The following is a 72,089-nucleotide window of genomic DNA, read 5'->3' as shown; positions in this document are numbered from 1 at the left end:
TTTATGTATTTTGGGGAGCCCTTTGATTAGTGGAATCAAAGGAGAGTCTATTATTAGATATTCATATAGAGATTTATCAATACACCTAGTCATTAGCATGTCATAGATAGTATCATGTACGTTTCTTATTAAAGAGTCCACTATAGATTTATCAATCACTTTGTACGCTGTTTGATTACTTAACATTTTTAACATTAATTCAATGTATAAACTAGTGTCCATAGCAACAACTCCTCCTCCTTTGTCTGCTGGTTTAAAAACAACACTATCATCCTTACATAAATTGTCCAAACAACATCTTTGTTCATAGTTCAAATTCACAAAAACATTCTTATGCTTATGCTCTTTGTAATATAAATAAAAGTCGTGTTCACACAAGCGTATAAAACAATCAACCAGTTGTGGCATTGGTGGAATAAAGCCGCTTTTTCTTTTGTGCACTTGCGACTCATATGTCAAATCATTATTAATTGAACTAGTAAAAAGTACCTTAAGTGACACCTTCCTCGCAAAAAGGCGTACTGCTATTAGAGAATCAAAAAGTGTGCTCCCTCTCGAAGGGATAAAAGACAGTCCCTTGTTCAGGATAAACTGTTCATCATCCGTGAAGACTTTCGAGGTAAGGTTAAAAAATAGCCAGTTGTTTAGTTCCTGGCTTTCCTCCTTGGCTCCGGTGTCTCCCCCGATAACTTTCTTTTCCCTCTGCCTCTGCTGGTTGAGCGCGCCTGCGCTCTGTTTTTGTAAGGCAGTGGGAAGTTTAAAGGTACAGGAAACAAACGAGAATCATTGACTGTCATAGTTTTTGGTCTTGCCCCCAATCCTTCTTTCAATTGTAAACATTGCTGATTACATGGGATTGAGGCAGTAGTGGCTGGTATCCCACTGCTTGATGTATCAGTTATAGGATCATTCGACATAAGGGATTCGGCCAAGTGTTCGGAATGTATAGCCCGCTCAGTAGTTTGCTTCAATAAGGTGTTTGGAGTAAGTGACTGCTCCGGTTCACGCCCACTCTCTCTCGGCCAGATGAAAATACGGCCCATTTGGAAATCTTGACAGTCTCGTCGCAGTTTCTTAAGCTTGATCTGTTCAAGCCTACTACTATATTGCATGAGCTGCTTACATACACCATTTATTTTAGAAATACAAAACTCACTTGAATAGTTCGTATTAAGACAGTTGTATTGCTCCTCCACCTTAGCGACCAATTCGGTTTCTATGGGGGTGAAGTAGTCTATAAGTAGGTGTATGTATTTAGTGCCGAATTCAATATTTAGCTGCTGCCACCTCCGTAACAGCTCGGGGTGGCTATCCCCATAACTTGGCATGCATAAAACATGCATGCCACGCGGAATTACCTTGAAGTGAAGGCATGCTTCCATATGCCTTCTTTGCCAAATGAGCCTATGCAGTTTATATAAATCATTTTCTAAGGCTCTCAGCGACACATAGAATTCTTGTAAGTTCTCAGTATCATTAATGACCAAATTAGAAGTCTTACTTTGTACATCGAGGTTGAACAAAGGATTGTCCCGTTGATGAAATAGACTGTTCCAACTATCGGTACTGCCTGTACCTGCTGGGTTGTAGTCCAATTCAATATTGGGTAGATCCATCATGTAATGGTCGATTAAGCAACAAAACAAGAAGGTAAAAAGTAGTATCAGCAGCAAGCAAATACCGACCATTCAAAGGTTCCTTCCAACGCGGAGCCAAGGCTGAAGAAATGAAAAGACTGCAAGGAACCACCACGACTAAAATCCACACTTTTAATTATTATATTTGAAAGAGAAACAAGCGCTTTCACGCACCATCCCGGTGCGCTTCATCAGGTTATATTAAAGTACAAAGATATCACCATTTAAATACAAAAACCACTTCAATTAACCAATTATATCAATTATGCTTGTCAAATGATGAAGCAATTAAAATAGCTTAGTGCTGGTAGTTAAAGAGAAAGCAGTATTGTGAGAGGCTATCAAGACCTCTTAGATACCAAGCGTTCAACAGTATTTACTTTCTACTTTTTGTACTGAATGCTAAAACTCATATTCAAACAATATTTAATGAAGGCTTGGGTTGAAACCTGGAAACGTTCATCTTTAAGGTGGAAACACCTAGCATACTTTTACAGATGTGAAAGATCCTACCCAAGCATGGGGAAAAGGTAGAATTTCCATACACACAATGACTGAAAGCCTTGTGTCTTTGAGATGAGCAGACTTTAACGTTGTCAGATTTGGGTAACACAGGAAGGTGAGAGGAAACAAGGAAGCCCTTACAAGGTATGTCTTGACTGCCTGAGGGAAGTCCAGTGACAGGTGGGCATGACAGTTGAAGAATGTAGGAGACTGATGTCACCTGAGGGAGCACATCAAGCCCATGTAAAATGGAAGAAGCAGGAGTTAATGATGATGACAATGACAACGTCACACAAGTAAAGCCTGACAAAGGCACTTCTGTGGCACAATGACAACTTCACGCAAGTAAAGCCTGACAAAGCCACTTCTGTGGCACAACGACAACTTCACGCAAGTAAAGCCTGACAAAGGCACTTCTGTGTCACAACGACAACTTCACACAAGTAAAGCCTGACAAAGGCACTTCTGTGGCACAACAACTTCACGTAAGTAAAGCCTGACAAAGGCACTTCTGTGGCACAACGACAACTTCACACAAGTAAAGTCTGACAAAGGCACTTCTGTGGCACAACGACAACTTCACGTAAGTAAAGCCTGACAAAGGCAGTTCTGTGGCACAATGACAATGTCACACAAGTAAAGCCTGACAAAGGCACTTCTGTGGCACAATGACAACATCACACAAGTAAAGCCTGACAAAGGCACTTCTGTGGCACAACGACAACGTCACACAAGTAAAGCCTGACAAAGGCTCTTCTGTGGCATCTTACTTTGTTCTGGTATCTCTGTATTTTATTACTTACAATATCTGTGCAATGGTAGTTTAAACAATATTTCATTTTACAGACAGTTGTGTGCAATGCATTTCTGATACAGTTTTAGCTACTCCTGACCTCAACATTACAGATGAGTGCATTTCCATTAAACTCTAAACAGGGTTGTTTTCATATCAGCAAACAATTATGCAACTTAATATATAAAGGTCATCATGTCTTACATGCTAACAGGTCTTTTGCAGTTTCATTCCGATGTGACATGAGGAAAATGTACTGTTCCTAAAATGTTATTCACAGTTTCCTGGCTTCTTATAGGTTCATAGGTTCATAGGCAGGTACTAGGCTATCTGCCCAAGGGCATTTATAAGCCTAGACAGAGTGTGTCAGCTTTTGCCGCCCCATTGATTAATTAACTGAACTTACTAAACTTACTAAACTTATGGCCAAGGTGATCAATGAGAAGCTCAGTCACATCACCCAGTAGTGATGGGAGACTTAAGACTAACAAGCCACTATAAAGTTGGTTTTCCCCACACATTCCAGGAGAAAATGGATGCTCCCAGATCCAGTTATCCATACTGTCTTTAAAAGTTATTAGGAAAGTATTGACACTCTATTCCACAAGTGTAGAATACTTTATAATGGAGTTATGTACCTCTCATGCCTTTTGGCATTGTTAATAAAGTAGCAGGTCCTAGGTGTTTGCTTTACCATTGGTTCTGTTCAAAGAGTTCAAGGTCATTCACAGCTTGGAAGGCTAAGAAGACCCCACAGGAGTCTATATGAAACTGAGTAGTGGGATAAGGTTTTTAATCTATCTGGAAAGGTAATGGTTGTAATGCCTGAGAGTGTTTTAGTGAGGGATCACTGAGGCCTCAAAAGTTGGTTTAGGCATGTACAAAATTACATCACAAAGGGGTTTGAGACTATGACATCTTTGGACTTTAAGGAGATACCCAGAAGTTATGTAAGAAAGGAAGATTTTCTAACCACCACAGCAAAACAATTGCCAGCGGAGAGTCTGTCATCAACAAATGTTCTCAAGTCTTTGAAGAATGTATCAGAGCTAAGTAAAAAATACAACTGTGTAAGAACTTACCACAACAGTAGATGTCCTGCTGATCACTGGGGCAGTATTCCAAACTGCTGGATTATCATGCCAAATAACCAAGTCATCCAGCTGGGGTGCCAAAGCTAAAACCTGCCACAGAGCTATACATTCTAATGACCAAAGCCTGTGGGTAACAAGTACATACATGGATGTAAGAGTGTAAATCCTCAGACTATCTCTACACCTCTAAGCCAGTAGAAGATTGAGAAAGAAAAAATATGTCAGCTAAGAGAGGAGGGGCATAAAAGGATAATGTCCCCCCTCACTAAATGAGGGTGGGAAGGAATACTGCAACAGTGATCAGTAGGAGATCTAATGTTATGGTAAGTTCTTGCATAACTGTAGTATGTCCTTCCTTAGATCACTGTTGCAGTATTCTAAACTATTGGGAGATTCCCAGAACTTATAGCGAGTGAGGCATAGGAGAGCTGTCCAGTAGACCAGAAAGGACTGACTTGGAGAAGGCAGCTCTGGATTTAGAGAAGGTGTCCGTTCTGTAATGTCTGGTAAAGGTGTGTTCTGATGACTAAGTAGCTGCTCCTACAATAGTCCAAGAGTCAGTCCCTTTGTAGAAGTCTACAGATCAGGCTACTGCTCTGATAGAGTGCGCCTTTGCTGGAGAAGGTAAGCATTTCCGATCCAGTTAACAATAGTTTGCTTAGAAACTTGATTTCCTAGGTTTGAATCCTGTAAGGAAACAAAGAGTTGGTACATTTGAGCATATCTTTAGCATAATCCAGATAAAATCTGAGTTGTCTATGGACATCAAAGGAATGGAGAATTCTCTCTCTCCTAGTTTGTGGGCTAGGGAAGAAGGTGGGCCTCTTAATGGCCTGATTAAGGGACAGTTCATTCACAACCTATGCCAAGAATGAGGGACTGGCCCTTAATGACACCCTATCCTTCTGAAAAATAAGGAGTAGCCATAAGGGCTTGTAGTTCTGAGACTCATCTTTCAGAGGTGAGAGCTACCAGAAGAATGTTTTTGCAAGTACATAATTTGAGAGCTACAGAGGCTGGTGGCTTGAAGTTAGTGATTGTACATGTAAGATTTCCCAGTAGTAGGTTTGCTTGCCTCCTGGAGAAACTTGGGCACATCCTTACAGAACTGGTGTTTAAAAGAAATCAGAATCCTATCATCTCCTTAATAAGGCTGACAGATGACAGGACAAAATGAAGAAGTGAATGCTTCTGATTTGTGAGCAAATCCAGTATGGAGGGGGGTTTCTGCTGATTGCTCTTGGCTAAGTGGAAGAAAAAAGAAAACCGGTGCTGCCGTGGCCAAAAGAAAGTCACTAGTAGGATCATTGGGCATTCCTTTTGCATCTTTAGAAAGACCTTGGGATGAGGAGAAAGTGGAGGGAAAGTTCCCTATTATGCTGTCACAGACGCAGGTTGTCGAATGTGTCTTTGTCGAACTGAGAAGTGCGAAAAGGCAAAATAGCGAAGTGGCTTTTCAGCGAATTCTTTCCTTGGGAAAGGATTTGTTCAGCCACTTTCACTACTTTGTCTTTTCAGCACTGTGGTGCGATCTCGGAGTTGGTATATTTAAGTAGGGGGTTGTGAGGAGTGTAGCCCCCCCCCCCACATTAAATAATGTTTTACATGTTTTTTTTTTCCGGAACAGCGATTTTTTCCCTTGGAAAAAAAATCACTGTTCTGAAGTTTCGGCGTTGTAAGCTTTCGCTTACTTGGGGTTGATTATGTGTCGTTCGTGCTTCTGAGCATGCAATATCATAATATAGACTTGGAGGGAAGGCAAATATATACCTCCCTTTCCAAGGAAGGTGCATTGCATCCATTTTCAAGCTTGAGGACTGTAAATCCTTGTGCAAAATAGTAGGAGTTGTTTATTGTCGATGTAGGCAAACAGATCTATCTGAGGCACCCTCATTTGTGGACTATGTTTAGGAATATCCCTCTGTCCAGCATCCATTCATGGAAGTCTTTCCTTGATCTGCTTAGATGGCCTGCAAAAGCATTGTCATGTGAGGGAATGTAAACCTACTGGAGAGGTAGGTTTGCTTTTGTGGCCTGCTCCTAATCCAAAATATCCATTAGTTACAGTTGGTAAGATGTGGTACCCCCTGTATGTTTATCTACCACATGATGGTAATGCTGTCTGTGAACACTATTAAAGGACCTGGTTTCCAGTAGTGGCTGAAGGTCTGGAGGGCCTGCAGTAGTGCCTTCATTTCCTTTAGAGTCATGTGATCTGAGCTTAGATTTTTTTTACTACTGCTCCTGACCTCTCAAGTTTTATGTCCAGGCTCTCCATCTGTTGTTTCATGCATCTGTATGCATTTCCTGCCTTGGTGTTTACAATTTGAAGTGTAGACCCGTGTTCAGCTTTATTTGTGAACCACAGTAGGATTTCCTTCTTTAGACACGGTATGAAATGGAGTTGTGCATCCACAGGATATGAATGTTGGGACCAGGTGGGCTTCAGGTACCACTGGATCTTCCTCATGTGGAGTGTAGCAAAGGAGTTCATGGGAATGGTAGATGCCATGACTCCCAGCACTCTAAGGTCTTCCCTTGCTATACAGGACTGAAGAGGAAAAAAAGAAAGGAAGTAACTGGTTAGGTTTTTTACTTTTTCTAGTGGTAGGAAAGTCTGCATGAGCTTGGTATTTAGTCTACATCCCAAGAAATACATGTCTTGGCTTTGTATCATTGCAGACTTTTTGAGATTGACGGTGAATCCCAGGCACTGAATAAGGGACAAGGTGAAATTCAGATGCTCCAATGGTGTCTATATCAACTGGTCATTCAGTTAAGGAAATATTGGGATTCCCTGAGTCCTGCAGAAAACTATGATGGGATAGACCCTTTATGAAGGATCTGCAGGCTGTAAACAGCCCAGATTGCAAAGCAGAGAACTGAAAATGTGATGAACCAGCTGAAAACTAAAGTTTCCTGAAAGCAGGGTGGATTGGGATGTGAAGATGGGCATCTTTTAAGTCACGAGACACCATGAAGGCTTGAGACAGAATTAGAGGTAACAAGGTCTGTAGTGATAAGATTTTCAAGATAGAACATGGAGAAAAGTGTTGAGTTTGCAGAGGTCCAGAATTGGTCTCCAGTCTCCTTTTCATGGCACGAGGAACAGTCCAGAATAGAACCTTTTCTTACTTATTGTGGAGGTACTGGCTCTATTATACCTTGTTTGATTAAAGTTTGAATGACTGGACACAGCAAATGTATCTGTTTGTGAGGAGGAGGAGGAGGGATGCCAAGAAATGGAGGACTTTCTTTCCAAGTCATTCTTCAATCATCTTGAATAATGGAAAGAACCCATTTGGCTGTGGTGATGAGTAGCCCAATTTTTTAGACAGGGGTAAAGATGGACAGAGAGTAGGGAAGGGGGCATAGGGTAGACATGCAGACTTATCTTGGTAGATCTAAAACCCCTGTCTGGTTTGTCCTAGCATCTTTTCTTAGGCATTTTACCGGCCTTATGACAAGGTTTAAATTACCCACAAGCAAAAGAAGTGAACTTGGCAGGGTAATTCCTTTGGTATCATAATACTGAAGTAATAAACATCTGTCTGCAGTCCTTCATAATTTTACCTAGTTCCTGTAGAGGTTTGAAATGACTGGCAGCTTCTGGATCAAACAACAGATCCTTGTTTAAAAGGGAGTATTAACAGTTTTGTCTTAATACCCTCAGGAAGGGGCTGAGAATGTAACCATGTATACCTCCGGATCACACAGTCTGTAACAGCTGACCTGGATGAAGCTCCTATTGCATCAGAATTATATTTTATGCTGCGCCTAACCACTTGGGAATCCTGAGCTACCATGGATAAGGCATGTTGCTTACTGCCTATTTCCTTAAGGGAGGACAATGCTTAATTTAAATTCTCAAAATAGACAATAAATATTTAGTTATCTGGGTCTGGTAATTTAGAACTCTAAAAGTCAGAGTGGAAGTTGTATAGACTTTTTTATCCAATCTATCCATTGCCTGCTGTCTTTGTCAGAAACAGGAGCACTGGCAGTTAGAAGGAATTTGGAGGACATGTCCATGGACAAAGAAAATACAGATGGATCTTCCACAGGATTATTGTACTGGAATTTTAAGTCATCAGGGACCTTGTAGAATCTGTCAGACCTTTTAGGCGCTGGTGGCTGAGAGTAGGTACACTGGAAATGGATGCAAAGGCATCAAGGACATCCTCCAGAGTGGGTGGACAGGTGCAGGAGGAGGAGTGCCCACTTCCAAATGTCTGTAGTATCTCTGCTGGACATCAGAAATTTGTTTTTATTCCCATTCAAAATGTTTCATCATATTAACAACAGTTTCACCAAATGGAGCTTCCTCCACTGGGGAATCAAGGGAAGGGGAATCCTCATCATCATAGGTCACGTGGCCTGCTGAGTGGATCTGGTTGAACAGGACAAGAACTTCTCATCTGGGTCTGATTCATCTTCTTCATCTTAAGAAGAATTTTGTAATGTTCTCTTTTGAAAATGGAAGGAAAGGCTAAAGTTGCAGTAGGCTTTGTAAATAATGGAGGCATGAGTACCATAATGACTTTAAACAGGTCCTGAGAGAAATCAATCTACTACTTTTCTTTGGATATCGGGGTGGCATTTTTTAGTTTTCTGTTTATTTCTTCTGAGTATGATGGCTGATTTAATTAAATGCTGAGCCTCTGACCCTCTGTTATACCCTAATGACTGGTCCTGGGATTTCCTCTGTAGTAAGTATCTGCAGTATGCCTTTAGGTCCTTCTGAAATAATTGTGAAGAGTTACCCCTTCTCATCATCATCATCATTAGTAACTTCAGTTGTTTTGAATGTGCAAACTTAAGATGCCATCCCAGCCTCCAGTTGGTTTGAGGTAGCGGGTGTCTGAGCAGGACTCAAGCGTACTGTAGGTTCTAAGGTCTTAGTGGGTACATTCCAATCTGACTGGGCAGCAGTGTTTTCAGGCCTAGGTTTTCTAAATTTTTTCTTATGAATGGGCAAGATGTCGGAAGTAGAAGGGCCTGCCACCTTATCTTGGGTGAGACACTTTAAATTCTGAAATTTTCAAATATGAATTGAGTGACAAAAGTTAAGTTGTTAAGGTCTTGGGGAATAAGACTGACAGACCACGCAGTTTTTATAATCGTGCTCTGTCCTTAACCAGAAAAGGACTGGGAGTTGATATCCTTGTAGGGAACCCCCCCCCCTACTTCAATCCCTCTTTCCCCTTCTAGCTGACATCTGTCAAAGTAACAAAATGAAATTCAACTGAAAAAAAGGAAAGGAAGGTTTTCCAATGGGGGCACTTACCTGAACTAGTGAAGGCCAATGATACCAAGAACCAGATGCAGAACAGACTGAAGGTTGTAAGACCCGTGTGCAGACTGCAGCAAGACAGTCTGAGGATTTACATTCATACATCTGATTAAGTACCTTTACACCCATGGACTTAGGTCACACAACATATATGTGGCTATATGGAAGGTTTTAGCATTGGTTCCCCATTTGGATGTCTAGCTCATGTGGTGAGATAATCCAACAGTTTGAAATACTGCAGCAGTGATCTAAGAAATTACATCATTATGTGTATTGGAAGTGTAAGTAATTCTGGATTTAGCAAAGGACACTATATTGCATTTCTTAGCTTTGAGAGTCAGGTCATAATTAACACACCAAGCATTTGCTTGGTAAAGCACTTGGTGGAGAATTTAGTAGAAGAATTAAAAATTATTTCTGTTCTCTGTTTACAATCAACAACAACAAACTTGGCTAGCCATAGTGTGCTGATGTCAGCATTCATGCCAAAAAAGTAAATAGAGGAGGTGGCCCAGTACAGATTCCTAAGGGGTGTTGCTGGTGAGGCTTAAATGTCTAGAGCAAACACCCCCTGACCTTAATGGTGTGGGTTCTGCCAGACAGCTAATTCCCATTCCAGCAAACCATGTATAGATTAATGTTGGCTTGGGAGAGTTTGTCAACAATCCCAGTTTAGGATAAACTGACAAAGGTCTTGTCAACATCAGGGAAGGCAGCATGGGTTGTATGTGCCAAATGAATGGCCTCTGTAACCATTTTAAAAGCTTAGTGAGCCTGAGCAGGCATGACCTGCCTTTTTTGAAATCCACACTGGTATGTATCCAGGGGTATAATGTCACCTATGTTATTATTTATTATTTCAGTTATGGTATACTCCATACCTTAAATAATGCTAGTGAGAATAATAGCTCTATAAATCTCAGGGTCAGTAGAGTGGCCACCTTTATGGAAGGACACCACAACAGCTGTTCTCCATAAAGTAGGGATGTAACTAGTGCAGAGATTTGAGTTGACAAGCTAATAATGGTGGGGGCTTGCAAGATGTGACTTAGCAGTTCTCAGCAGAAAATAAGGGATATTATCAGGACTATGGAATTGTTATTTTTAACTTTGGAAAGGACAAAAAGCAGCTGGTCCAAAGTGATTTCAGGAAGGGATATATGAGGAGAAATGAGAGTGGGACAGATGGAAGGATGAGTAAGGTGGAGCTGGAAGAGAATTTGACCACAACAATGTCAGAACTGTCTTGAGGATCAGAGAAAGAGGCACCATTAGAGATAAATACAATAAACAATTGTTAAATCCTCAGAAAAGGGAACAAACAGGAACAACTTGCTTATTTCCTTGGATTTTAATACATCAAACAACAAACAAGCGAAAGTCCATACACTAAACCAACGTACACGCCAAGAACTGTATAAACGCTCTTACAACACTGCGTTTTCGTTTCACCATATGCACTTCATCAGATAGAAAGCATCTAATTACCCAGTTCTTTTATATCTTAGATAATTAGAATCAATCAATGCAATAAAATTCAAATTATGACTTTTAGAGCATTTTAAAGTGAAATTAGTGCCATAAATACAGTAGGTAATAAATTGATTATAAAAACATCCTTTAAAAACTTTGAATACAAATAAATAACATAGATTTTGTTTATATTAACCTTATATTGTCTAAAAGTAATGAATTAAAATATTTATAAAAACTCCACATAATAAATTAGTATGTAAAACATTAGAATCAAACAGTGAATATTGCCATCCAGTGGTCATTTCTAATTATTACAACTCTTTCTGTTTAATAATTTTGTAATCTATAACCAACCAAAACTTTGTACTATGGAGACATCCAAAAGACCTTGGCCCAGGAAATTAAACATATCCAAATAAAAAATAAAAAATATTTCAAAACATGGGATAAATATTAATACATAGATGTGTTTCATTATAGTTTAGCTGCCCGTAGTTTTAAAAGAGGCAAGATACTAGTATGTTCATTAAGTCCTGGTGCATTATATGGTTCTAGGGTCACTTGCCACCAAAGTTCCCTATACTCTAGTCTTTCTTCCCACGGCAAACTGGGAGGAAAAACACATTTTGAATAGTGTATATAATTCCTCTTGGATTATGTACCGTAGGTACCTTGATGATATAGTTATCTTTCGGACTGGAGATGAGAATACATTACATTCTTTTCTAGAGTACATACAAAACACCAGTAATTTTTTAAAATTTACATATCACATTTCTGCGGACGTCCTACAATATCTGGACGTAGAAATTTACAAAAAAGGAAGTGGATTAGAATCAAAAATCTATAGGAAACCTACCTATTGTAATTCTTATCTGCACTTTGATAGTTCACACCCCCTTCATGTCAAAAGAAATATTGTAAAAGGGCAGTTTGTAAGGGGATGTAGGATGACCAGTGAAGAAGAAGCATTCCTTCTAGAATGTGAACTATTAGAGAACATGTTTCGGAATAGGGGATACCCGGATGAATTTATACATGGTATTAGAACTGAGGTAACAAAGGGTAGGAACAACAGATTTTTGCCCATTATTAGAGAAGGTAACATTATAAACAAAATGGACAAGGAGACGGGTAACAGCAATAATAAGGAGAATTTTGAGTTAGCTCTTATGCTTGAATACAACAGCATGAACAACAGAATAAGAACTATATTTAATAAGGAATGGTGTAGATTTAATGAATTAATGGACCTGGATAAAGAGAACCTATATTCAATTAAAACTGTGTATAAAAATTCCAAAAACATCAGGAATATATTAGAAAATAAAAGAACTATAAACTTCTTGGACAAAAGATGAAAAGGAACATACAAATGTGGTCGATGCTCACAATGTATAGCCATCTCCAATAGTAATATTATACACATTAATAGTAGAAATAGGACAATAATCAATGATAAATACTATTACAATTGTGGTTCTATGGGCCTGGTGTATTTTGCTTCCTGCAAACAATGTCAATCTTTCTATGTGGGAAAAACAGAAAGGAAACTGAAAAGTAGAATCTTTGAACATCTGAATGATATAAAGAATTGTAAGGAAAGTAATGCCCTGTACAAACATAGCCTAGTATGTAAAGATGCTAGCTTCATATTTTCGGTAATTGAACACACTGAAAGAGATATTAGAGGAGGGCCGTGGGAAGAAAGACTAGAGTATAGGGAACTTTGGTGGCAAGTGACCCTAGAAGCATATAATGCACCAGGACTTAATGAACATACTAGTATCTTGCCTCTTTTAAAACTACGGGCAGCTAAACTATAATGAAACACATCTATGTATTAATATTTATCCCATGTTTTGAAATATTTTTTATTTTTTATTTGGATATGTTTAATTTCCTGGGCCAAGGTCTTTTGGATGTCTCCATAGTACAAAGTTTTGGTTGGTTAGAGATTACAAAATTATTAAACAGAAAGAGTTGTAATAATTAGAAATGACCACTGGATGGCAATATTCACTGTTTGATTCTAATGTTTTACATACTAATTTATTATGTGGAGTTTTTATAAATATTTTAATTCATTACTTTTAGACAATATAAGGTTATTATAAACGAAATCTATGTTATTTATTTGTATTCAAAGTTTTTAAAGTATGTTTTTATAATCAATTTATTACCTACTGTATTTATGGCACTAATTTCACTTTAAAATGCTCTAAAAGTCATAATTTGAATTTTATTGCATTGATTGATTCTAATTATCTAAGATATAAAAGAACTGGGTAATTAGATGCTTTCTATCTGATGAAGTGCATATGGTGAAACGAAAACGCAGTGTTGTAAGAGCGTTTATACAGTTCTTGGCGTGTACGTTGGTTTAGTGTATGGACTTTCGCTTGTTCGTTGTTTGATGTATTAAAATCCAAGGAAATAAGCAAGTTGTTCCTGTTTGTTCCCTTTTCTGAGGATTTAACAGTTTTGTATCGCTTTACTTGGTTTCGTTGTTTGGTTACAATAAACAATTGCTTACTTATAACTTTCATGATATAGCTGAAGAACACCTTATGGTTGTCGTTTGTAGTTTGCCTTATATTTTTTAATGGTAAGTTTGAAAGACATTTTAAATTCATTTTATAATGCTGAAGTGGGTATCTTTTAAAAACTACAATATATATATATATATATATATATATATATATATATATATATGGGTCCCCTTTACATTACCGAAACAACACTTCACCGACACGCAGAAGACCAAGACGAAACGACCGACAAGCAAGTTGACCGAAAAGGTGATTTGCCGAAAGACCGACAAGGGTAATGTGTGAGTGTGACTCGGTAAGTGTGCGATTGTGACGGAGTTAGGAGCGGTCAGGTAAGTGTGCGATATTGTAGGATTTTGGGTTAGAGTGTGGGAAAGGTGAGTGTGTGGTAGTGTCGGAGTTAGGGTTCGGGTAAGGTAAGTGTGTGATAGTGACGGACTGTAGTTTAGGGATGGGTTAAGTGAGTTAGGTTTAGAGTGCGGGTAGGGTGAGTGTGCGATAGTGACGGGCTTTATGTTTTAGGGTGGGTTAAGTGAGTTAGGGTTAGGGTGCAGGTAGGTTAAGTGTGCGATAGTGACAGTCTTTAGGTGTAGGGGTGGGTTAAGTGAGTTAGGGTTAGGGTAGGGTAACTGTGCGATAGTGTCGGACCTTAGGGTTAGGGTTTGGGTTAGGGTTAGTGGATATGTCATTGTGTGTCATGTGTAGTTTACGTTGTTTGTGTCGGTGTAATTGTGTTCGGTTTTGTGAGTTGTCGGTGTTGTGTGGTTTCGGTTATTTGGGGTCGGTGTTTTGTGTGTCGGTGAAGTGACTCATATATATATATATATATATATATATATATATATATATATATATATATATATATATATTTTTTTTTTTTCTTATACTGCCTGCAGATGTGATATTTGCACCATATGGGTTTAGTTGTACACTTGCTGTTATTCTTACATTGGACTATAACAGATGCCTTCATATATCGGTCCATCAGGGAGTAATACTGAGAGGAGGATGCAGCAGCCTCTAATGCAAGGTTTGTTGGGGAGATATACTATTTGTGATTATCCATAACATCAGTCAATAGTATGCAAGCAATTTTAGAATCATTCCTAATTATATGGCTGTTATTAGGGGATGTAAACAACATGTTAAGATAGAAACTCACAAGATGGTCAGATTTGACTAAGGAGTGGTAACAACTGAGGAAAACATTTTAGGAAAAGGGTGAGTTGATCAACATATCAGGTAGATGGGAACAATCTGATTGTGTATATTGCCATTTACAAAGTCCAGGAACAGCTGGGCATACTTGCTGTTGATAGCAAATGTTTACCAGTTTATATCTGTATCAGTGAAGTCACCCATAAAAAAGGAATTTGGTTCAGTTGTCTTTTCTAACTCTTTATGTTATTCCTTATGTTTTAAAGGGGTAATAGATGGGATTCTCTAATTGGATATAATATGCCAATTAATTTTACTGAGTACAGCTACAAGCTGAACCACTTCCAGGTTTGCATTATACAGAATGTGGTGAGATACAATTGATAAACACATATAATCATCTGCAGTTGCCAATTGATGTGAACCCTTGATAGCCATTGTACCATGGAAAGTCAGGAGTGCTATCACTACTCTGGAACCACGTTTCTGTTACTGCACAAATGCTGATGTCTTCAATGCTAAGGAAGGCCTCAAGTTCAGAGATTTTGCTGCAAAGGATCAAAGCATTCAACAGTGCTACTTTGACATTACCAGAGTGGATATCTAACTATTGTAAGTCTGACACCTTCATATTACCAGAGTAATTAACTAACAAGTATAAGTCCAGGACTACAGTTAATGCTACTGCCTCACAACACCTGGTTCTCCACTTTAGTTTGTCTGGAGAGCCTTCAATTTGGAGTTTGTGCATCATTTTGCCCCTATGTGTCTACTTTCTGGATGCTGCTGTTTTTTTTTCAACTTCCTAGATATGTGCAGCAGGTGAACTGGAGATCCTCTGAACTCCCTGAAGGTATGTGTGGCATGGGACGGCATGAGTGTGTATGCATGTGTGAGACCTGTAACTGACTCACATCCTAATCATGATTTTTGTTTTACTGCATTGTATTTTCTCTGTGCTAAGTAGGTCTCCTGCTCCCATGCAACCATGAACTGGATTTAACAGGTTATCAGAAAATGAATAAATGAACAAATAAATAATGCACAGATGATTACATTTGTAGTAGATGTAAGACATTACAGAACTGTAAAGCTTTGTCTGCCTTAACAACTACAATAATGCCCTTACCTACACATCCAGAAGTGGCTACATCAGTGAAATTATGCTTTCCAGACTTTGACTGGAATCCTTGCTGACATGTGCATGTGTAACTTCCTTCTGTATTGATACATGCTGAAAAATTGCCACAAATTCCTATTGTATTGCATTCATCAACATCTGCATTTCAAAGAAAAAAAAACACTTTATATAAACCAGGAAAATGTAAAGTCAAAATGTTTCTCTTCAAGGCATCATTTGTTATTATATCAATACTTTAGACAGAAAGAAAAAACAAAAACACAATAATTTACATACTTTTCTGTCAAGAAAAGGTGTTTCCATGTACATCAAAAAATAGAACATGTTTTTTAATCATGCCTGGTGACCATCAAGGACCCTCCTTTCTATTGTGCTGCAAATATGCACCTTGTTACTACATTGCACATCACCCCTTTGGAGGTCTCCAGTAAAAATTAGCCTAAGCAGCATCTATTCTGGAAGGTCACTTGTGCTGGCAAGTACCCACCTCCACACACTTCTACTGATTATATCAAACTAAATCTTAGTTAAGGAAAACATTACTTATCCATTTGCAACCCATATCCCAAAATAAGGTATTAATAAAACTATACCATACATATAAAAAGACTGACTTTTAACTAAATTCGCTTTCGGTTAACTAGTGCAATAAAGCCTTCATCAGGTCTGTTATAAGAACTAAAATCATATACATAGGTAGATAAGTAAAAAAAGCTGACTAAACAGATACAAGATAAAATGCACATAGCTATCTAACCATAAATATTATCTAATTAGAACTTGCTGTTCTTAAATGTACATTTACAGCCTTGAATAGGCTGGTTTAAAATTAAACAATACATATATCTTCCACATCTATGTCTAAGTGTATAAATGCTGATATGTTTAACATTGTAAAGTATTTCTGATTTTTTTTGTTACTGAGGATCGCTTGTCTGTGATGAATAAAGGCTTGTTGCTTTTGAAAACTACCTGGATTTCATGATTTTTGGAAATTATTGTGAATGAGCTCATCAACACAGTTTTAAGACTACTAATTTTTTTATGTTTTTTAAACGAATTAAGATTCTGTCATCCAAAAAGTCAAGCAAAGAACCTAAAAATTGAGATGAATCAGAGGGCCCTTTATTATGCAAACAAGTCCACTTTTTTGGGTAACTTGTAGTGATGGCCCTTGGCTAGGTGTAAAAAAAGGGGGAAACTAGTGATACGTGAGCCACAAGAAAGATTTTTGGTTCTCCCACTGGATCTTCAAGAGAACCTTTTGGGATTGGGGGTGCAGACGTACTCCCTCTCAACAGATATATACGGCATCCATTCTCCATGGATGGGTAAAAGGAATACTGGAGCAAAGGAGTTTGAGCAGCCTGTTCTGAGAGGAAACAAACAGATTTATTTGAGAAATACCCTTTCTGTGGTCTATGCCCAAGAAGACCTCTCTGTTTAACATCCATTCCTGAGGTCTTCTGTGGACCTTCTTAGTGAGTCTGCAAGAATGCTGTCCTTGGATGGAAAGTAAACAACCTGCAGGGACAGATTTGCCATTATACCTTGGTCCCATGCCAGAACAGCTAGCCTGCACAGCTGTTAGGACTAGTTCCCCCTCCCCCCACTTGTTAATATACCACATTATTGTTGAGTTGTCTTAAAAATCCTTATGGGTCCTAGGTTCCTCAGGTGGGAAAACACCTGCTGAGCTTGAAAGAGGTTCATCTCCTAGACATTGATGTGCTCCCTTATCTCTTTGGGGGACTACTGGCCTTGAACTCTCATAAGGCCTGTCCATGCTCCCCAAGCCAGATTTGACACATCTACATGTAGATCCTGGGTGGGAGTCAGTCGACCAAAGAGTAGGCAGAGACTGGATTGAATCTGGGAAATCCACCATTGCAACTGCTTTTTCAGAGATCTAAGATGTTTGAAGCACAAGTGAGGAAGAAAACTAGGTGATGAAACTTGCTTATTTTCATGAAATTAAAAAAAATTCAGTCTATTAATTATCTCAGTCTACTTGAGAAAAGTTGAATTCTACTAAAAGTCAGCAATAATAACCTGTCAAAAAAGATGCTTTAAAAAAACGGAATAACTTAATAAAACAAAAACACTGATTCATTATTGACTAGAATTCTTATGTCATGAAAACTGGTCACTGAAGTTTAGCATTATCAACAGGCAAGAAGGAAATCAGTTAGCATTTTTAAGAATATGCTCACATGAGCAAGAAAGTGGCAAATGAGAAGCAACCTACCGTTTGCCCCTGTTTCTATTGCATACTCAAAGGCTTTATGTGCTCTCCAGGAAAATGGATCACAGTAAATTCACTTAAGAATAATATATGGAAAAAACTCTGTAAAAGCACTAGGACTGACTATGACATTTGGGGTGTATTTTGTGGAAGCATATTCTGCAGTGGGGTGCTTCAATTGGGATAGGTTTAAAATTATATTAGAATCAAGGATTCATAAATTAAATCAGGTACAGATAGATTATCTGAAAAAAGAGGTGAGGTAGTCCTTAAAGGAAGAAAATCTACATCGGTAATAGTGGATTTGCCACAGGCTCTTATAAACAAAGTAAGGACCCCTTATAGCAACTTCACAGGCTGCATGGGTTGAGGGGGATATTGCTCTCTCCAGTAGATTTTAGGTAAACTTGTCATTTGTAAAATGTTCACAGTTTAACTTACTCCTTCCAAAGACAATTTAAGACACATTGTAGTTTTGCTGTTCACCAGCTAGCAGCTAGGAAATCCTGAACATTATAAATAAATTATTATTTCATTTAATTTCCTATCTTGTGTTTCACTCTGCTGTTGAGCCTAAGCAACTCATTTTATTCTGCTAGCATGAAAATCAAAACACTGTATGCCAGTCATCTTTCTATTAAAGTTGCTGCTGCTTTATTGTAATTCAATGTTTCTTTTTGATCAAATATAGGTTCATAGGTTCATAGGATGATACTAGGCTATTGGCCAGGAGGCCCTTATAAGTCTAGCCAAGAATTTTGCACATGTTCCCTCAAAGTCAGCACCTGTTTCCCCTGTCCAGCAGGGACACAGATGGGATCCCAGGGTATATTTTCTGTTTTCCATCCAGTCAGACAGGTTCCTCTTAAAGAGGGCTAGAGAGATACTCGGCTTGACATGGAGAGGGAGTCTATTCCACAGATGGGGGAGTCTTTGGGAGACAAATCTATTCTGCCAACAAGTTCTGTTAATGTCACAGACCAGGTTAAGGCATTGCATGTGGGTTGCACAAGTGGAGTTTATCATATGGATATGCAGCAACTCCATCAAGGCTGGGTCTGTAATGACCTTGTATGCCATGCACAGGTCACCTCTGATCAGTCTGTATAAGACTGAGTAGAGGGATAGGGCTTTTAGCCTAGCTGTAGCGGATAGGTGTTTGAGACCCTGTATTTTCCTGGTCAGGAACCTCTGTGGTCTCTCCAACTGCTGCATGTGCTTGGCAAGGTACATGCAGAAGGAGGCATTGTACTCAATAATGGGTCTGATAAGGGAGGAGTACAGGGATGTTATCACCTTCTTGTTCCTGGATGAAATACCCATATTTATGAGGTGGGCCATGTAGAAAGCATTCCATACAATGAAGGCAATGTGGTGGTCAAAAGTCAGGTTTCTATCAACCTGGGTGACCAAGTCCCTCATGACTGATTGCATGCCTAGTACATTGTTATTGATGTGATAATTAGTGGGATTGACATTTTCCCTCAAGGGGATAATGATGCATTTCTTGGAATTCATTTGAGGCCATGCTTCTGGCACCAGTCATTAGTTTGGGTAAGGCCCTCTTGGAAAACATTCACATCATTAGGGGAATTTAAGATAGCGCCCAGCTTGCAGTCATCTGCAAACTTGGTCAGCCACAGACCACTGGTGTTGGCTTGCACCTCAGAAAAGTATATCTCAAACAGTAGAGGCCCAAAGACCGAACCTTGGGGTACACTGCTTGTTACAGGTCTACTACTAGAGGTGGCTTCCCCTACTTTGACTGAGTGGGTTCTATCAGTGAGCCAGTTAGCTACCCATCTGGTAACATACCGGTTGATGCCTAGCTGGGAGAATTTATCTATTATGCCAGAGTGGGGACTAGTGTCAATGGCTTTGGCTAGGTCAAGGTAGGCAGTGTGCACCATCTTCCCTTTGTCCATGGCTTTGGTGACTGTTTCAAAGAAGTCGGCCAGGTTTAACAGGCATGATCTCCCGCTGACAAAACCAAACTGTGTGGGGTCAAGCATTTGGAGGTTGCCAATGTCCTTGTTTATAAGGTCCATAATAATGCATTCTATGGCCTTGCAGATCAGGCTACTTAGGCTGATGGGCCCATAATTGCCTGGGTCAGTGGATGCTCCACCTTTGTGTAGAGGGATGACAGTGGCTGTCCTCCATTCAGCTGGGAGGAAGCTGGTGCTCAGGCTTTGGTTGAATAGGTTGTCTAATGGAGCAGAGAGTTCATGCCTGAGTTCATGTAGGATACAGCCAGGGATGTTATTGGGTCCTATGGAGACTGTATTTTTTTACTTTGAGAGGGCATTAAGGACCTGCTCCCTGGTGATGATGGTAGTGGGCACGTGCTGGGCATGTCCTGGGTTACTGATGGGGGACGGGGAGGTGAAGTTTTCACTGAACCTGTCTGCCAGCAGGTTGGCTATATTTACCATGTTTATGTATGTGGTGTTATTGACCACCAGTTCAGAGCAAATGTGGGTGTTGCCTTTGAGATTGCTGACGTATGTGAAGAAGGCCTTGTGATTGTCCTTAGTGGGTGTGGACAATTTTGTCTCAAAGTTAGCCTTAGAGGATTACACCAGTGACCTTATTTGCTTGTTCAGACAAAGGAGAAATTGCTTCCAACTTGGCACCTGCTCCTTCTTGGCCCTGGACAGCAATTTTTTCCTTCTATTATTGAGTTTTTTTATTGCTGCTGTCCACCAGACAGGTTTACTCTTCCTTGAGGAAGATGATTTGGTCCTGTCAGGTATTCCTGAGTCCATACAGCTATGTAGGTGCTCATACAGTTTTTTGGTATAGGCTTGGACATTAGTGCTAGTGCCAACTGAAGGAGTGATGACCATAAAACTGCTTATACCTGCTCTGAGGAAATTGTAGTCTGCTTTGGAAATGTTTTTCCATTTGACCCTGACAAGAGGGGGCAGGGGAGATGATGACTTCAAAAGTGATCACTTTATGGTCGGATCTTGCCAAGGAGGATGACACTGTAAGAGTGCTACAGTGGATACTCATGTTGGTTAGGACCAGGTCCAGGATATTTTCACCTCTCGTAGGGGTGTCGACAAGCTGATCCAATGCATTGACATTGACAAAGTCGAGGAATCTCTGGGCATTCATGTTTGGGCTAGAATAGGTCTCCGCTCTATGACTGGATAGTTAAAGTCACCCAGGATCAGGATAGAGGGTTGAATCTTGATGGATTCAAGTAAGTCCAGATAGGTGGAGTGGGTGTCCTGTGTCATGGTTGAGGGTCTGTAGCTAGCTATGATTTGAATAGATGTTTTGTCAACAGTTAACTGCACTTGGAGTGTCTTCTGTGTGTCATACCATTTGACCAGCCTGGAGGAGTGTATGTCTTTGATAAATATTGAAACTCTACCTCCTTTGGCTTTGTAGCCCTCCGTTTGGGATTTGAAAGTATGATAGGATGAGTAACCTGGTACAGTTGGGGCACTCTCTACAGCTTTGAACCAGGTTTCAGTGACTGCAGAAATGTCAGCATCCTCCAGGGCAAAGAATGCTTGCAATGAGTGCAGTTTCATGCTAAGACTCCTAGCGGTTAGCAGTATGACCTTTAAATTTCATTTATAAGAATTTTTCATGCTGGTAATTTTGTGCTTAGGACTTTGCCTAAAAAAGACACTATGGGGGATTCAAGAGCCTTTACCAGAAGCCTAAAGCCCAGGGGAGACAGATGAAGACCATCTCTAGCAAAGCATTGTGGTCTGTCAAACATGTCCTCCCAGGCTGTCAGGTAATGGATCCCCTTGGAATGACACCAGAAATTAAGCCAATTGTTAAAGTCAATCATTTTCTGTATGTATTGAGGTATCATTCTGGGTGATGGTAGGATGCTGCTTAAGGCTAAGGACATACCTGCCTGGGACACATATTCAGTGAGATCAATCATGTCTCTCTTCATATATTCCAGAGAGGTACATCTCAAGTCATTCACACCAACATACACTATGACAGAGTCATAACAGTACCTGTTGTTAAGAGACTTGAGTGCATGCATCATATGGTGGATTCTAGCACCTGACTAGCAACTTACTGTAACTTTCTCCTTATCTAGCCTGGTGAGGGGCACATCTGTGTGTCTCATGATATAATCTCCTATGACTAGTATGTTGGGTTTGTGGTTGGGCCTTAGAGGCTGTGAGACACAGATGTGTGTACTTGTGTGATGCTTGATGCTGTGAGTTGTGATGTGCATGTATGTTTTTGCTACGGAGGTTTGTTTTATTTCGGTATTTTTTTGTTGAGAACCCCCACATATGTAGGAGTGTATTGTACAGATGTGGGTGGTGTTAGAGGTGTGGTGTTCATTGTGTTTGTGCAGACAACCTTCTCAGTGCCAGATGTACTGGCTTGTGACTGAGACAGTACATCTGATATAGTAATGCACATTATTGCTTTATGCTTTGCATATAGACATAAATCAGAATTTGAATTTTAGTACCACTGCAGATATTTTCAAATACTAAATGAGATCTGGTAGTTTATACACTTTTTACATTCTATACATTTTCATGCACCATGTACAGTTGTTGATGTTCTAGGCATCAGCACTAGAACTTGCATTTCTTCTGATGCACTTGAATAGATTTAACTGTGATATCTTAAATGAGATAACTCCCAAAAAGAATAGTTTTGAGATATGCAAATCATTAAATATGGATTAATGCATGTTAATATTAAGTTTTACGTAAATATAGTTTGTTAGACCTTAACATACCATTCTCTTTGCGTAGGCCTAGAAATGCAGCCAAATTAAAGCAGACCTACATTTTCATTTTACAGTTTACATGCAGTTTCAATAGAAAGAAATGTTTCAGTAACCTTCAGTCAAGAATACTGACAAGAATAAAATGTGCTAAGAGAATATGTAGTGTATTAAGTACAAACATGCTTGGGAACCAACCTTAAAGAGGCATGTAGGAAATTTATTAGGAGGTATACTTCAGACACAGAAGAAAGTTAGTTAGTTTGGACTAACACACAGAAAATCATTGCAGTGCAGTCCACAGAAGCTTGGTACAGACACGTGAGGGTGAGTGCAGATGTCAGGTCAAATATCCAGCATTCTAGAACATTAGTTGTATTAGTCAGGAGGAAAAGATTAATTCTGAGTATAATGAGTGCAGAAGCTACGGACATTATAATTCAGTCTATTTCAGTTTATCAGCACAGTTACTGGAGACAGTAAGATTTGATTCAGATATTGTTGAAATCTACATCCAGTGTACATAGTAAAACATTCTTAACCAAACTACAGTCATGCAGACTTTTTATTCTTAAAGTTAAAAGAAGCTTTGACACATAATGGAGAAACTGGCACATGGTGAGCACAGTTCAGGTAATTAAAAAATAAAGACATTCATTCCAGCCTCATTCCAGTTTCTTCCAGTTACTTCCAGCATTCTGCAGTTCTCCTGGCAAACCATTATAGACAGGGGGGGCAATATTTACAGTTAAAGTGAGTCCCAAAACCATACAGCAAACTTGCAAATATAGAGCTGATCATTAACAAATTGTGTATTTTACAGAGCAGCAGTGTTCCTCAAAACATTACTTCAAAAAATCTACAGTAAAGTCTTAAAAAACTTTCATACTCTACTAGGTACCTGAATAAAAGACATTATTTAGTTAACAGCAATGTATTAAAAAAACTCTGCCATCTCCAAAGCAAGCAAATGTTTCCAGCATGATGTGGCAGAGCTAAGGAAATCCTTTCAAGAGGAAGTTAAAAAATCTGTGAGATGCCTGTTCACCTTCTCAACACTTCAGCTTTCCTTATATAAGCATTCACTTTTATTACAGTGTATTTTCTAGCTAAATTAATACATCTATGTTAAATAGTACTTCTATAATAAAAGCACCAGTACGTCTATGGTTTAAAGTTAAAAATTCTGTAAAGCAGTCTAAAAAAACTATGTTCCAAAAATGTCCATTTAAATTTCAATGTTATTAGTTCAGGAATGTGAATCTTTCTGGATGCAAAAGGGTTAAAACACAGAAGCACACTATAATGAGTGAGGTAACGGACATATTTTCTTATAAAACAATACTATATTCATCTTCTAATGTCAGTATGGTTTTAGACTTAAATAACATGCAAACTATACCAATTTCTAGTTTACAGGCTTCAGAAACCAGGGTAAATGCTACAGCATATGTAATTCAAAATACAGAGTTAAGTCACAGTATTGCAGATAGAGACATTAGCACAGTTAGTGTTCGTCACATGCAGATTTCCTGACAAAACACAAAGCAAGCATTTGCAATGTCTCAAGTGTTATTTCAAATATAAACATTTTACACATCGGCCGATTTTATGTAATAAAAGTTTGCTGCTGACATCTGAATCAACATGATATTTGTCTTATATTGAGATACTGGATACGAACAGCCTTGTTTTGTTTCGTAACCTGTGTGCAGCTTTTACTATATTTATAGAATAAATGGTTTACAGTTACAGATCTGGTAGAGGAATTATGTGTTATTGTTTTGTTGCAGCAGACATTGTTAAGACCATTCAATTATGGTAACAGTTTTGCAATGCATAAATAATATCTTGGCACAGATACAGACAGAAGAGCATTTACACATATTAAATAATGTTTTGCTAGTTTTACAGAATGTAGAATTTAAAGTCAATGTTACATTTTTAAAAGTGACAGTACAGTGAAAGATTCAGATCTCATGCAAGAAAAGAGTGCAGTAGAAATATTATGTGTGATTAAAGCCACAAGTTCAAGTCTTATGTCAGAAAAAGAATGCAATGAAATTGTACTATAGTAGGACACTTTGCATACTTGTAAAGGATAGACAGAATCAGATCAGTTCAATTCTGGTAATAAATGTGTATGTGTAAATTGTTCAAGACTATATATATTTCATGCAGAAAATGCAGTTTATCAGAGCACATCATAGGCACATAAGTAAATAACTGAATTATCAGATGATATGCCAACTCAGCAGCATCATTAAAGATGTACTGTAAACCATAAAACAGTATGATAAAGATCAGCTAAATATTATCTTGTTATGTATCCAAGAAAACTGTAGACAGCAGTGATAAATCTTTGCAGCATTAGTTAGTACTGAAAGATTTAAATGACATAAGCTGAAAGATTAGCTACAGGTAGAGATGTGGGCAGAGAACTGAACACTGAAGACAATTTTTGTAAATTATGACATAAGGGTCACAGAGTAAACGAAAATTCAAATATTAAGATTCATTTTATAAAGACGCAGAAATGCAAAAATGCTGATGAAGCGGTACAGTGTCAGATTACTACTTTAGTTTCATTTGAGTATTTTATGACAGGGAAGAAAATGCCACTGAGGTTTTTGTTTGATTCAGCGAGGAAGTTAAAGCCTTTCTATTTCACTATAGTACGTTAGTTCATTTAAAGACCTGCAAGAATTTATTTAGCATAGGTTTATTTCACTACAGTACATTATTAGTTTGGCTACAGACTTAAAAGAATTTATTTATTAGTAACATTGGTTTATTTCACTATAGTACATTATCAGTTTGGTTACAGACCTACAAGAATTTCTGTATTAATAATAAGTTTATTTCATGCCAAAAATTATGAATAGAGTCAGGGCAACAAGCAATGGTATCAGTTTATAATTTTTAAAGCTGCAAACATTATCTTAAGGACCCGATACTGCTTTTTTGTGTGCTTTGCAGATATTGCTACAGAGAGACACGGTGCCAGTTTGATTTTTGGATAATTTCTAGTCTGGTATTCCAGAATGCATGTTTTTCAATACAGTCAGAAAGAATCATTACATACACCACATAGACTTGCACTAGAGATGGGTGGGGGGAATCTGAGAGCCTAACTGTATAACAGACACATCAAAGGACCCTTGGACATGAAGGTGGCTCTTTCAATGTCCCAGCGATGCCTTGGGAGAATATAAAGTAAATTGTCTATTTTGCAAGCTCTGGGTTAGCCCATGCCTGTTTTCAGATCACCAAGATTTCCAGAGAACCACAGAAGTCAGAAGTGAAGATTATTTTTTTTTCGATGTTTCTTTATTCAGTACATAAACCGTATGTTAAATGTACATATGCAAATGTGCTTTAGTTGTCTAAATAAAGTTTTCTTTACAGTTAAAATGTGTATACAACAGATGTATAATTATGTGAATTAGAGTTAAAGCAAGTATACAGAAGTGTTTTCAGACAAGTATTTCAAGCTAAAGTTTTAATTTCAGGTTATGTTCTCAGACAACTGTAAAACAGTACTAGTTTTCATTTTATGTTTTTATCTGTGTTCAGATGATACTGGCAGAAAAGATATTCATTTAGTGTTAGTTTAGTTAGTTTCTAAAATACATTATTTATACACTGCTACTTCTGAAGTTCAGTATAAGTATGTATCACTTTAGCACAGATTACAGTCATGTTTCAGAGTATAACATCCATACTCAGTTATACATTTTAACAGGATTACAACATGTGTAAATAATATGCATTTATAATTAGAACAGATTTTTCAAAATGACATCACAGCTCTGATTAATTTTAAGGGTAAAGTGGCAGAATTACTTGTAACAGGATTATTGAGATAAGTTATCTAAAGAATAAGTAGTAATAGTTATTTAATACACTCAAGGTATGACAGGTCAGGCTTAATTTGTTACAGAATGCAGTACACACTACCTAATAATCATTATACATTACACAGAAAGTTAAAAAGACACTGACAGGGTATGGAAAGATATACATCTGAAATGCGGAAAGCATAGGTTTTAGTAAATGTCCTTCTATTATTGCAGCACATAAACATTTACAGGATATTTAAGACATAGATTTAAAATGCAGACATCTATTGCAGCACATAGAAATTAAAAAGATAAATGGACAGAATTATTAGTAACAAATCTAGCAGACGATTTACAGAAACAATACAGTATATGGTAAATATGGTTCAAGATGCATACATTATCTGTGTAAAAAGAGGGTTTATAAATGGCTATATGAAATATTTAATACCAGTTATAACACATTAAATCATAAAGTTAAGAGACTTCAAAGATTTTCAAAAGTTAACAGACCATAATGTTCAAGTGACACCTTGTGGTTAAAATTAAAATTGCAAGTTTATTTACCAGATAAGGACAAATTATCTTAAAGCTGTTATATTAGATATAGTAATAGGTTCATAGGTGTGTACTAGGCTAATGGCCCTGGAGCCTTTACAGACCTGGCCCAAAACAAATTGCCCAGGCACTGTGCCACCCAATGTTAGTTCACAGCACCCCTATCCAGTAAGGCAACTGGAATGATCCCTGGAGTGAACTTTCTGTTACTCATCCACTCGTCAAGATTTCTCTTGAAGAGAGGCAGCGAGGTGCTCTGGTTGACATGAATGGGAAGCTTATTCCAGAGTATGGTCAGTTTTTGGAAGATGAACCTGTCCCTCCAGCATATTCTGTTAATTGTGGTAATGTGGTTGTGATCTCTGGAGTGTGTGGCGTGGGGGGATTGGGATTTCTTTAGGTGTAGCATTTCAAGTAGGGCTGGGTTGGACATGGCTTTGTAAGTCAAGCAGAGATCACCTCTAAGTAGATGACAAGAGACTGAGAACAGCTGACATTTCTTGAGTCTGTTAATGTAGGACATGTGTTTAAGGCCTAGGATCCTTTTTGTGAGGTACATTTGTGGCTTCTCCAGCTGTTTTATGTGTCTGGTCAGGTACATGCCAAACAGGGTGTTATATTCAATGATTGGTCTTATGAGGGATGAGTAGAGAGGGATGATGACCTCTTTCTTCCTGGATGTGAAACCTTTGGTTATAAGATGTGCCACGTAGAAGGACTTTCTGACCACAGTGGCAATATGGTGGGCAAAGGTGAGGTGAATGTGGACCTGGGTGCCCAGATCTTTTATGGCCCCTTCAATGTTCAGTGGGCTCCCATCAATGTGGTAATTTGTGGGAATTTAGTTTTTTTCCAAAGGGGATGGTAATGCATTTTTTGGCGTTAAGCTTCAGGCCATTGTTCTGACACCAGTCTTTGGTCTCTGAGAGGCCCTTTTGTAGTATGTCTGCATCATTTGGAGAGTTGATAATGGCTCCTACCTTACAGTCATCAGCGAACTTGGTCAGTAAAAGGCCTTCACTGTTGGCCTGGACTTCTGAGAAGTAGATGCCAAACAGGACAGGGCCCAGGACCAAGCCCTGTGGGACTCCACTCATAACTGTTCAACAGTCTGACTTGGAATCTGCAACTTTCACTCTGTGGGTCCTGTCTGTGAGTCAGTTTGCAACCCAACTAGTAATGTAAGGACTTATGCCTAGTTTGGTGAGTTTATCAATGATACCTGACTGGGAAATGGTATCAAAGGCCTTGGTGAGGTCAGGGCAGGCTGTATGCACTGCCTTACCCTCATCCACAGCCTTGGTGACTGCCTTGAAGAAGTTAACCAGGTTCAGCAGGTAAGCTCTCCCTTTGACAAAGCCTAACTGTGTGGGGTCAAGAGTTTGGAGATTGCCTATATATTTGTTAAGCAGGTCCATGATGATGCGCTCCATAGCTTTGTATACCAGACTCATCAGGCTAATGGGGCGATAGTTCCCAGGGTCTGTAGTTGCTCCCATTTTATGGAGCGGGATGACTGTAGCAGTGTGCCATTCATTAGGGACATAGCCTGAGGTAAGACTGTGATTGAAAAGGGCACACAGATTTGGTGTCAGTTCATTTTGTAGCTCCTGTAGGACACAGCTGTGGATATTATCAGGTCCCATGGATGCTGTATTCTTGGCTTTGGGCAATGCAGCTTTTACCTGTGCCACAGAAATGGTGGGTACAAGGCTTTCTTCTTGTATTGTGATAGGGCCCTTGGAGGGGGAAGAGGCGTAAAGTTGGCACTGAATCTGTCGGCCAGTATGTTGGCTATATCTGTTGGCTAAGTATAGGAGGTGCCATTGTGCAATAACTCAGAGCAAATCTAGGTATTGCCTTTGAGGTTTTTGATATAGCTATAGAAGGCTTTGTAGTTATTTTTGGTGTCAGCTGCAATTCTGCCTTCATAGCTGGCTTTAGAGGATTTGATAAGGGATCTCAGCTTTTTGTTGAGACTGATAAGGGAGGTTTTCCAGTCTTGTGACGTCATTTGTTTCTGCAACAGTTTCTTCCTTCTGTTGTTGAGTTTATTGATGGCTGGGGACCACTAGATTGGCTTCCTTTTTTTGGAGGAGAGCATCTTAGGTCTATTTAGTATGGCAAGGTCTATACATTTGTCTGCAGGTTCGTACAGTGTATTGGTGTATGAGTCAGTAGTCATACAGCTATTTTCCATTGGCATGGGTGTCGAGAAGTTAGCCACCTCTGTTTTTAGGAGCTCAAAGTCGGCTTTAGAGAAATTTTTCAGGGTGGTCACCTTAGCGGGGATGTAGGTGAGATGGAGATTTCCATGGTGATCAGTTTGTGGTCAGATTTATCCAAGGAGGAATTGACTATAGGTGTGGAGCAATGGTCTCCCATGTTGGTGATAACCAGGTCGAGGATGTTGCTTCCTCTAGTGGGGGTCAGAATTAGCTGATCCAGGGCACTGGAATTGATAAATTCTAGAAAGCGTTAGGCCTGTACATTGGTATTTGAATAGTTTTCCCAGTTCATGAAAGGGTAGTTGACGTCACCCAGTATGAGAGTATTGGGTTGGACCTTGATAGATTCCAGGGTGCTTAAGAACTTGGAGTGAGAGTCTAGGGACATGTTTGGGGTTCTGTAGCAGGCTATGACTTGTATCACTATCTTACCCAGTGTTAGTTGTACCTGAAATATCTCAGATGCATTATGCTGGGCTACCAGTCTAGAAGTGTGCGTATCCTTTAAGAATATGGAGACACCACCACCTTTGGAGATTCCGGCTGTATTCTGGGGCGGAAAGGTATGGAATGAGTTGTAGCCTGGGAGGGCAGGGTGATTTCTGCCTCTTTAAACTAGGTCATTAATTATTATAGTATTTTTCCATGTTATATTAATACATTTATAAAGTACTTATAGAAGTAAATCCCAGTTCAGTAATTTCAGTGATAATTGTTATACTTTAATAACTCCTTAAATACAGTTAGTAAAAAAAGATCTTGCATAGGCCCAAAAATGTAAGGTCAGGCCTGTCTCTTCACTATATATTTCATATTTCAAAGTAACTACAAAAGCAGACACCTGTTTAGGGGGTCTCAGGGGGAACTGTAAGATTAGGTTTCACTTAAATGTAGTTTTTTGACATTAATATAGTATTCTCTTTACATAGGCCTAGAAATGCAGCCATATTAAAGCAGACCTATATCTTCATTTTACAATTTACATGCAGTTCAATAGAAAGAAATGTTTCAGTAACCTTCAGTCAAGAATACTGATAAGAATAAAATGTGCTAACAAAATGTGCAGTACATTAAGTACAAAAAGGCCTGGGAGCCAAGCTTAAAGATGTGTGTAGGAAATTTACAGGGTTTTAGTATTATTAGGAGGTATACTTAAAGAAGTTAGTTTGGCCCGATAGCAGAAAGTCAGTGCAGTGCAGTCCACAGAAGTTTGGTACAGACACTTGAGACTGAGTACAGAAGTCCAGTCAAATATCCAGCATTCCAGAATATTCATTGTATTATTCAGGAGGCAAGAAATAATTGTGAATATAATAAGGTGCAGATGCTACAGACATTATAATTTAGTGTATTTCAGTTTATCAGCACTGTTATTGGAGACAGAAAGATTTGACTCAGATATAGTTGACATCTACCCCTACCTGTACTGTGCATAATAAAACATTCTTAACAGAACTAGAGTTTATGCAGACTTTTATTCTGAAAGGTACCAGAATATTTGTCACATAATAGATAGACTGGTACCTTTTCAGCACCATTCTGGGTAACTAAAAGTAAAGACATTTGTTCCAGCCTCATTCCAGTTTCTTCCAGTTATTTCAAGTTTATTCCAGTATTCTACAGTTCTCTCAGTTCTTAAAATGCATAATATAAACAGGGAACAAGAAAGCAGTTCATGTCTCTAGCAGAAGAATGATACTGCAAAGTCAGACATTCTTTTCATTAAATATGATCTGCTATTGCTGTTGCAATAATGTCCTTACCTTCACATCCAGAAGTGAAAGCATCAGTGAAACTATTTTTCCCAGACTTAGGTCGGAATCCTTGCTGACATGTGCATTTGTAGCTTCCATTGGTATTATCACATTTAGAGTGATTACCACAGATTTCTTTATTTTGCTGGCACTCATTAACATCTGCATTTGAAAGAATGAAAATATCCTTAATACACAGAACAAGAAAATGTAAAGTGAAAACTTTTCCCTGAGATATATTGTACTATTTATTTATAAATGCTGATTAAGCATGCATAGGTTTTTGAATTACATAACAATTGCTACTATTAAGAACATTTGTGCTATCACTATGATGTGAATCACAAAATTACAATATACATGTATCCATTCTACATTGTATGCCATGAATACTATATGACCAAAATCAAAAATACCAAATTCAGAAAACAGACTCACAAACTGAAAATCAGAAATACTAGCAAAAAAAAAATAAATAAATCATTGAAAGCACTGAAAATACCACAGGATGATGTAATACAAAACACATGCCTTATTGCCTTTTCACATGTCACATTTATATAATTAAAATGAACAAACAGGTCTTTATGCAGTTGGCAGGCCAACCACAAGTTATTCAGGACACATAAATCTGAAGAAAGTGTAAAGGTTTTGTACAGCAAAAAAGCAGCACACTGTAGCCATTTCTTGAGCTCCTGTAATCTCACTTTGAGACGCGTATATGTAGGGATACCCCCTCTAGGACAGATGGGGGACTTATCATCCTGCATATAATATAATAATAGTTTAGTGCTGTTACGTCAGATTATCTCTAGGCAGCTTTAAAATGTAGCTACTTGTTACTGTACTCTTGCTTGTTTAGGTCTTGGATTTTATCATTTATGTTCTCACTGTCTGCTCCTGATACAGATGAAAATATATGTGCACTCTTATTTACATATGCTATAACATGTTCTCTTTACAGGAACATGAGTTTGATTTTCCGTATCTCAATCCCATTTTTGTGACGCTGGAATTTAATAGTCCTATACAGATGAAATTATGAGGAATGTTGGGTTTAGTCTTTTGAATTCTTTGTCCATACTAAAATAAATAGGTTGGTGCTTATTTGAAATATTTGACTTTCCTCCATTTTGAATAGCATTTCAGTCTTGCCTAAATTATACTTTCACATGCATATAAAAGTCAGGATCCCTAAGGGGCAATTTGAATTCTTTGTCCATACTAAAATAAATGGGCTGGGGCGTATTTGAAATATTTGACTTTCCTCCATTCTGAATACCATTTCAGTCTTGCCTAAATTATACTTTCATTTGCATATAAAAGCATCCCTAAGGGGCAATGTGATCGTGTCAGTATGAATATTAGTTAGCAGTGGTCTTTTCTGGAACATGCTACTCAGATGATCCACAGAGATAAAAAATATTCTGAAGAGATGGTATAGAGAACATTCTATACTGTCGAAAAAGCTAGATTTAGGTTCAAAGAAGACCACCAGAAAAGTGAGATGTTAAACATCAACAAAGGAGTAAGAGTGAAACGTATGATTAAATATGCTACTGACAGCAGGGGGGTGTATACAATTAAAAAACACTTTATAATATTTAAAATACTTTATATTTTAAATATTTTGATTACAGATGACAGGAGGATATCGTATGATATCAGCTATAGTATACAAATAAAATGTTATCAGGAAAGAGTAGCTGTGTATAGATATGTCTCCCCAAAATATTTTACATGGTATGCTTATTTGTGGTCATTGCAAATAGTGCAGTCATGTAGTAAACAAAAGATATGAGGTTGTACACCCTATGACCGTAAATTACTTTGATTTATTTGTTTATGCAATTGCAATACTAAAATACTAGTATATTTTAGACAAACTTTTTTGTGGGACAGTGGGAGTTGTACACTAGAAAACACAAAGAAAACTCAAATATGGGGAACAAGGATACTGTAAGGATACTAAGAAAGGTAGCAATAACAATGCAGTGTTCATACATATTCAATTAATTGCTAACGATAACTGTTTTCACGTTTCTTGGAAAATGCACAGTTCTTATTGTTAGAAGAGGTGGGCAGGGCACATATACCATGAGACACTATATTTGGAAACAACGTGACAACTTTTACTTAATAATCATGTCAGCCCTAGACTCAGTAAAAGGCTTTCATTATCAATTTTGAAACATAAACCTTTATTCTTAGGCAATTAAGTTCTAAAGAAGATATTGGTTCTTTTCAGTTGTTACCTGTCACTTTTTGAGTGTATCAATGTGTTATAAACATGTGATACATTGAGAAAATTAAATACTTATGGTCAAGTGCAAAATATGTGCGGTAGTGATCTGCCTCAATTAAATAAAGTTTATCACTTTGGAGTTGTTTCACTTGCCCAAGTGAAATTTGTACTATACTTTCATACTTTCAATATCTTTTTCACTATTATGAGTTTTTGTTTCTCTCCTTAAAGATTAAATATTTTAAATAGAGCATCTGCCACCTCCTAGCATTATTTTAAACAAGATAAAACTAATGAACATCCCAAAATGGCATCAACTGAAATAAAGTGATCATAATTATTCATAATGATTAAAGTTACCTCATACATACATGCCAACACTCACATTAAGGAGGCTGTGAAAATCATTTGTGCTCCCAGACTGCATGGTGCTTGTCTGGACCTCTGATTAAAAGAATTCTCAAATGTGTGAAAAAATAAATTAAGCTAAATAGGTAAGGCAGGTTTTGCTTTATTTGAACAACTTGAATAAGCCTCTCAGATTTAATTTACTTAATCATAACACTGAATACGATGAATTCAATATAATAATTAAGCTAGACTAGATTAATGGCACTGTGCAGTCTGCTTTCAAACATCTCTAGAAGTAAATGACTAGATCACACAACTGGCACAGCAGGCAAGAAGCTGACTAAGGCACCCAAGATGACATATATACTAGTAAATTAAGTACATTTTAATTTATTCTGTGATTTTATTAAAGAGTACTCATGTTGCTTGAGCCATTTGGGGTTTTCTTTACTAGTAGCTTACATGATAATGTACAAGCATGAGGTTTTCCTAATTATAGAGAATGTGTATGAGGTTTGCATCATCACAGAACTTAATTCAAGGACATTTCCTGCATTTCCAGCACTGAATGATCAAACTCCAGCCAGTGCTTTGTTGCCTGTGAATTTGGAAGGAGAAAATCCAGCTATAACCACAAAAACCTCTGCTCACTGTCAGGCAACAAAAAGCTCGGAGAAGACTTAAAAGGAACCCTCTTTCCAACAACAACACAGATTAAAACAAAATTGGCTTTATAGAACTTCCAAATTTCCTCACAGCCACTTAGATTACATGCAGAATATGTAGTTAACCTCAAGAAATCAATAAGTGGGGGCGTGGCCAAGGATGAACACAGGATAGCAGCAGATTTCTTCAGCTCCACCAATTTCATTACACTGACAGGAATTAATTACTTAAAAAATTAATTTTTGAAGTAATTTTCTTTCTAAATATGTTTGTTTTATATAGTTCTTGAACTATATCTAAAAAAGAAAGGAAATTTTAACAATATTCCTGTCAGAAATCACTTTGGAAATTTTCCTGTCAGTTTATCAGTCTGAAATGAGTTCCAGTAAGACAAATTCTCAAGACTCCAGCATCAAGAAAGAACTTCAGTCTCTGATAACTATAATCCAGCAACTTACTGCTAAGATGGATAAAATGGATACTAAAATAGATACCTTCATAGAAAAACTACAAAACAAATAGACTTGTTACATATAGACCTGCAACAACAGAAGATCCAGATGACAGGCATAGAAGAAGCTGTGAATGACATGGAAAATAGAATCCAAGAAGAGGAAATCAACATTGAGTTTCTGCTGAAACAAAATACACATTTACAAACAAAGCTTGATGACCTGGAAAATAGATCTAGGCGCAATAACATTAGGATTTTTGGACTGCCAGAAAATATTGAAGGTAACAATATTACTTCTTTTTAACAACATGGCTCCCTAAAACTTTAGACTTACCAGAAGCATTCTCTTTTGGTATCGAAGAGCACATAGATCTATAGCTAATACTAACTCTAACAAAAACTATCCTAGATCAGTTATAGTTAGATTTCTATCATCTTTTGATAAAGAGATGGTTCTTAAATCTGCTTGGGCTAAAGCTCCTGTTAAGATTAATGAGACAACTGTGCGTTTTGACAATGACTATTCTTCCATGGTAATAGCTAAAAGAAAAGTTTTTCTGCCACTAATAAGGGAGCTTAAAAAAGCACAGTTTAAAACATACCTTCTGTTTCCTGCCAAGCTTAAAATCTTCCTTTCTGATGGTCCTAAAATTTTCGATGACTTAGACTCTGCTTTACTGTTTATCAAAAAAAATAAGATTTTGGATAAAATAGAGGAAATGGAATGGGCTAGTCCTTTATTAAAGAGACTGGCAACTGAAACTTCGTGGAAGACTTCAGAGAAGAAGAAGAGACTAAAAAACAAATGATTTGTTCTATGTTTTTTTTCTCTCATCATTTTATTTCATTATTAATCTTTTTAAATATAGTTCCTGCATTTCCAGAAAGCCACAAATATTCTGAAAAAGATTTAATCAAAGTTATTCTCTGTGTGCAAAGAAATGTTTTGTTTCATAACCAGTCAAAATATCTGAAGAACTAATAACAAGCTATGATTCAATTTGTTTCTCTTTCTGAAAAAGAGAAGTAAGGTCAGTAATTTGATACATTTGTTTTTCTTTTTTTTTTTCTTCTCCCTTTCTTCTTTTCTTTGTTTAAACAATGACATTCTATTTAGATTATGTAGTGGGTAAAGGGTGGGGGAGGGCAGGGAGAGAAGAGTAATGAAAATATAATTAATAGAATAATAACATATTTATTCCTTGTAAAAAGTTTATATGTTCTTCAAATGCTATTCCTAATTATACTTTCTTGATTATACTGCTTATGCTTGTTTGTAAATAATCTGTCATGCTTTAACTAATAATAATTAGAACTAAATAATAGTAAATAATATGTTTTATTTTTAACTCTATTAATATAAACAGTAAGTAATATTCCATTGTATATACTTCTTATAGCTTTCTCTTACATTTTTTTTATTTCTGCCTTACACTCTTTTATTTTCTACTCTCTTTTTCTTTTCTTTATTAATATATAGAAATGCTTTTGATCATATAGACACAGTAAATAATAAGATTTGCATAAAAATTGAGTTGGGACAAAAATATTGAGTTTTATTACTTATTAATAACTTTGGGCTTAATTTCACTTACATAGAGACTGTAATAACCTGTAAAATACATTGTGAAGGTTTTGTCATGTTTAGATGTATTTACACTGCTAAATGAATGTGTGTCACTAGTTTTTAATAAGTTTCCCGCCAAAATGTTAAGGGAGACAATCTGGGATGTGGGCTGTCTCATGCACAGTGTCCATGAGCTACTTCAAAAGCTTCAACTCTCAGAATTCTCACAGAGAAGCTGAAAGCAGTCAGTCTAACCTTTGACCTAGATATCACACTGACACATCACAGATTCAGGAAGAACACTCTACCAGGAAGTAGAACTGATGCAAATGTGACTATGTGAAGGAAAATGAACTCTTTAACATCTAAATGTGAGTTATTTTATATAATTACTTAAATATCTATGTTATAATTCATAAAATATGTCAGTTATAATGAGTTTAAATGATGCAGTTTCTTCTAGTAAGTAAATGTCTTATTTTAGAAGGCATAGAAAATGAAACATTTATTCAAGTGTTTTTGAAAATCTACTTAACAGCAGCATAATAATCTGTGTTAAAACTTATGTTCCAAACATATACATTACTATAACTCATTTAATTCATCTGATTGACAAGCATAAATAATTTTATAACTCTATTCTGGAAGAAATTGTCATGTGATATATTTTAAAGCAGTAGTATAGCATGGTTGTAAAATCTGGTTACTAAAATGTGTTTGCTGTGCATTATTTTGTATGAAGCAGACAGATTTATTGTAGGGACAGCAAGTAGGATAGTGCTCAGCAAGGACACAACTCAGTGAGATCAGATATATATATATATATATATATATATATGTGTGTGTGTGTGTGTGTGTGTGTGTGTGTGTGTGTGTGTGTGTGTGTGTGTGTGTGTGTGTGTGTGTGTGTGTGTGTATATATATATATATATATATGTGTGTGTGTGTGTGTGTGTGTGTGTGTGTGTGTGTGTGTGTATATATATATATATATATATATATATGTGTGTGTGTGTGTGTGTGTGTGTGTATATATATATATATATATATATATATATATATATATATATATATATATATATGTGTGTGTGTGATGGCTTCTTTTTTTTTTTTTACAATAATGCAAGTGTTTCTGAGAATCTGCATAACTATGCAGTATGATTTATAACAATTTCTATAAATACAATATTTTATTCTATTGACAATAATGAGTATAAGTAAAATGCTCATATACAAGCAATTCAAGGTTTTTTGGAAGCTGTTGACTGCATTTACATGACAGAAAATAGATGCATCTTAATATATGTAATGTCTGAATCATATTAGCCAAAGTTTTTGATTTAAATGAATGTTAGAACTTATTTTTCTCTCCTCTTGATTTCTAACATCAAGATTATTTGAATGCTATTTGAATACAAGTGTTTTATATTACATAGATGTATATAGTAGTATGAACAGTTTTTTAAAAAAAAAAAGTTTATTTTAGTTTATATGATGCTGTTTTACCAAATGTGTAAGTCTTGTCTTGCTAGATAATTGAATTGAAAACTGTTAACCTCAGTTAAATATAACTAGTATTAAATTGATAAGGTGGTAGCTGAGGTACTGCTGCTTAGGGTACGGGGTTAACTTGAGTGGTAAATACTACTCTAAGTTGGAGTTTATAACTCCAGGCTGGATGCAAGGTTTAATCCTTACATTATTTTCACTTGTTCATTGTTATATGTATATAGTTTTGACATCCACAATATATTTTGTACACTCATTGTCACTACAAACAAAATTGAATCCTATACAAAATCCCATAAGAGATTCAATAAATACAGCTATATTTAAAGGTACACCTAAAGGAGGAGATGTAACATTGCTTATGTTGTTATTTGTTATTTTGATCATAAGATTCTTAAGTTTTAAAAATGCCAAATGACATCTTTAAAAGGAATTTCTTTAAACATTAATGGATTGAATAATCCGTAAAAGGGCAAGCCCAATAAGATACATTAATTTACATAAGGCCAACTTAGTCTTCCTGCAAGAAACCCATCTCTTGAAAAAAGATATTGATAAACTAGCCACAAACAAATATACAGTATTGGTTAGTTCAGAGCACACTCAGAAAAAAAGAGGAGTGGCTATTTTATGGAATAAAAGTATGCCCATTCCTAAAACCATTAAGTCTTATCAGGATGACAAAGGAATGTTTTGTATGGTTACAATACAAATTAATGGGAAGACTTACACTTTAATTAATGTATATTGGATACCTGGAATTGGTATTAATACAGTGAAACATCATCTTGATAAGATCATATCATTCTCTATAGGAGATATTATTTTAGCTGGTGACTTTAATTGTATACTACATGAAAGTGATACTACCACTATAGGAAAAAGAAGAATTACATCTAATGCAAAACATTTAAATGATTTTGCTAATTCTTATCATTTGAATGATATTAATAATCAGATAGATTCAAAATCATTACCATACACCTTTTTTCTAACAGATACAAAACTTATTCAAAAATAGATAGGGTCTTTATTTCTAACCAGATGGTAACAGATTTAATTAATTCCAAAATCATTTCATGTCCTATATCTGATCATAATTCAATTGTTTTTGAATTCATGATAAAAAATACTCATAATGTTCAGATCAAAAGGATACCAGCATACTTAACTCAACTAAAAGACTATAAAGAATATATACTTTCAGAAGTAAAACATTTTTTAGACATAAATAATACTCCTGAAGTCTCCATTGTCTATGTTTGGGATGCCTTAAAATCATATCTATATGGACAAAGTATCAGATGGTATAATAATAAAAGGAAATCTTGGGATAAGGAATTGTTAGATATTCAAAGTAAATTAGACTCTTATAAACATAATAATAAAGAAAATATTATGGACAAGAAAGTTATTGAAGAAATAAACAAACTAAATGAGAAATACAAAGAAATTTTAACTCATAAAGTTAAAATAACTTTAGAGAAATACAAGTTTTGTCTTATTCAATAAGCCCCAAATACTTACATAGACTTAAAAATAAAACAAAAAGGTTGAATAAACAAAACCATATCAAAGAAATCTTTTCTCTAAGGAAAAGAAGAATGTTTCTAGTATACCAGAAATACTAGATGAATTTAGAAATCACTTTCACAAAATTAACCATAATAACATTAACATGGAACCTAAAGATAAAATAAAGGAGTTTATAACCACAAACATGAATAAAAAGCTTAATAAACAACAGATTAAACTATTGGACAAAAGTATTTCATATACAGAGGTTATTACACAAATAAATAAGCTTAAATCAAACAAAGCACCGGGTAATGATGGTATTATACCAGAGATATATAAAATCCTTTCTAAAAGTACATATTCATTAATACATAAGGTTTTTATTTTGGCCCAAACTGAGTTAATAACCCCCATCTTGGCAATATACATTTATTTCGCCAATTTTAAAACCTAATAAAGATCCAACTAGATGTACTTCATATCGGCCCATCTCATTACTTAATGTTGATTATAAAATGTTTATGAGTATTTTTGCTGATAGATTGAAGACAATCATCCCGGCATTATAGATATAGATCAGACAGGCTTCATTGTAAATAGAAATACTTTTGATAATATAAGAAGAACTTTAACATTAATTGATTTTGCAAATAGGAAAAAGAAAGATTTAACACTTATTAGTCTTGATATAAGTTCAGCATTTGATTCAGTAAGTTGGGACTATCTGTTTACCTTACTGAAGTGCACAAACTTCTCAGATGCATTTGTAAATCTAATTGAGCATTTATACAAAGGAACATTGGCTTATATTAAGGTAGGAACATATGTTTCACAAAAATACCCATTTTAAAGGTACAAAACAAGGATGTCCACTTTCTCCACTATTATTCACTTTAGTAATGGAGCCTTGGGCTAATTTGATCAGAAACAGTACTGACATAGAGGGTTTTGAAATAGATGAAAATACAACATCCAAAATTCAACTTTTGCAGATGATGTTCTAATTACATCAGCAGGATCTAATTCTTCTATGCAGTCTCTATTTGATAAAATGATGAATTTTAAAAGTATTTCTTGTTTAATATTCAATGAAGAAAAAACTAAAATACTACCTATATATACACGAAAAATATTCTCTTTAGTGATTTTACTAAATATGTACCCAATTCAGGTCAGATAACTTATTTAGGTATAATACTATCTAAAGATATTAAATCTATTATATATAATAATTATAATACCTGTTTTCTTAATATACAAAATCTTTTTAATACCTGGAATAATATGTTTTTACTATGGAGGAGAGACTTACAATTATTAAAATGATAATATTCCCCAAGATTTTATACTTAATACAATCAATAATACTTCCACCTACAAAAATAATTATCAAGAAACTGAATACACTAATGTTAAATTTCCTATGGGCACCTAATAGACCTAGGATTGCATTAAAGAAACATACTAATAGCTGGTCTCAATGGGGTATTTCTTTTCCAGACTTTAATTTATATACTATCTCTTCTATTGTAAAAGTTATTACTTTATTAATAGATCAGTCATATGTCGCAAAATGGAAAGATTATTGGGAGCTAATTAGTATGCACTTCATGAAAATCTCCTTAACACATAAAAATATGATTGTAAATAACTCCATGTTATGGTTACTAAAGGAATTTTGTACTTCACCTATTACACCTAAACATATGGTTTGTTACCCATTAAATATTATTATTAGCTATCATAACTTTATATTCATGCACCCTAAGTATAGGGAATGGAATTTTATTATATTCCCTATAATGTATACTCAGGGTATGCTTTTGTCATCTACTTCTGAAGGAACTCATTTAGCTATAGATAATGATCTAAAATACTGGTATCAGTTGATATCTGATAATAAAGTTAAAAATCTAGATTTCTTAAAACAAGAATTTGATCTAAGAGAAACTTGCTGGTTAGAGGTTCAGACCTTTAGACAACATCTCATTGATAGAATAGATCTAATGTCTATAACAGTTAAAGAATCTATTCCAACACTGATTGATTACTTGATATTAAATTTACAACATAAAGTTTCTGATAAAGGTAAACTTTCATACATACATAAAATTATCAGACAAGAAACTTTTACAGTGTAGATACATACTGGAATTATTTCACTTCTATTAATGGGGACCCACCAAATCAACAAGATAAACAATATATATTGGAATCTGCCTATAGAACTACGTCTTCCATTGTCTGGAGACTTTATACATGGAAATTTTTACATAGATCTTTTATACACCTTTGATGATGAATAAAATAAATAATAAAGATAATCTATGTAAGAGATGTAATGTAGAAATTAATGCTGACTGGGCTCATATGTTTTATGGCTGTATAAAATTGAAAGAATACTGGAAGTCAATTAATGAATTTTTGCAGGCTCTTTTTACAGATAATTTCATTATTTCTAAATCTCTTATATTATTCAACACACCTGTACCCCAAAGTGTTAAAAAGGTCAAGCTTCCCTTGTTATGGTCTATTCTAGCAGTGGCTAGGAAAATAATAACCAGAAATTGGATTTCAGATACACCTCCTTCGTTCAATGAATTTAAAAATGTTATGAATATAGTATGCCATATGGAAATAAACACAATTAGGTCAAGAACAACTAGAAAAACATCTTATTATATTGTATGGGATAATTTACAAAATTTGTTAAAAAAATTCTAATTTCAATAGCATGGTATTTTAGTTTAATTAATTGATCTGATTGTAGTGGATGTCTTTGTAAATACTTTAGTTGTTTTGTTGAATATTATAATAATATCTATTTTTAATTATTTGTATAAAATTGTTATGATATTTCTCTTATATGTTAAAACAATAAACCTGTTTTGAAAAAAAAAAAAGAAATCAATAAGCAAATCTATCACTATCATTACGGGTAAGTTCAACTATCCTACAACTAACTGAGACAACTATCATTTCAGCAACAAAGGCATCTAGCAATACCTTGACTTTTTTATGCTTAAATGAAACTTAGATGTTTTAGATGCTGTTCTTACCAGTATACCCTGAATGCATACAGTCACTACCATCACTCCTTTCATTGCACAGCATCTAAAACATCTAAGGTTCATGTACACAGACAACCCTCTCCTCCTCCCAACAAACACAAATACATGTGAGAGATGCAACTATATAGCCAAACTGGAGGCTGAACTCTCTCAACTCAGGGCTGGCATGACCAGACAGGAGGAGATGGCAACCACACACACAACAATCCCAGTCCCACATAGACCTACCACAACTGCAAACCAAACACATAAAAACACAAAGACATACTCGGAGGCTCTAATAAAAAACTTACCAAAACAACAGAGGCTCCCAAAGCAGTGCAGAAGGAAATGTAATACTGAGAGTCACAATCTAGCAACCTGTACCTTTAAAAGTATGCTGAAAGGTTTCTTTAACAAAAGTTTTAACATCATTTAGCAGAAAATTGTCACAGTAGCATCATTTCATGTAACAATGATGTTATAAAGATTGCCTGTAAACTGATCTAGAAACTAAATAGTGGTAAAAATAAAAACAAAATTGGTTCCACACTGCAGGAAATAATTGTAGAAGAAATTTTTTGCAAAAAGTAAGCACTTTCGTGAATAACATTCGCTTCTTCAGACTGTTTAAAAGACAAAATAGCACACACCCTTATAAATGCTCATTCAACCAATCATGCTGCAAATAAACCATAATTGCTTTAACTTACAAAATGCCAAAGTAATTAAAGCAGCACTCTGCAAATATTTTAAATACATAAAAAATATATGTGTAAAAAGCATGAATACAAAATTCTATGTCTAAAAAGCAGAGAATAAACAAATATGCTTGTCAGTAACATAATAAGCTATACTAGTTGCTCATAACTTCCAGTTAAGTATAAAAACAGTACAATAATAAAACTAATGTGCATACAACAAAATACACCTCTAAAACATGTCTCACTCAAGAATTGCAAAGCAAAGTCTATTGTGAGATCATACCTACTACTAAACAGAGCTATTAATACATGTAATAATCAATGCTTAAGGGCTCTCGCCTTCAAAAAGGGTTTAAGGGAAACCCTATTATTTAGACCTGGAGGTTTGTCTGCTTGAAGACATATGATCCACTTTTGCTCATAGGATTCAGTTCTATTACTCAGGTCACCTTTTCTTAAACTTTCATGCATAATATCCAAAACAAGAAACTTAAACTTATGGTCAGTATCTGTTTTGACTATATGGAGAGCTAGGGCATTCATTTCTTTAGCATTCCTAATATCTCCAGTGTGTTCTAGAACTCTATCTTTTAATACCCTATTCGTTTTGCCTACATAAAATGAAAAACACACAGTGCAATAGCAGAAATACACCACATTACTAGTCTGGCAATCCACATAGAATTTACTATCTATTTCAAAACCAAGGTGGGGATGCTTAAAATGTCCAGCATTGTGTATATGTGTACAAGCCGCACATCTCCTACACATATATGTCCCCATTCTATCTGACAGAATATGTGGTGTTGCATGCTGTTTTTTATAACACAGTTGTCTCTTGAGGGACTTATTATTCCTAAAGTCAAAATGGGGTTCAGGAACTATAATGCCTTCTAGCTCATTCACAGTTGAAAGAATATCCCAGTTATTCCTAATCACATTACAAACCATATGTATATCACTGGCATAAGTCAGGGGCATCCTAATCTTATTGCTACAGCCTTGGGTTGCTGTAGGAGTACCATTAACATTACTATTAATAGTAGCATTAGAGCTGGAATACATAAATATGGTCTACATCTCCCCTGCCTTTCACTCCAGGCCTGGGCTATCTCTATATCAATGGTTACTGATCTAGAAACTAGTCTGAATTCAATAGGTCTAAAAAGAAAAGTAATCTGAGTGAAAAGCAAAGGCAGAGAGATCCAATTATTTTAATTATCAAGATACAATGCCTAAATGCAGTTTAAAATTCAACAGGGAGATTTTATTTCTGAATATAATGACTAATGCAGAATTTGAAGATCAATATGCACATTTCCCCCTGTTCTGAACATATAAAATAAGAACTGAAGCGTCATGTGTCAGCATTCATACAGGCAGCATATATCCTTATGAATCCAGTGATACAAAGGCAAATACATTCTGTCCTCTTATCAACATACAACAGGAAGTCCCCAGGCAAAAGTGCTGCATTTATCAAATTTCATTTATACAAACTCACTTCAGACAGCAGAAAACAGTCATTGTTCTACTGTATTCTAATTAGAAATTGTCCTTTTACACTGACTCACTTCCAAATAAATGCTGAACTTTCAAAACAGTGTTTTCACTCACAATCTTATAAAAATTTAAATCCAGAAACAGTCCAAGAATCCAATACAGGTAACTAAAATCCAAATTTCTATACAATAACAGTGTTAAAAGTGCATTAATGTACTTCATATAGCCACACTTTTGTTAATATTTTTAATTGGGGTATGTTTCAGGTGTAGATTCCGGTTGGTTTTCCACTTCAAAGATTAAAATTCTCACTGGCCAGGAATGTTTAAAATAAGCCAGCTGTAGTAACATTTAAATCCATTGATGGATGGTGTCATTAGTGAAAAATGAACAAATCATTCGAAACTAATTTTTTAAAAGTTGTTAGTGGCTCATCAAATGGCTAGTCCTGACATTGTGGTCAGTATGTTGTCCATAATTTCCTGCCTGAAGGCTACTGTGCACCTCACCTGATTCAATAAGGAGATGGTGCATTTTTTGGCATGTCTTTAAATATCAACTAGAAGGCTTGGGTTGAAACCTGGAAACTTCCATCTTTAAGGTGGAAACACCTAGCATACTTTTACAGATGTGAAAGATCCCACCCTAACATGGGGAAAAGGTAGAATTTCCATGCACACAATGACTGAAAGCCTTGTGTCTTTGAGATGAGCAGACTTTAACGTTGTCAGATTTGGGTAACACAGGAAGGTGAGAGGAAACAAGGAAGCCCTTACAAGGTATGTCTTGACTGCCTGAGGGAAGCCCAGTGACAGGTGGGCATGACAGTCGAATAATGTAGGAGACTGATGTCACCTGAGGGAGCACATCAAGCCAATATAAAATGGAAGAAGCATGAGTTAATGATGATGACAACGACAACGTCACACAAGAAAAGCCTGACAAAGACACTTCTGTGGCACAACGACAACTTCACACAAGTAAAGCCTGACAAAGGCACTTCTGTGGCACAATGACAACGTCACACAAGTAAAGCCTGACAAAGGCACTTCTGTGGCACAATGACAACTTCACGCAAGTAAAGCCTGACAAAGGCACTTCTGTGGCACAACGACAACGTCACACAAGTAAAGCCTGACAAAGGCACTTCTGTGGCATCTTACTTTGTTCTGGTATCTCTGTATTTTATTACTTACAATATCTGTGCAATGGTAGCTTAAACAATATTTCATTTTACAGACAGTTGTGTGCAATGCATTTCTGATACAGTTTTAGCTACTCCTGACCTCAACATTACAGATGAGTGTATTTCCATTAAACTCTAAACAGGGTTGTTTTCATATCAGCAAACAATTATGCAACTTAATATATAAAGATCATCATGTCTTACATGCTAACAGGTCTTTTGCAGTTTCATTCCGAAGTGCTAGGTCCTAGGTGTTTGCTTTACCATTGGTTCTGTTAAAAGAGTTCAAGGTCATTCACAGCATGGAAGGCTAAGAAGACCCCTCAGGAGTCTATATGAAACTGAGTAGTAGGATAAGGCTTTTAATCTATCTGGGAAGGTAATGGTAGTAATGCCTGAGAGTGTTTTAGTGAGGGACCATTGAGGCCTCAAAAGTTGGTTTAGGCATGTACAAAATTACATCACAAAGGGGTTTGAGACTATGACATCTTTGGACTTTAAGGAGATACCCAGAAGTTATGTAAGAAAGGAAGATTTTCTAACCACCACAGCAAAACAATTGCCAACGGAGAGTCTGTCATCAACAAATGTTCTCAAGTCTTTGATGAATGTATCAGAACTAAGTAGAAAATACAACTGTGTAAGAACTTACCACAACAGTAGATGTCCTGCTGATCACTGGGGCAGTATTCCAAACTGCTGTATTATCGTGCCAAATAACAAGCCTTCCAGCTGGGGTGCCAAAGCTAAAACCTGCCACAGAGCTATACATTCTAATGACCTAAGCCTGTGGGTATAAGGCTACATACATGGATGTAAGAGTTTAAATCCTCAGACTATCTCTACACCTGTAAGCCAGTAGAAGCTTGAGAAAGAAAAAATATGTCAGCTAAGAGAGGAGGGGCATAAAAGGATAATGTTCACCCTCGCTAAATGAGGGTGGGAAGGAATACTGCAACAGTGATCAGTAGGATATCTACTGTTATGGTAAGTTCTTACATAACTGTAGTATGTCCTTCCTTAGATCACTGTTGCAGTATTCCAAACTATTGGGAGATTCCCAGAACTTATAGCGAGTGAGGCATAGGAGAGCTATCCAGTAGTCCAGAAAGGACTGACTTGGAGAAGACAGCCCTGGATTTAGAGAAGGCATCTGTTCTGTAATGTCTGGTAAAGGTGTGTTTGGAAGACAAAGTAGCTGCTCCTACAATAGTCCAAGAGTCAGTACCTTTGTAGAAGTCTACAGATGAGGCTACTGCTCTGGTACAGTGCACCTTTGCTGGAGAAGGCAAGCATTTCCAATCCAGTTAACAATAGTTTGCTTAGAAACTTGATTTCCTAGGTTTGAATCCTGTAAGGAAACAAAGAGTTGGTACATTTGAGCATATCTTTAGCATAATCCAGGTAAAATCTGAGTTGTTTATGGACATCAAAGGAATGGAGAATTCTCTCTCCTAGGTTGTGGGCTAGGGAAGAAGGTGGGCCTCTTAATGGCCTGACTAAGGGACAGTTCATTAACAAAATATGCCAAGAATGAGGGACTGGCCTTTAAGGACACCCTATCCTTCTGAAAAATAAGAAAGATAGGAGTAGCCATAAGGGCTTGTAGTTCTGAGACTCATCTGTCAGAGGTGAGAGCTACCAGAAGAATGTTTTTGCAAGTACATAATTTGAGAGCTGCAGAGGCTGGTGGCTTGAAGTTAGGGATTGTACATTTTTCTAACACAGAGTTGAGGTCCCAAGTTGAACGGATAGCTTTCCTTGGTAGTTTCAGGTCTAGTACACACTTTAAGAACTGTTTTACATCTAGTGTAGCCAAAACAGGAGGATCCAGAGGTAGATAAGCAGATAGAACTGAAATCTGTTATACAGATTAGTATGCTAGTCCGGATTTCAGCAGCACACACAAATAAGAGAGGGCCAGTGGAATGTTAGCCTGAAATGGGTCCTGTTCTTTAGTCAGACCCCATATAGAAAACCTTTTACATTTTTCTATGTAAGATTTCCCAGTAGTAGATTTGCTTGCCTCCTGGAGAAACTTGGGCACATCCTTACAGAACTGGTGTTTAAAAGAAATCAGAATCCTATCATCCCCTTAATAAGGCTGACAGATGACAGGACTAGATGAAGAAGTGAATGCTTCTGATTTGTGAGCAAGTCTAGTATGTAAGGAGGTTTCTGCTGCTTGCTCTTGGCTAAGTGGAAGAAAAAAAGGAACCGGTGCTGCCTTGGCCAAAAGAAAGTCACTAGTAGGTTCGTTGGGCATTCCTTTTGCATCTTTAGAAAGACCTTGGGATGAGGAGGAAGTGGAGGGAAGGTTCCCTATTAAGCTGTCACAGACACAGGTTGTTGAATGCTTCTTTGTCGAACTGAGAAGTGCGAAAAGGCAAAATAGTGAAGTGGCTTTTCAGCGAATTCTTTCCCTGGGAAAGAATTTGTTTGGCCACTTTCACTTCTTTGTCTTTTCAGCGCTGGGTGCGATCTCAGAGTTGGTATATTTAAGTAGGGGGTTATGAGGGGTGAAGCCCCCCACATTAAGTAATGTTTTACAGGTTTTTTTTTTTTGTTTCGAACAGCAATTTTTTCCCTTGGAAAAAAATCGCTGTTCTGAATTTTCGACGTTGTAAGCTTTCACTTACTTGGGGTTGATTATGTGTCGTTCGCTCTTCTGAGCATGCAATATCATAATGTAGACTTGGAGGGAAGGCAAATATATACCTCCCTTTCCAAGGAAGGTGCATTGCATCCATTTTCAAGCTTGAGGACTGTAAATCCTTGTGCAAAATAGTAGGAATTGTTTATTGTCGATGTAGGCAAACAGATCTATCTGAGGCACCCTCATTTGTGGACTATGTTTAGGAATATCCCTCTGTCCAGCATCCATTCATGGAAATCTTTCCTTGATCTGCTTAGATGGCCTGCAAAAGCATTGTCCCGTGAGGGAATGTAAACCTACTGGAGAAGTAGGTTTGCTTTTGTGGCCTGATCCCAATCCAAAATATCCATTAGTTACAGTTGGTAAGATGTGGTACCCCCTGTTTGTTTATCTACCACATGATGGTAATGCTGTCTGTGAACACTATTAAAGGACCTGGTTTCCAGTAGTGGCTGAAGGTCTGGAGGGCCTGCAGTAGTGCCTTCATTTCCTTTAGATTCATGTGATCTGAGCTTAGATTTTTTTTACTACTGCTCCTGACCTCTCAAGTTTTATGTCCAGGCTCTCCATCTGTTGTTTCATGCATCTGTGTGTATTTCCTGCCTTGGTGTTTACAATTTGAAGTGCAGACCTATGTTCAGCTTTATTTGTGAACCACAGTAGGATTTCCTTCTTTAGACATGGTATGAAATGGAGTTGTGCATCCACAGGATGTGAATGTTGGGACCAGGTGGGCTTCAGGTACCACTGGATCTCCCTCATGTGGAGTGTAGCAAAGGAGTCCATGGGAATGGTAGATGCCATGACTCCCAGCACTGTAAGGTCCTCCCCTGCTATACAGGACTGAAGAGGAAGAAAATAAAGGAAGTAACTGGTTAGGTTTTTTACTTTGTCTAGTGGTAGGAAAGTCTGCATGAGCTTGGTATTTAGTCTACATCCCAAGAAATAAATGTCTTGGCTTAGTAACATTTCAGAATTTTTGAGATTGATGGTGAACCCCAGCCACTGAATAAGGGACAAGGTGAAATTGAGATGAACCAAGAGTATCTCTCCCAATGGTGTCTGTATCAACTGGTCATTAAGTTAAGGAAATATCTGGATTCCCTGAGTCCTGCAGAAAACTATGATGGGGTAGACCCTTTATGAAGAATCTGCAGACTGTAAAAAGCCCAAATTGCAAAGCAGAGAACTGAAAATGTGATGAACCAGCAGAAAACAAAAGTTTCCTGAAAGTAGGGTGGATTGGGATGTGAAGATAGGCATCTTTTAAGTCAAGAGACATCATGAAGGCTTGAGACAGAATTAGAAGTAACAAGGTCTGTAGTGATAAGATTTTCAAGCTAGAACATGGAGAAAAGTGTTGAGTTTGCAGTGGTCCAGAATTGGTCTCCAGTCTCCTTTTCATGGCATGAGGAACAGTCCAGAATAGAACCTTTTCTTACTTATTGTGGAGGTACTGGCTCTATTGTACGTTGCTTGTTTAAAGTTTGGATGATTGGACACAGCAAATGTATCTGTGAGGAGGAGGAGGAGAAGGGATGCCAAGAAATGGAGGACTTTCTTTCCAAGTCATTCTTCAATCATCTTGAATAATGGAAAGAACCCATTTGGCTGCAGTGATGAGTAGCCCAATTTTTAGACAGGGGTAAAGATGGACAGAGAGTAGGGAAGGGGGCATAGGGTAGACATGCAGACTTAACTTGGTAGATCTAGAACCCCTTGCAACCACTTACGAAGAAAATTATTGTACCACCACGACCAAAAGGCCAGCAGCACCCGTGCCAAATAGAAGTCAAGAAATTCCACTGAAATATAGAAGTAAAAATGCGATTCTTGTTCCACCAATAAACACTTCTGGCACACAGATAAGAATCTGTTTTATTTTCACAGCGTTGAAGCAGTAAAAAACAGCATAATATTAACAAATAAAACTCCGTCGTGGAGATCTAGAACCCCTGTCTGGTTTGTCTTAGCATCTTTTCTTAGGCATTTTCCCGGCCTTATGACAAGGTTTAAATTACCCACAAGCAAAAGAAGTGAACTTGGCAGGGTAATTCCTTTGGTATCATAATACTGAAGTAATAAACATCTGTCTACAGTGCTTCATAATTTTACCTAGTTCCTGTAGAGGTTTGAAATGACTGGCAGCTTCTGGATCAAACAACAGATCCTTGTTTAAAGGGGAGTCTAACAGTTTTGTCTTAATACCCTCAGGAAAGGGCTGAGAATGTAACCATGTATACCTCCGGATCACACAGTCTGTAACAGCTGACCTGGATGAAGCTCCTATTGCATCAGAATTATATTTTATGCTGTGCCTATCCACTTGGGAATTCTGAGCTACCATGGATAAGGCCTGTTGCTTACTGCCTCTTTCCTTAAGGGAGGACAATGTTTAATTTAAATTGCTCAAAATAGCCAATAAATATTTAGTTATCTGGGTCTGGTAATTTAGAACTCTAAAAGTCAGAGTGGAAGTTGTATAAACTTTTTTTACCCAATCTATCCATTGCCTGCTGTCTTTGTCAGAAACAAGAGCAATGGCAGTTAGAAGGAATTTCGAGGACATGTCCATGGACAAAGAAAATACAGATGGGTCTTCCACAGGATTATTGTACTGGAATTTTAAGTCATCATGGACCTTGTAGCATCTGTCAGGCCTTTTAGGTGCTGCTGGCTGAGAGTAGGTACACTGGAAATGGATGCAAAGGCATCAAGGACATCCTCCAGAGTGGGTGGACAGGTGCAGGAGGAGGAGTGCCCACTTCCAAATGGCTGTAGTATCTCTGCTGGACATCAGAAATTTGTTTTTATTCCCATTCAACATGTTTCATCATATTAACAACAGTTTCACCAAATGGACCAAATGGAGCTTCCTCCACTGGGGAATCAAAGGAATGGGAATCCTCATCATCATAGGTCACATGGCCTGCTGAGTGGATCTGGGTTGAACAGGACATGAACTTCCCATCTGGGTCTGATTCATCTTCTTCATCTTAAGAAGAATTTTGTAATGTTCTCTTTTGAAAATGGAAGGAAAGGCTAAAGTTGGAGTAGGCTTTGTAAATAATGGAGGCATGAGTACCATAATAACTTTAAACAGGTCCTGAGAGAAATCAATCTACTACTTTTCTTTGGATATCGGGGGGGAGGCATTTTTAGTTTTCTGTTTCTTTTTCCTGAGTATGATGGCTGATTTAATTAAATGCTGAGCCTCTGACCCTCTGACATACCCTGATGACTGGTCCTAGGATTTCCTCTATAATAAGTATCTGCAGTATGCCTTTAGGTCCTTCTGAAATAATTGTGAAGAGTTACCCCTTCTCATCATCATCATCATCAGTAACTTCAGTTGTTTTGAATGTGCAAACTTAAGATGCCATCCCAGCCTCCAGTTGGTTTGTGGTAGCGGGTGTCTGAGCAGGAGTCAAGCGTATTGTGGGTTCTAAGGCCTTAGTGGGTACATTCCAGTCTGACTGGACAGCAGTATTTTAAGGCCTAGGTTTTCTACATTTTTTCTTATGAATGGGCAAAATGTCAGAAGTAGAAGGGCCTGCCACCTTATCTTGGGTGAGACACTTTAAATTCTGAGTTTTCAAATATGAATTGAGTGACAAAAGTTAAGTTGTTAAGGTCTTGAGGAATAAAAGACTGACAGACCATGCAGTTTTTATAATCGTGCTCTGCCCTTAACCAGAAAAGGACTGGGAGTGGATATCCTTGTAGGGAACCCCCTACTTCAGTCCCTCTTTCCCCTTCTAGCTGACATCTGTCAAAGCAACAAAATGAAATTCAACTGAAAAAAAAGGAAAGGAAGGTTCTCCAATGAGGGCACTTACCTGAACTAGTGAAGGCCAATGATACCAAGAACCACATGCAGAACAGACTGAAGGTTGTAAGACCTGTGTTCAAACTGCAGCAAGATAGTCTGAGGATTTACATTCATACATCTGATTAAGTACCCTTACACCCATGGACTAGGTCACACAACAGATATGTGGCTATATGGAAGGTTTTAGCACTGGTTCCCCATCTGGATGTCTTGCTCTTGGTGTAAGATAATCCAACAGTTTGAAATACTGCAGCAGTGATCTAAGAAAGAACATCATTATGTGTATTGGAAGTGTAAGTAATTCTGGATTTAGCAAAGGACACTATATTGCATTTCTTAGCTTTGAGAGTCAGGTCATAATTAACACACCAAGCATTTGCTTGGTAAAGCAGTTGGTGGAGAATTTAGTAGAAGAATGCAAAATTATTTCTGTTCCCAGTTTACAATCAACAACAAACTTGGCTAGCCATAGTGTGCTGATGTCAACATTCATGCCAGAAAAGTATATAGAGGAGGTGGCCCAGTACAGATTCCTAAGGGGTGTTGCTGGTGAGGCTTAAATGTCTAGAGCAAACACCCCCTGACCTTAATGGTGTGGGTTCTGCCAGACAGCCAATTCCCAATCCAGCAAACCATGTATAGATTAATGTTGACTTGGGAGAGTTTGTCAACAATCCCAGTTTAGAATAAACTGACACAGGTCTTGTCAACATCGGGGAAGGCAGCATGGATTGTATGTGCCAAATGAATTTCCTCGGTAACCATTTTAAAAGCTTAGTGAGCCTGAGCAGGCATGACCTGCCTTTTTTGAAATCCACACTGCTGTGTATCCAGGAGTATAATGTCACCTATGTTATTACTTATTATTTCAATTATAGTATAATCCATAGCTTAAATAATGCTAGTGAGAATAATAGCTCTATAAATCTCAGGGTCAGTAGAGTGGCCACCTTTATGGAAGGACACCACAGCAGCTGTTCTCCATAAAGTAGGGATGTAACTAGTGCAGAGATTTGAGTTTACAAGCTAATAATGGTGGGGGCTTGCAAGATGTGACTTAGCAGTTCTCAGCAGAAAATAAGGGATATTATCAAAACCATGGAATTGTTATTTTTAACTTTGGAAAGGACAAAAAGCAGCTGGTTCAAAGTGATTTTAGGAAGGGACATATGAGGAGAAATGAAAGTGGGACAGATGGAAGGATGAGTAAGGTGGAGCTGGATGAGAATTTGACCACAACAATGTCAGAAATGTCTTGAGGATCAGAGAAAGAGGCACCATTAGAGATAAATACAATAAACAATTGCTTACTTATAACTTTCATGATATAGCTGAAGAACACCTTATGGTTGTCGTTTGTAGTTTGCCTTATATTTCTTAATGGTAAGTTTGAAAGACATTTTAAATTCATTTTATAATGCTGAAGTGGGTATCTTTTAAAAACTACAATATATATATATATATATATATATATATATATATATATATATTTTTTTCTTATACTGCCTGCAGATGTGATATTTGCACCATATGGGTTTAGTTGTACACTTGCTGTTATTCTTACATTGGACTATAACAGATGCCTTCATATATCGGTCCATCAGGGAGTAATACTGAGAGGAGGATGCAGCAGCCTCTAATGCAAGGTTTGTTGGGGAGATATACTATTATAGCAATAACCCACACCTGGGTGTGGTTAATTCTGGATTTACCCATGGTTGGCGTGGTTTGGTCACGAGGTCGAAGGACCAAACAAAGCCAACCGTGGGTAAATCCAGCATTACCCACACCCAGAAGTGGGTTATTGCTATTATACAATGACATTATTTAAGAAAAAAAAATTTTCTTAAATAATGGCATTGTATAATGCCTCCTTGCTGCCCTTCCGCAGCTGTCTGGTATTCTGCGGCAGTTCTGATGTACTGCGCATGTGTATGCCTACGCAGTACATCAGAGCTGTGGACAAAAGCAATGGAGAAAGCAAGATCTCCATTGCTTTTTACTGTTTCACTATGTTAAATGGGTTTAACATAGCGGGACAGCTTTAAAATAAGCAACGGAGAATCTCCGTTGCTTATTTTAAAGCTGTCTCACTATGTTAAACCCATTTAACATAGCGAGACAGGTTTTAAAAAAAAAGCAACGGAGAAAGCAAGATCTCCGTTGCTTTTTACACACTGTGTCGCTATGTTAAAGGAGTTTAACATAGCGAGACAGCTTTAAAAAAAGCAACAGAAATCTCCGTTGCTTTTTTTAAACCTGTCTCGCTATGTTAAACTCCTTTAACATAGCGAGACAGTGTTTTAAAAAAGACTTTCACTAATGGAAAAAGTCCGGTCGACCGGACCTTTTTCCATTAGTATAAGTCAATTTACAACGTGCACGCTGACCAATCAGTGTGCACGTTTTGGAATATTAATGGGGGGTCATGGTATTATTGTGATTATCCATAACATCAGTCAGTAGTATGCAAGCGATTTTAGAATCATTCCTAATTATATGGCTGTTATTAGGGGATGTAAACAACATGTTAAGGTAGAAACTCACAAGATGGTCAGATTTGACTAAGGAGTGGTAACAACTGAGGAAAACATTTTAGGAAAAGGGTGAGTTGATCAACATATCAGGTAGATGGGAACAATCTGATTGTGTATATTGCCATTTACAAAGTCCAGGAACAGCTGGGCATACTTGCTGTTGATAGCAAATGTTTACCAGTTTATATCTATATAGGTGAAGTCACCCATAAGGAAGGAATTTGGTTCAGTTGTTATCTTTTCTAACTGTTTAAGTTATTCCTCATATTTTAAAGGGGTAATAGATGGAGCTCTGTAATGGGATATAATATGATAATTAATTTTACTGGGTACAGCTACAAGCTGAACCACTTCCAAGCTTGCATTATGCAGAATGTGGTGAGATACAATTGATAAACACATATAATCGTCTGCAGTTGCCTATTGATGAGAACCCTTGATAGCCATTGTACCATGGAAAGTCAAGAGTGCTATCACTACTCTGGAATGAGGTTTCTGTTACTGCACAAATGCTGATGTCTTCAGTGCTAAGGAAGGCCTGAAATTCAGAGATTTTGCTGCAAAGGATCAAGGCATTAATCAGTGTTACTTTGACATTACCAGAGTGGATATCTAACTATTGTAAGTCTGACACCTTCATATTACCAGAGTAATTAACTAACAAGTATAAGTCCAGGACAACAGTTAATGCTACTGCCTCACAGCACCTGGTTCTCCACTTTAGTTTATCTGGAAAGCCTTCAATTTGGAGTTTGTGCATCATTTTGCGCCTATGTGTCTACTTTCTGGATGCTGCAGGTTTTTTTTCAACATCCTAGATATGTGCAGCAGGTGAACTGGAGATCCTTTGAACTCCTTGAAGGTATGTGCGGCATGAGTGTGTATGCATGTGTGAGACCTGTAACTGACTCACATCCAATTCATGATTTTGTTTTACTGCATTGTATTTTCTCTGTGCTAAGTAGGTCTTTTGTTCCCATGCAACCATGAACTGGATTTAACAGGTTATCAGAAAATGAATGTGAACAAATAAATAATGCACATATGATTACATCTGTAGTAGATGTAAGACATTACAGAACTGTAAAGCTTTGGCTGCCTTTACAACTACAATAATGCCCTTACCTACACATCCAGAAGTGGCTACATCAGTGAAATTATGCTTTCCAGACTTTGACTGGAATCCTTGCTGACATGTGCATGTGTAACTTCCTTCTGTATTGATACATGCTGAAAAATTGGCACAGATTCCTGTTGTATTGCATTCATCAACATCTGCATGTCAAAGAAAAAAAAACAACACTAAATATAAACCGGGAAAAATGTTAAGTCCAAATGTTTCTCTCTAAGGCATCATTTGTTATTATGTCAATACTCTAGACAGAAAGAAAAAAACAAAAACACAATATTTTACATACGTTTCTATTAAGAAAAGGTGTTTGCATGTACATCAAAAAATAGAACATGTTTTTTTTTAATCATGCCTGGTAACCATCAAGGACCCTCCTCTCTATCTTGTTGCAAATATGCACCTGGTTACTGCATTGCACATCACCCCATTGGAGGTCTCCAGTAAAAATTAGCCTAAGCAGCACCTATTCTGGAAGGTCACTTGTGCTGGCAAGTACCCACCTCCACACACTTCTACTGATTACATCAAACTAAATCTTAGTTAAGGAAAACACTACTTATCAATTTGCAACCCATATCCCAAAATCAGGTATTAATAAAACCATAACATACATATACAAATACTGACTTTTAACTAAATTCGCTTTCGGTTAACTAGTGCAATAAAGCCTTCATCGGGTCTGTGATAAGAACTAAAATCATATACATAGGTAGATAAGTAAAAAGAGCTGACTAAAGAGATACAAGATAAAATGCACATAGCTATCTAACCATAAATATTATCTAATTAGAACTTGCTGTTCTTAAATGTACATTTACAGCCTGGAACAGGCTGGTTTAAAATTAAATAATACATATATCTTCCACATCTACTTCTAAGTGTATAAATGCTGATATGTTTAACATTGTAAAGTATTTCTGATTTTTTTTGTTATTGAGGATCGCTTGTCTGTGACGAATAAAGGCCTGTTGCTTTTGAAAACTACCTGGATTTCATGATTTTTCGAAATTATTGTGACTGAGCTCATCAACACAGTTTTAAGACTACTAGTTTTTTTTTTATGTTTTCTAAATTAATTAAGATTCTGTCATCCAAAATGTCAAGCAAAGAACTTGAAAATTGAGATGAATCAGAGGGCCCTTTTTTATGCAAACAAGTCCACTTTTTTGGGTAACTTGTAGTAATGGCCCTTGGCTAGGTGTAAAAAAAGGGGGAAACTAGTGATACTTGGGCCAGCAAGGAGCCACAAGAAAGATTTTTGGTTCTCCCACTGGATCTTCAAGAGAACCTTTTGGGATTGGGGGGTGCAGACGTACTCCCTCTCAACAGATATATACGGCATCCATTCTCCATGGATGGGTAAAAGGAATACTGGAGCAAAGGAGTTTGAGCAGCCTGTTCTGAGAGGAAACAAACAGATTTATTTGAGAAATACCCTTTCTGTGGTCTATGCCCAGGAAGACCTCTCTGTTTAACATCCATTCCTGAGGTCTTCTGTGGACCTTCTTAGTGAGTCTGCAAGAATGCTGTCCTTGAATGGAAAGTAAACAACCTGCAGGGACAGATTTGCCATTATACCTTGGTCCCATGCCAGAACAGCTAGCCTGCACAGCTGTTAGGACGAGTTCCCCCTCCCCTCATTTGTTAATGTACCACATTATTGTTGTGTTGTCTTTAGGCTCCTCAGGTGGGAAAACACCTGATGAGCTTGAAAGAGGTTCTTCTCCTAGACACTGATGTGCTCCCTTATCTCTTTGAGGGCCTACTGGCCTTGAACTCTCATAAGGCCTGTCCATGCTTCTCAAGCCAGATTTGACACATCTACGTGTAGATCCTGGGTGGGAGTCGGTCGACCGAAAAGTAGGCAGAGACTGGGCTGAATTTGGGAAATCCACCATTGCAACTGCTTTTTCAGAGATCTAAGATGTTTGAAGCACAAGTGAGGAAGAAAATTAGGTGATGAAACTTGCTTATCTTCATGAAATTAAAAAAAATTCAGTCTATTAATTATCCCAATCTACTTGAGAAAAGTTGAATTCTACTAGAAATCAGCTATAATAACCTGTCAAAAAAGATGCTTTAAAAAAACCGAATAACTTAATAAAACAAAAAACACTGATTCATCATTGACTAGAATTCTTATGTCATGAAAACTGGTCACTGAAGTTTAGCATTATCAACAGACAAGAAGGAAATGAGTAAGTATTTTTAAGAATACGCTCACATGAGCAAGAAAGTGGCAAACAAGAAGCAACATTCATTTTGCCCCTGTTTCTATTGTATACTCAAAGGTTTTATGTGCTCTCCAGGAAAATGGATCACAGTAAATTCACTTAAGAATAATATATGGAAAAAACTTTGTAAAAGCACTAGGACTGACTATGACATCTGGGGTATATTTTGTGAAAGCATATACTGCAGTGGGTGCTTCAGTTGGGATAGGTTTAAAATTATATTAGAATCAAAATTCATAAATTAAATCAGGTACAGATAGATTATCTGAAAAAAGAGGTGAGGTAGTCCTTAAAGGAAGTAAATCTACCTCGGTAATAATGGATTTGCCACAGACTCTTATAAACAAAGTAAAGACCCCTTATAGCAACTTTTAAGTCACAGGCTGCATGGGTTGAGGGGGATATTGCTCTCTCCAGTAGATTTTAGGTAAACTTGTCATTTGTAAAATGTTCACAGTTTGGCTCACTCCTTCCAAAGACAATTTAAGACACATTGTAGTTTTGCTGTTCACCAGCTAGCAGCTAGGAAATCCTGAACATCATAAATAAATTATTATTTCATTTAATTTCCTATCTTCTGTTTCACTCTGCTGTTGAGCCTAAGCAACTCATTTTATTCTGCTAGCATGAAAATCAAAACACTGTATGCCAGTCATCTTTCTAATAAAGTTGCTGCTGCTTTATTGTAATTCATTGTTTCTTTTTGATCAAATATAGGTTCATAGGTTCATAGGATGATACTAGGCTATTGGCCAGGAGGCCCTTATAAGTCTAGCCAAGAATTTCGCCCATGTTCCCTCAAAATCAGCACCTGTTTCCCCTGTCCAGCAGGAACACAGATGGGATCCCAGGGTATATTTTCTGTTTTCCATCCAGTCAGACAGGTTCCTCTTAAAGAGGGCTAGAGAGATACTCGGCTTGACATGGAGAGGGAGTCTATTCCACAGATGGGGGAGTCTTTGGGAGACAAATCTATCCCGCCAACAAGTTCTGTTAATGTCACAGACCAGGTTAAGGCATTGCATGTGGGTTGCGCAAGTGAAGTTTATCATATGGATATGCAGCAACTCCATCAAGGCTGGGTCTGTAATGGCCTTGTATGCCATGCACAGGTCACCTCTGATCAGTCTGTATGAGACTGAGTAGAGGGATAGGGCTTTTAGCCTATCTGTAGTGGATAGGTGTTTGAGACCCTGTATTTTCCTGGTCAGGAACCTCTGTGGTCTCTCCAACTGCTGCATGTGCTTGGCAAGGTACATGCCGAAGGAGGCATTGTACTCAATAATGGGTCTGGTAAGGGAGGAGTACAGAGATGTTATGACCTTCTTGTTCTGGGATGAAATACCCTTATTTATGAGGTGGGCCATGTAGAAAGCCTTCCATACAATGAAGGCAATGTGGTGGTCAAAAGTCAGGTTGCTATCTACCTGGGTGCCCAAGTCCCTCACGACTGATTGCATGCCTAGTATGCTGTTATTGATGTGATAATTAGTGGGGATGACATTTTCCCCAAAGGGGATAATGATGCATTTCTTGGAATTCATTTGAGGCCATGCTTTTGGCACCAGTCATTAGTTTGGGTAAGACCCTCTTGGAAAACATTCACATCATTAGGGGAATTTAAGACAGCGCCCAGCTTGCAGTCATCTGCAAACTTGGTCAGCCACAGACCACTGGTGTTGGCTTGCACCTCAGAAAAGTATATCTCAAACCGTAGAGGGCCCAAGACTGAACCTTGGGGTACACTGCTTGTTACAGGTCTACAACTAGAGGTGGCTTCCCCTACTTTGACTGAGTGGGTTCTATCAGTGAGCCAGTTAGCTACCCATCTGGTAACATACCGGTTGATGTCTAGCTGGGAGAATTTATCTATTATGCCAGAGTGGGGACTAGTGTCAACGGCTTTGGCTAGGTCAAGGTAGGCGGTGTGCACCATCTTCCCCTTGTCCATGGCTTTGGTGAATGTTTCAAAGAAGTCAATCAAGTTTAACAGGCATGATCTCCCTCTGACAAAACCAAACTGTGTGGGGTCAAGCATTTGGAGGTTGCCAATGTCTTTGTTTATAATGTCCATGATAATGCATTCCATGGCCTTGCAGATCAGGCTACTTAGGCTGATGGGCCCATAATTGCTTGGGTCAGTGGATGCTCCACCTTTGTGTAGAGGGATGACAGTGGCTGTCCTCCATTCAGCTGGGATGAAGCTGGTGCTCAGGCTTTGGTTGAATTGGGTGTCTAATGGAGTGGAGAGCTCATGTCTGAGTTCATGTAGGATATAGCCAGGGATGTTATCGGGTCCTATAGAGACTGTATTTTTTGCCTTTGAGAAGGCATTAAGGACCTGCTCCCTGGTGATGATGGTAGGGGGCAGGTGCTGGGCATGTCCTGGGTTACTGATGGGGAACAGGGGGGTGAAGTTTTCACTGAACCTGTCTGCCAGCAGGTTAGCTATATCTACCATGTTTGTGTTTGTGGTGTTATTGACCACCAGTTCAGAGCAGATTTGTGTGTTGCCTTTGAGATTCCTGACGTATGTGAAAAAGGCCTCATGATTGTCCTTAGTGGGTGTGGACAATTTTGACTCAAAGTTAGCATTAGAGGATTTCACCAGTGACCTTATTTGCTTGCTCAGACAAAGGAGAAATTGCTTCCAACTTGGCACCTGCTCATTCTTGGCCCTGGACAGCAATTTTTTCCTTCTATTATTGAGTTTTTTATTGCTGCTGTCCACCAGACAGGTTTACTCTTCCTTGAGGAAGATGATTTGGTCCTGTCAGGTATTCCTGAGTCCATACAGCTATGTAGGTGCTCATACAGTTTTTTGGTGTAGGCTTGGACATTAGTGCTGGTTCCAACTGAAGGGATGATGACCATGAAACTGCTTATACCTGCTCTGAGGAAATTGCAGTCAGCTTTGGAAATGTTTTTTCATTTGACCCTGACAAGGGGGGGGGGGGGCAGGGGACATGGTGACTTCAAAAGTGATCACTTTATGGACGGATCTTACCAAGGAGGATGACACTGTAAGAATGCTACAGTGAATACTCATGTTGGTTAGGACCAGGTCCAGGATATTTTCACCTCTCATAGGGGTGTCAACAAGCTGATCCAATGTATTGGCATTGACAAAGTCAAAGAATCTCTGGGCATTCATGTTTGGGCTTGAATAGGTCTTCTGCTCTATGGTTGGATAGTTAAAGTCACCCAGGATCAGGATAGAGGGTTGAATGTTGATGGATTCAAGTAAGTCCAGATAGGTGGAGTGGGTGTCTTGCATCGTAGTTGGGGGTCTGTAGCTAGCTATGATTTGAATAGGTGTTTTGTCAACAGTTAACTGTACTTGGAGTGTTTCCTGTGCGTCATACCATTTGACCAGCCTGGAGGTGTGTATGTCTTTGATAAATATTGAAACTCCACCTCGTTTGGCTTTGTAGCCCTCCATTTGGTATTTGAATTTATGGTAGGATGAGTAACCTGGTACACTTGTGGTGCTCTCCACAGCTTTGAACCAGGTTTCAATGACTGCACAAATGTCAGCATCCTCCAGGGCAAGGAATGCTTGCAATGAGTGCATTTCATGCTAAGACTCCTAGCAGTCAGCAGTATGACCTTTAAATTTCAACCCCCTCCTCCTACCACCAAACACTAATACATGCGAGAGATGCAGTTATACAGCCAAACTAGAGGCTAACCTCTCTCATCCCAAGACTGGATCAGGCAGTCAAAAGGAGAAGGAAAATACTTGCATCACACCACCAGTCTCACATAGACCAATTAAACCAGCACCGGCAAAAAAACACACATAAATACATGAAAATATACTTGGAGGTTCTAAATAACAATCTTCAAAACCAACAGAGACCTCCAAAGCAAACATCCAAGCAACCTCCACCCCCCAACACAAACCATGAAACACATACTTCACAAAACCAGTGTGCCATGCAATCACAGTCCTTAAGGCTAAATAACATACCCAACATACTAGTAATAGGTGACTCTATAGTCAGGCACACTGACGTCCCACTCACTATTCTGAATAAGGAGAGGGTTACTGTTAGCTACCTGTCGAGTGCCAGGAACCGCCACATAACACAAGCACTCAGGTCACTCCAGAACAAGTACAAATATGACTGTGTCATTGTCAATGTTGGTGTGAATGACCTGAGCCGTACTTCTCTGGACTACATGAAGAGAGACATGGAAGAGCTTTCTGATCACGTATCCCAGGCCGGTATGACCCTGACCCTGAGGAGCATCCTGCCCTCACCAAGAATGATACCACGGTAAAAAAGAAAAAATTCTCGATTTCAACAACTGGCTAAGTTTCTGGTGTCATTCAAAGGGTATCCAGTGTCTGTCCGCCTGGGATGATATGCTCGACAAGCCACGCTGATTCACTAGAGACGGCTTGCACCTGTCACCCTTAGGCTTTCGAATACTGGCCATGGCTCTTGCCACCCCCATAGTGCCTTTTTTAGGCAAGGCTCAAAAGACAAACCCACTGCCATAAATAGCACAAGTAACAAAAAACTGAGGGTAATGCTACTCAATGCCAGAAGTCTAAACCACAAAATGCATGCACTTGAGGGACTCCTCAGTATGGAGAAAATCGATATATGTGCAGTAACAGAAACCTGGTTTAAGGCTCCAGAGAGCACCCCAGCACTAGCAGGCTGCAACTCATACCATACATTTTGGCCACAGAACCCAAACCGAAATACAAAAGGTGGGGGCGTATCCATAGTCATCAAGGATACCCACACCTCCAGGTTAGTGGCACAGCACGATGCTTCAGAGATCATCCATGTGCAACTAACAATGGGCAAAACTGCAATTCAAATTGTAGCTTGCTACAGATCACCCACCATGTCCCAGGACCCCCATTCCACATTTCTGGAAACACTGGGAAACATAAAGGTCCTACCAAACACCCTAATATTGGGTGATTTCAGTAACCCAAACATTAACTGGGAGAACTACTCAAGTACTAACTCCCTTGCCCAACTTTTCCTAGAATTTATAAACTCAAACACCCTGGTTCAATTGTTCAACACTCCCACCAGAGGTGACAACATATTGGACCTGGTCATCACCAACATGGGCGACTGGTGTTCCACACCAGAGGTCAACCCCTCGCTGGTTAGATCTGACCATAAACAAATCACTTTGGAGATCCATATTCCACCCCGACCCCCGGACAAGAAAACCACAGTGAAAAACTTTTCAAAAGCAAACTTCATGTTACTTAAGGCCGAGGTGGAAAGTTTCAAAGCACCTATGCTGAAGGATAACACTGTCCAAGCTGCAAAATCCTTTACTAATGCAGTCTACGGGCAGCTACAAGAATGCATAGATCATGCCATCCCAAGCAAAACAAAGACTCACTCCTCCAAGAAAAGGAAACCAGTCTGGTGGACTCCTACCATAAACAAGCTATACAATAGAAGGAAGAAACTAGCACATAAAAGAGTAAAATCCCAAGAATTGAAGACATCCCTGATCAGTATCAGCAAGAAACTATGGTCCCTCATAAAATCATCCAAGGCGAGCTTTGAAAGAAAAATTGCCAAGGACTCTAAAGATAACCACAAGACATTCTTTAGCTATGTCAAGAATCTAAGAGACAATGCTCAGATCTGCTCGGAGTTAGTGCAGAATGGCAGAAAATACACTGAACCGACAGATATCGCCAACATCCTGACAGACAGGTTCAGTGCAAACTTCACCCCCTCTTACCCCCAAAAGGGCCTATAACCATACCAGAAGAATGTAGAGTCCCTGAAATCACAGACACTCAGGTTAAAACAGCCCTCTCCAAAGCAAGAAACACAGCATCAATGGGCCCAGACGGTGTCCCAGGCTGCATCCTACATGAGCTCAAAGATGAACTAACCCCTCACCTAAACACACTGTTAAAACTTAGCCTCCCCACAGGCTACGTACCCATAGAGTGGTGCACAGCAATGGTTACTCTGCTCCACAAAGGTGGAGCCACAACAGACCCCGGGAACTATTGCCCTATAAGCCTGACTAGCTTGGTTTGCAAGGATATGGAGTGCATCATCATGGAACTCATTAACAGAGACATTGGGGACCTCCAGACACTGGACTCTACCCAGTTTGGCTTTGTTAAGGGCAGATCATGCCTCCTAAACCTGGTGGACTTTTTTGAGACAGTTACCAAGGCTATAGATGAGGGAAAGGTGGTGCACACAGCCTACCTAGACCTCGCTAAGGCCTTCGACACCATTCCCCATTCTAGTATTATAGACAAGCTCACCAGCCTGAACATAAACCCCTACATCACAAGATGGGTTGCTAACTGGCTCACGGACAGAACCCACATGGTGAGAGTTGTGGGAGCTAGGTCCAACTCCAAACCAGTTACAAGTGGCGTTCCCCAGGGCTCAATCCTAGGACCCCCCCCCCCTGTTCGGCATATACTTTTCAGAGGTACAGGCAAGCACAGGAGGACTATGGCTGACCATGTTCGCAGACGACTGCAAACTAGGGGCTATAATTGACTCTCCATCTGACACAGACATCCTTCAAAAGGGTCTCACTGAGACAGATACCTGGTGTCAAAATCATGGCCTCAAGCTAAATGCCAAAAAGTGCATAGTCATCCCCTTTGGAAAAAACAAAGTACCCACAAACTACCACATAAGTGGTAGTCCCCTAAATATGGAAGACGTAATAAAGGATCTGGGGACCCAAGTAGATAGTAATCTCACCTTTGATAATCACATTGCCAAAGTGGTTAGAAAATCCTTCTACGGGGCCCACCTAATCAGAAAAGGGTTCGCATCCAGATCAAAAGACGTCATTGTGCCCCTCTACTCATCACTCATCAGACCCATCATAGAGTACAATGCCCCATTTGGGATGTACCTTACAAGACACCTGCAACAGCTGGAAAGACCACAGAAGTACCTCACCAAGAGGATCACTGACCTCAAACAGATGCCCTATGCAGCTCGACTGAAGAAACTCCATTTGTACTCGGTTGCATACCGCCTACTCAGAGGTGATCTCTGCCTGACATACAAGGCCATGTCCAACCCAGAATTGATGGACATGCTCCACCTAAAGAAAACCTTATCCCCTCGAGCCACATGCTCTAGGGATCTAAACCTCACCACAACAATAAACAGGACGTGCTGAAAACGTGGGAGGACTATGGCTCACCAAGTTTGCAGATGACTGCAAACTGGGCGCCATAATCGACTCTCCAGCTGACACAAACATCCTTCAAAAAGGTCTCGCAGAGATGGATAACTGGTGCCAGAGCCATGGTCTAAAGCTAAATGCCAAAAAGTGTATAGTCATACCCTTTGGCAAAAACAATGTGCCCACAAATTACCACATAGGTGGTAACCCATTAAGTACAGAGAAAGTAATTAGGGATCTGGGGACCCAAGTTGATAGCAATCTCTCCTTTGACAACCACATTGTCAAAGTGGTTAGAAAGACCTTCTACATAGCCCACCTCATCATGAAAGGATTCACATCTAGATCAAGAGAGGTAATCGTGCCCCTTTATTCATCCCTCATCAGGCCCATCATAGAATACAATGCCCCCTTTGGGATGTACCTTACCCAACACCTGCAGCAATTAGAAAGACCCCAAAAGTACCTCACCAGGAGGATCAAGGGACTCAAACAGATGCCATATGCTGCTCGGTTAAAAAAACTCCAGCTCTACTCAGTTGCATACCACCTACTTTGAGGCGATCTATGCCTGACATATAAAGCTATGTCCAACCGAGAATTAATGGACATGCTCCACCTCAGTAAATCTAAATCCCTTAGAGCCAAGTGCTCGAGGGACTTGAACCTCAGCACAGAAATAAATAGAACATGCTGGAGGGACAGATTCATAACCCAGAGGCTCCCTTCGCTCTGGAATAGAATTCCAATTCATGTTAGGCAGAGCACCTCACTGACTCTCTTCAAGAAGAATCTTGATGAGTGGATGGGGGATCATAGGTTTGTCCCAGGGATTACTTCCGTGTCACTATTAGACAGAGGCACAGTAAACTAAACTTTAAAAAGGGCACAGTATACTCAAATCAAGGGGTGGCGTAAACCAAACACAATCGGGCTAGGCTTATAAATGCCCCAGGGCAGATAGCCTAGTATGAACCTATGAACCTATGAAAAGATAAATTCCTGTCCCAGAGACTTCCAATGCTTTGGAACAAGATCCCAATGTACATTAGGCAGAGCTCCTCACTAACACTCTTCAAAAGAAACCTTGACGAGTGGATGGGAAACAGAAAGTTTACCTTGGGGATCACTTTATTGGCTCTGCTGGACAGAGGTACAGGGAACTAATCTAAGGGGGCAGCAAAAGACAACACATTCTGGCTAGGCTTATAAATGCCTTTGGGAAGATAGCCTAGTATCAGCCTATGAACTTATAAGAATTTTTCATGCTGGTAATTTTGTGCTTATGACTTTGCCTAAAAAAGTCACTAAGGGGAATTCAAGAGCCTTTACCAGAAGCCTAAAGCCCAGGGGAGACAGATGAAGGCCATCTCTGGCAAAGCATCGTGGTCTGTCAAACATGTCCTCCCAGGTTCTCAGGTACTGGATACCCTTGGAATGACACCAGAAACAAAGCCAATTGTTAAAGTCAATCATTTTCTGTATGTATTGAGGTATAAATGTTGAACTTTCAAAACAGTGTTTTCACTCACAATCTTATCAAAACTTCAAATCCAGAAACAGTCCAAGAATCTAATACAGGTAACTAAAATCCAAATTTCTATACAATAACAGTGTTAAAAGTGCATTAATGTACTTCATATAGCCACACTTTTGTTAATCTTTTTTAATTGGGGTATGTCTCAAGTGTAGATTCCGGTTGGTTTTCCACTTCAAAGATTAAAATTCTCACTGGCCAGGAATGACTAAAATAAGCCAGCTGTAGTAACATTTAAATCCATTGATGGATGGTGTCATTAGTGAAAAATGAACAAATCATTTGAAACTAATTTTTTAAAAGTTGTTAGTGGCTCATCAAATGGCTAGTCCTGACATCGTGGTCAGTGTGTTGTCCATAATTTCCTGCCTAAAGGCTACTGTGCACCTCACCTGATTCAATAAGCAGATGGTGCATTTTTTGGCATGTCTTTAAATATCAACTAGAAGGCTTGGGTTGAAACCTGGAAACTTTCATCTTTAAGGTGGAAACACCTAGCATACTTTTACAGATGTGAAAGATCCCACCCTAACATGGGGAAAAGGTAGAATTTCCATACACACAATGACTGAAAGCCTTGTGTCTTTGAGATGAGCAGACTTTAACGTTGTCAGATTTGGGTAACACAGGAAGGTGAGAGGAAACAAGGAAGCCCTTACAAGGTATGTCTTGACTGCCTGAGGGAAGCCCAGTGACAGGTGGGCATGACAGTCGAATAATGTAGGAGACGGATGTCACCTGAGGGAGCACATCAAGCCCATGTAAAATGGAAGAAGCAGGAGTTAATGATGATGACAACGACAACGTCACACAAGTAAAGCCTGACAAAGGCACTTCTGTGGCACAATGACAACTTCACGCAAGTAAAGCCTGACAAAGGCACTTCTGTGGCACAACGACAACTTCACGCAAGTAAAGCCTGACAAAGGCACTTCTGTGGCACAACAACTTCACGTAAGTAAAGCCTGACAAAGGCACTTCTGTGGCACAATGACAACTTCACACAAGTAAAGCCTGACAAAGGCACTTCTGTGGCACAACGACAACTTCATGTAAGTAAAGCCTGACAAAGGCAGTTCTGTGGCACAATGACAATGTCACACAAGTAAAGCCTGACAAAGGCACTTCTGTGGCACAATGACAACATCACACAAGTAAAGCCTGACAAAGGCACTTCTGTGGCACAACGACAACGTCACACAAGTAAAGCCTGACAAAGGCTCTTCTGTGGCATCTTACTTTGTTCTGGTATCTCTGTATTTTATTACTTACAATATCTGTGCAATGGTAGTTTAAACAATATTTCATTTTACAGACAGTTGTGTGCAATGCATTTCTGATACAGTTTTAGCTACTCCTGACCTCAACATTACAGATGAGTGCATTTCCATTAAACTCTAAACAGGGTTGTTTTCATATCAGCAAACAATTATGCAACTTAATATATAAAGGTCATCATGTCTTACATGCTAACAGGTCTTTTGCAGTTTCATTCCGATGTGACATGAGGAAAATGTACTGTTCCTAAAATGTTATTCACAGTTTCCTGGCTTCTTATAGGTTCATAGGTTCATAGGCAGGTACTAGGCTATCTGCCCAAGGGCATTTATAAGCCTAGACAGAGTGTGTCGGCTTTCGCCGCCCCATTGATTAATTAACTGAACTTACTAAACTTACTAAACTTATGGCCAAGGTGATCAATGAGAAGCTCAGTCACATCACCCAGTAGTGATGGGAGACTTAAGACTAACAAGCCACTATAAAGTTGGTTTTCCCCACACATTCCAGGAGAAAATGGATGCTCCCAGATCCAGTTATCCATACTGTCTTTAAAAGTTATTAGGAAAGTATTGACACTCTATTCCACAAGTGTAGAATACTTTATAATGGAGTTAGGTACCTCTCATGCCTTTTGGCATTGTTAATGAAGTAGCAGGTCCTAGGTGTTTGCTTTACCATTGGTTCTGTTCAAAGAGTTCAAGGTCATTCACAGCTTGGAAGGCTAAGAAGACCCCACAGGAGTCTATATGAAACTGAGTAGTGGGATAAGGTTTTTAATCTATCTGGAAAGGTAATGGTTGTAATGCCTGAGAGTGTTTTAGTGAGGGACCACTGAGGCCTCAAAAGTTGGTTTAGGCATGTACAAAATTACATCACAAAGGGGTTTGAGACTATGACATCTTTGGACTTTAAGGAGATACCCAGAAGTTATGTAAGAAAGGAAGATTTTCTAACCACCACAGCAAAACAATTGCCAGCGGAGAGTCTGTCATCAACAAATGTTCTCAAGTCTTTGAAGAATGTATCAGAGCTAAGTAAAAAATACAACTGTGTAAGAACTTACCACAACAGTAGATGTCCTGCTGATCACTGGGACAGTATTCCAAACTGCTGGATTATCGTGCCAAATAACCAAGTCATCCAGCTGGGGTGCCAAAGCTAAAACCTGCCACAGAGCTATATGCTCTAATGACCTAAGCCTGTGGGTAACAAGTACATACATGGATGTAAGAGTGTAAATCCTCAGACTATCTCTACACCTCTAAGCCAGTAGAAGATTGAGAAAGAAAAAATATGTCAGCTAAGAGAGGAGGGGCATAAAAGGATAATGTCCCCCCTCACTAAATGAGGGTGGGAAGGAATACTGCAACAGTGATCAGTAGGACATCTACTGTTATGGTAAGTTCTTGCATAACTGTAGTATGTCCTTCCTTAGATCACTGTTGCAGTATTCTAAACTATTGGGAGATTCCCAGAACTTATAGTGAGTGAGGCATAGGAGAGCTGTCCAGTAGACCAGAAAGGACTGACTTGGAGAAGGCAGCTCTGGATTTAGAGAAGGTGTCCGTTCTGTAATGTCTGGTAAAGGTGTGTTCTGACGACTAAGTAGCTGCTCCTACAATAGTCCAAGAGTCAGTCCCTTTGTAGAAGTCTACAGATCAGGCTACTGCTCTGATAGAGTGCGCCTTTGCTGGAGAAGGTAAGCATTTCCGATCCAGTTAACAATAGATGTTAAGTTGTCTATCTCGCCTTCATTCTTGCTGGATGGGTTCGGAGCCGACCTCGGCTCCGACTCGGCCACTCTAAAAGCTCAAGAGTTGGTTCCACCGGCTCGAGGCTCCCCTAATATCCCACAATGCTAGGCGTGAGTTACCTCAGATCTTGTTTGCCGCTACAGCGATCGAGGTGTGTTTTCTACCGGCTCCAGGTTAGTGAAAGTTAGACTAGTTTAAATTCTTTAAACTTAAGCTAGCTTAGTATATTTTTCTTTCCCCTTAGTGTAAGTAGGATATTATCCCTTCTACCTTTTATCCAGCCCCTTTTTGTCCAAAGAACTTATAGTTCTTTCCCTAAGGCCTTCGGGCCCTTCCTTCCCTATCCTTAGGGTGTGTATGTGTTTGATTAGGGAGTTTTTATTTTAACTTACTTTTAGTTTAAATAATTCCCTTCAGTGTAATCTGTGTGTGTGAGTTTTCTGTGTGTGATTACACTTCGGTTCCTTGAGTATGTCCAAGGATACAAAGGTCTCAGGCTTCAAGAAGTGTGACTCGTGCTGTCAGAAAATGTCTCTGACAGACGGTCACACTTCTTGTGTGTATTGCCTGGGACCTTTACACCTGCAGGACTCTTGTGCTGTATGCCATGGCTTCAGCCCTAGAGTCCTGCAGGAGAGAAAAAACAAAGTCATTTTGAGGGGTTTGATTAAGCCTGAAGGTTCCCTTTCTGTGTCATCGGGGAAACCTTCTATAGTTTCCAAGACCTCGGCTCCAGCTTCAGAGTCGAGGTCCAAGGCTTTGAAGTTGCTTCATCGGCTCGCTGGAGCCGGCGAGTCTTTGACTGCAGTATCTGTGGTTTCCTCGGCCGGAGCCGAGGCATTAGAGATTCCTGGCCGGCTCCGATCAGACCATCGGAGCCGACATCTAGAAAGAGATCGAGGTCACCGTCCCTTGGCTCCGTTCATTCGGCTCCAGCGTCTCCCCTGCTGTCTGAACGGAGCCACAGATCTCACTCCTCTAGGTCATCGAGGCTCTCAGATCACGACCTCCAGAGGGTAATGAGTAGACTTTTGAAGTCCGAGGCACTGGCCCAAATGCTCCAGAGTCCGACTCATCAGTCGATGCCTCAACCTGTTCCAATAAATATTCCTCCTCCGACTCCTTTGAGCTCGGAGCCGGGGCGTCTCGGGGACTGAGACTGTGGTAGCGTCGGAGCCGATACAATTGTCTTCGGCTCCGTCGTCGGCTCCGTTTTCTTCCTTTGAAGAATCTCGGCGCCGGGCTTCCCTCGTCGGCTCCGAGGGGGTGAGTGGCATCGGACCCTTGTCCGACCCCCCTCTCCCTCTTGGTGCTTTGGCGCTGGTAAGTTCGGCTCCGACATTGGCCTCGGAGCCATCTCGGTCGGCGCCGAGGGAGGTTCTCAGCTTCTCGGAGCGGGGACCTCTGGCTCTGCCTGACAGGGTTGCGTTCGAGGTCATGCGGAGTGTGTTGGAACCTTGTTCGACTCCACAGTCGGCTCCATCCGCCCCTCCCTCTTCGGTGCCTTTGGTTATGTCGACTCACTCCCTCATCCCAGACCGCAGAGAGCCAGCTCCTCAAGAATCCCCTGTGGGGATCTCATCCTCTTCCGAGGCCTCCCCTGAATTGGCAGGGGAGCCCCCTAGGAAGAGAAAGTATAAGAGGAAGCACATAGACTCACCTGAGTCTGTCACCTCTGACACAGATTTAGAGGATTCGAGGGTTCCCCACCCCTTCTGAAGATGTCTCTTTCGCAGACATTCTAGAGATCCTGAAACAGAGGGGAAATTGGCCAGCCCTTAACCCTTCGGAGGATGAATCTGTGTATCTTGAGGCGTTTGGCTCTCGCCCTTCCACCTCCTGGGTGTCCCCCCTTGATCCCCTCATGCAGGTGGTTGCAAAGAAGGCCTGGACGGCTCCTGATTCAGTGGACCCTACCCCAGGAGACCTTCCAAATTTATAACAGCACCAACTGACAAGCAATTTCTCACAAAAGGTGTTTCTGTGGATGCTATGGTGGTAGCTGCTGCCACCAAGAAGTAACTAGCTGATCCTTCAGTGCCTGTTCATCCCCCTAACAAAGAATCTAGGTCTATGGACAGGTACGGGAAGCGGATGTTCTCATCAGCGACCTTTGCTATGCGTTCGCTGAACTACCTATGCCATTTTACTCGTCTTCAAAGAGACTTGATCAAAGAAGCGAGTGACATGTTGAAG

At 38.6% G+C, this 72,089-nt stretch overlaps 1 long non-coding RNA gene across 1 annotated transcript; it reads right to left on the bottom strand.

The window, feature by feature from the left end:
- Window positions 1-15,360: 15,360 nt before the first annotated feature.
- Window positions 15,361-56,059, bottom strand: LOC122805381. The gene is made up of 3 exons (XR_006365364.1): window positions 55,911-56,059; window positions 31,017-31,169; window positions 15,361-15,786 (listed from the first exon to the last, which is right to left on the bottom strand). It is a non-coding gene; the product is annotated as an uncharacterized LOC122805381 (long non-coding RNA).
- Between the last annotated feature and the right edge of the window lie 16,030 nt (window positions 56,060-72,089).

This window comes from Protopterus annectens, chromosome 6.part1, assembly GCF_019279795.1.
Source record: "Protopterus annectens isolate FY-2018-M chromosome 6.part1, PAN1.0, whole genome shotgun sequence".
NCBI lineage: Eukaryota > Metazoa > Chordata > Ceratodontiformes > Protopteridae > Protopterus > Protopterus annectens.
The sequence above is the reverse complement of the archived record's forward strand: the minus strand, read 5'-3'. Positions and strand labels throughout refer to the sequence as shown.